Source organism: Lactuca saligna, chromosome 9, assembly GCF_052625555.1.
Source record: "Lactuca saligna cultivar CGN05327 chromosome 9, ASM5262555v1, whole genome shotgun sequence".
NCBI lineage: Eukaryota > Viridiplantae > Streptophyta > Magnoliopsida > Asterales > Asteraceae > Lactuca > Lactuca saligna.
In genome coordinates, this window is record NC_136425.1 from 45,043,981 (window position 1) to 45,110,000 (window position 66,020).

At 34.7% G+C, this 66,020-nt stretch overlaps 4 protein-coding genes across 5 annotated transcripts; 2 read left to right on the top strand and 2 right to left on the bottom strand.

Annotated features, from left to right (window-relative positions):
• The first annotated feature begins 29,704 nt into the window (after positions 1–29,704).
• LOC145017487 (pleiotropic drug resistance protein 2-like) lies at positions 29,705–36,747 on the top strand. The gene is made up of 15 exons (XM_078975510.1): positions 29,705–30,362; positions 30,673–30,761; positions 30,851–31,226; positions 31,385–32,376; positions 32,521–32,681; positions 32,765–32,868; positions 32,956–33,121; positions 33,221–33,381; positions 33,463–33,795; positions 33,865–34,155; positions 34,260–34,343; positions 35,025–35,158; positions 35,256–35,483; positions 35,593–36,019; positions 36,407–36,747. Exons 1-15 carry the CDS (start codon positions 29,811–29,813, stop codon positions 36,674–36,676), a joined length of 4,368 nt encoding a protein of 1,455 aa, XP_078831636.1. The 5' UTR covers positions 29,705–29,810; the 3' UTR covers positions 36,677–36,747.
• A 5,905-nt stretch (positions 36,748–42,652) lies between these two features.
• On the bottom strand, positions 42,653–43,894 carry LOC145016294 (uncharacterized). The gene has a single exon (XM_078974660.1). It carries the CDS (start codon positions 43,892–43,894, stop codon positions 42,653–42,655), a length of 1,242 nt encoding a protein of 413 aa, XP_078830786.1.
• Positions 43,895–54,052: 10,158 nt separating this feature from the next.
• LOC145015023 (uncharacterized) lies at positions 54,053–54,974 on the top strand. Its single transcript, XM_078973478.1, has 4 exons — positions 54,053–54,256; positions 54,389–54,499; positions 54,591–54,671; positions 54,745–54,974. The coding sequence occupies exons 1-4, from the start codon at positions 54,053–54,055 to the stop codon at positions 54,817–54,819; spliced, it is 471 nt and encodes a 156-aa protein (XP_078829604.1). The 3' UTR covers positions 54,820–54,974.
• Positions 54,180–59,263, bottom strand: LOC145015022 (Galactose oxidase/kelch repeat superfamily protein). Of its 2 annotated transcripts, XR_013665705.1 has the most exons (17): positions 59,108–59,263; positions 58,907–59,004; positions 58,146–58,284; positions 57,999–58,027; positions 57,795–57,891; positions 57,631–57,686; positions 57,423–57,530; positions 57,262–57,318; positions 56,973–57,064; positions 56,812–56,896; positions 56,590–56,742; positions 56,419–56,486; positions 55,973–56,140; positions 55,772–55,884; positions 55,590–55,668; positions 55,400–55,512; positions 54,180–54,543 (listed from the first exon to the last, which is right to left on the bottom strand). XR_013665705.1 is itself a non-coding variant. In XM_078973477.1 (16 exons), the coding sequence occupies exons 1-16, from the start codon at positions 59,167–59,169 to the stop codon at positions 55,453–55,455; spliced, it is 1,464 nt and encodes a 487-aa protein (XP_078829603.1). In that variant the 5' UTR covers positions 59,170–59,263; the 3' UTR covers positions 55,268–55,452. The 2 variants fall into 2 exon arrangements, 1 of the variants encoding a protein (XP_078829603.1); XM_078973477.1 differs by lacking the exon at positions 54,180–54,543 and having other exon boundaries at positions 55,268–55,512.
• Positions 59,264–66,020: the final 6,757 nt, after the last annotated feature.

Here is a 66,020-nt window from a genome sequence, read left to right on the forward strand (position 1 = left end):
TTGAATGTTTTGCAGGATCGGTGAAAAGAAGGGAAGATTGATAAGAGAGCAAGATGAATCTAATCACAAGAGATGAATCTCGATCGCATGGACTTGAAAATTGAATTTTGAGCTTAGATAGTTATGATAGAGTTGTTAGAAATTTTCCTTTTACGTAGTTTTCAATAGATTTTGCATTGTAAGGACAAATGTTTTTCCGCTGCTTTTATAAATAAGATAAATTTTGTTTGACTTATTTATTTATTTGCAATGAAATCGTTATGAAAATATGATTCTTATTTATGTTATTTATGGAAATGTCGAGAATTTACCAAATAGGGAGAGTTTCTTATCGCCCAAAGTTTGAATTGGACTGAAATTTGGAATCACGCAACTTGGTTGCATGGTGAATGAGAGATTTCATATTTGGAAATTAGACAAATTCGTTGACAAAGTGTCAAGTGAAGGACTAGGAGATCGAGTACACAAAGTTGTGTGTTAATCAAGTTCACCATAAGAGTAACAAAGATATTTGTCATGATTTACTAATGGCTTAGTAAATATGATTACACTTACAAGATTAAGTGTAATTCTAAATTGATTAAAGGGTTTAGATCAATAGTAGAACGAACAAGAAGAATCAAGTAGGCAGAAAGATAAAAGTTTCTCCATTATAAGAAGAAGGGAGAGTAGCTTTTATGCTTTATAATGGGTCTTAATGATTAAGAACCATGTCTCAATTGATCCTCTAAGTAAGTCTTAGTACATTTGTATGTTTAAGAAGAGGAATCAAGGATTGAAGAAATGGTTAAATCAAGAAGTCTATCATACTTCGTTCCAATAACAAGTCTTAAAGTTAAGATTGTGGCAATGAGTGAAAAGTATTAAAGGTTTATAACATTCATAAAATGTGGAAAGTTGTGATGTCTTGAATAAGACAAAGACCAACTTGGACCAATTTATGAAGTGTTTTGCTAAAAGCTACACTAACTCTTGAATATTTGGTTGTCAACAAATGTTTATTGACAAGAGAATCTTATATGTCAAGGAGTCAGTGGGAGTCTTAATGGTCTTGAAAAGTTTCAAGAACAAATCAAATAAACCTTATCGATCATCACTAGCACACGAGTTGAGTTTTACAACCTATCGTGTTGATGATATTTTGATTCTGTGCTGTTCCAATTGAGTTAATTATGCATGTGAGTCCTATGAGTACTCATTTTGAACGCATAAAAGGCAAAACACCTTGATCAATGAAAGGTAAATTGATAGGAAAAGGGTGAGATGCTTAACTACTTGGAAGACGTGGTGGACAGATGTGCTACCATAAGGCAAGAAATCAAGATTAAAAAAAGGCTCGGTCCATATGAGTTTGAATTTGTCGTAAACTTTGGTTTTAACAAATTCACATGGATAGGAACAAATACACCATTTAAATCTAAGTGTCATAAGATTTCTTCCTTCATGAAAATGATTGTGAGGAAATGCTTTCACTAAGAAAGATTTTAAGAAGATAATGATTGTAAAATTGCATTCTCGAATTCGATCATGGTTACGGTATCCCTTTCCATAATTTGAATTGTGAGGTTTGGCAATTAGTCTTAATTGTTGAGACACACATATGAACTATCTAAAGGTAAAGGTGTATAAGTTCAAGAAGCCTTGATAAAATATTATCAAAGCACTAAGTATTAGAAACATGGACTTAAGAAATTCAATAGGTATTGTCTCTCTGAAAGTTAAGATGTTTATGAATACATGTCGAAGCTAGTGGGAGCATAAGTGTTATGTTTTATAGTAATCATCATGATAGTGGGAGCATAAAAGTTATGATTGTATGATTATTATAGAAAGTATTGCAAGTTGGCAATATTAATTATAGAAAAACAAGAGTTATACCTTGCAAAGTCGTAAGGGTTGTAAAGTTGTTTTGCTATAATTAAGGGAGAGAATATTATGCTTCATTTCAAATCTAAAGGATTAGGTTGAGAAATGTTGATAAATTTAGTCAAAGGTACATAGTGTGTTCTTAAAATTTCGATTATGATTATGGCATTCCTCTTCACAATTCGAATTTTGAGAACATAGCAAATAAAACATTATGCGTCGTGTCCCATACGCTTCGGGTATAGGATCGATTGCAAATGCTTTAATGTTTGACCATTCTAAAATTTTCCAAATGTCTAGCGCATTTAGAGAAAAAAAGGGACTAGAATTGGTTTTGACTAAAATAATTAAACAACTATCAAAGGACAATCCAAAGTTCGACGAGGATTGGTCGCTTGTGAGTAGTTGGAAGTATAGTATTGGAAAATATGGAAATGTTTCCATATTGGATGGACCATATCGACATCATTACAAATAGAAAAGATTCTATTAAGAATGAGTTGTCATGAGGAAAATATGGAAGCGTGTTCATATTAGGAAGTAAATATTGAAAATCTATGTCTAGATTAGAAACTTTTATGCAAAAGGATGTTCAAAGGAATGTACTTTGAGTGAGAGACATCATATCTAAGGAATTGTCTTGTAACAATCTACGTTAAAGGACTTTGTAATATCATTGGCAATAGTCTTTGAGACTTTGGTGCAGTGACATTACAAAAGGATCGTTGCATAAAGTGTTAGAATCTAGTATATTCTATAAGTAACAAGAATTTGATATTCTTACACTTAAGAAAATGGATTTGGAGTTGTAAAATGAGAATGATTGGAAATGTGTTCAATTTGTCTATTTCACAAAAGTAAGAACCATAGGTAAACATTGTGTGCATGCTAGGAGCATGTGACAAGTGTAATAATTCAAGTAAGAAGTTGATTACCCGAAATGACAAATAATGAGTAATCGATATGGTGATAAATAAAATGTGTTTTATTTATGCTTAAAGGGTTGAGGCCATATGGGATTAGTATTATTCTTGTGTTTCACTTTGCATGTTTTGACTTCCAGAATAATTGAGTTTATTAAGAATAATCGAATTATTCGAACGGGCCATAGTCGTTCATATGTTGGAAGTAGGTATGAATGAAGACTGTCGTGAATTGGTGTGTGGATTGTCTAAAAGAGTATTAGACATAAGCAAATGTTTGCTACAACATTCATGAGTGCTTATGAATATGAATTTGAGCATTGGATTAAACCCACGCTCACTTGGATCACTCCATGAATTGTATCACGAGTGATTGGTGAGACGATAACATCTTATATTCTTGAAACCGAGATGTGTGAGTTGTATCTTGCTAATCGATTACACATTGATAATATGAAAAACGCACTAGTAACTTGGTGTTATAAAACATATTGTTGTGTGTGATTTGGTTAGTGAGTGCAAGCAAGTATTGTATCAAAGTTTATCCGTTCCTTTTATCCAAAGAAGGATAAAAGCGATATCTTTGGGCCCCTCGATGGTTTAGTGATGACAAACGTAAATGCTCGGCCGGGCTAGGGCTAATTTGATTTGTTCAATTAGTCTGTCGTTATAAATTGGAAATCGAGAAGTAGTACAAAGAGAATGATTTGAAATCATATCTCATACGATATCTAGAATGGAGGAATATATGATCCCTTATCAAAGGACACGCGTATCTGATAGGATCAGAGTTGACAGCGGCTTTGGAAAGCTACGATTGCAGATCAGGATCTGAAGTCATACGCAGAATAGTTATTAGACTTATCCAAGTGGGAGACTGTTGGATTAGTGTCTAAGTCCATAACTATTTTGGTATGTACTTGACCCGATGGTGCATGGTCCTTTTGGGTTGCCTTCACCAAAGCAACTTGATTGGAGAAATAAATAAAGAGAGAGAGGTTATTATGATTTATTAATATGTTATAAGAATAATATATTAAAGGAGAAATCATATTTTTTTAATTAATATTGGTCAATAATTAATTAGGAATTAATTTTGTGATCAAGTGTAATTAATTAAACTAAAGGGGCTGATTTGTAATTATGTGATAGTTACAAAATAAGGTAAGGATTATCTTAAATATAGGGTGAACGAATTTGAGGTGATAAGGCCTTAGAATTCGACTATGATAAGGATTCAAGGATTATCTTATGGGTTGCTTTGTGGATAACCAACTAGATAAGGATAATGACTGAAACCCTATCTCTACACCTATATAAACACCCCTTGGCTCATGAATTCGTGTATCCCTTCCCAAGAAGTCCTAAGGACGAATTCTAACCTCTCTCCTCTCTCTTTATACCTTCTCCATTTGCTCTTGGTGTTTGTAAGCCATTAGAGGAGTGACACTTGTGACTCTAAGCATTCCAAAGTCAATACAAGGAGATCTGGGATTGTTATTGCTGCATAACAATCAAGGTGACACTATAAACTTATTCACATGTTAATATGATTATGTGTATGCTAGAATTAGGGTTTATAGTCTTGGATAACTTGCATGTACAATAGAGAAACCTAGATCCAAGCTTTAGGGTTTGTATGAGCACATATGATGTCTTATGACCAAAACCCATCAAGTACACATCTTCCCGATCCCAAAAATATAAATTTCGTAGAAATCCGACTCCATACGAATAAGATATGATTTTGAGTAAATTACGCAATTCGTCCCTTGTGCAAGTGCTAAAAAGCACGTTTAGTCCCTATTTTCAAAAATTAACTCGGATTGTCCCTCGTATCGTTAAAATTTTTACGTTTCGTCCCTAAAATCATTTACCAAACATAAAATGTCTATTTTGCCATTTTATATTTATTTTTGATTTATTTTTAGATTATTATTATTATTAATTATATTTAAAAAATCATTAAATAAATGGCCCCATCTCATATACCCACTTCTTCTTCTTCTTCGTATCTCCTGTAAATCACCACCTCTCTTCCTCACAAGTATTGAGGTACTATCACTCTCAGTTCTTCTCCATCTCCGGTGAAAGAATACCATTGTCGTCAACACTTACATGCCACCATCGTTGGAGCTACAAACACACACAAAAAAAACCATCGCTGTCGCCACCGCACACCACCATCATCGTCTCCTGCTGCCCTGCTCACCATCACTGCAAGCTCCCTCTCTACCTCTCTCAGTTACATTACACCACCTCCGATAACTCTCTCTCATTCGTCATTCTTCTTCAACACCTGCTCTCCTCTCTCACTGTGTCTTATCTCCGATCTGCAAGCTTCGACGGGCCTTTCTGTGCTGCCACCAACATGATCTTCTTCTCTTTCGACATCCATTATACCACCACCGTCTTTCCAGTCAAGTTTCCCCCTTAATGGATTTTCATTTTTGAAATCTCAAATAGGTTAGAAAAGAAAGAACCATACACCCCCTTCTTCTTCGATTTCAAATGGTTCGGTCTCGATTTATGAAAATTCCCCTTCTGTGAGATAACGAACCGGCAGGATTGGTGGTGGTGAATGATTTAGGGATACGATATTGGTGGTGGTGAATGATAAAGAAGTGCAACATAGGGTTTCGGATACGATTGAAGGGCGTGAATCAGGTGATTAAAAAAAGGTAAATCGGTGATGTGAAAAGTCGTTGCTTTGATCAACTGAAGTGGGTTTGGATTTGGACTTGAATCAAGTGCTCAAATGGAAATTGTGGGTTAAAAAGATTTGGTTTTACATCAAATAGGATCATCTGGGTTTCGTTTAATGGTGAAAATTTTTGCTTTTGATGATGGGGGTGGTTGTTGTAAGGGCGTTATCGTCACCTGTGCACTTCCATCTCATTCCTTGTGGTGGTCGGGGGAGGTGAAAGGGATGTCGGTACTGGTGCTTGGGATGAAAGTCGATTTCAATGGGTTTAGGGTTTGACCGGTGGTGGTGTTGTTTCGTGTTTGTCGGAAATGGAGAGTAAGAGGACATGGTGAGAATGAGAGAGATGAAGTTGGGGAAGGGGGTGGGGTGGATATTTGTTTTTGTTTTTTTTAAACCTGAAAAATGATAAATAAATAAAATAAAATTGAAAAAGAAATCACTTAAGGGCAAAATGGTCATTTTATGTTTGTAGGGACGATCCGAGTTAATTTTTCAAAATAGGGACTAAACGTGTATTTTGACACCTACACGAGGGATGATTCGTGTAATTTACTCTATGATTTTTATAAGATTTTATTATAAAAGGTATAATGATTTTATTTACGGGACTATAGTGTAACTTGAAGGATATATTGTGTTAATACAAGTATAACTGAGGGACCATAAATGTAATTATAATTGATTTGTGAACTGAAAATGCGTGTAAGAAATATAAGAAAAGCGGTACATATTTTATTAATTAAAAATAACACGTGTTGTTTAAATATGTGATTGTACAACTTCATTTAATAAAAAGGTATACGAGTTAGTTTTACAAGATGGCTTAAAATAATTATAATCGTACATACGTGTCCAAATTTATGCTATGTGTTGATAAGATTGAATTAAATAATGTAGATAAGATTATGGATAAGATCAAATTAAATAATATGGATAAGATTGAATTAAATAATGTGGATAAGATCGAATTTAATAAAGTGGATAAGATTGTAGAAAAGATCGAATTAAATTATGTGGATAAGAACAAGTTAAATAATATAGATAAAAACGAATTAATTAAGCTTAATGGCTAAGTAAACTTAGTGACTAAGAAATCATAATACCATAAATAGGGGATTAAGTCTCTTCATTTTGTCATACCTTTCTCTCTCAAATCTCTCTGGCGATCAGTAATTATGAATTGGTTTCTTGTTCTTGAGTGTCATTAGTAAAACATAGAAACATTAGAGCATTGGAGAATCTTTTATTAGAAAAACTCTAAGCATCGAGGTTACACTCGCCATCTTTCGGCTTCCATTAGTCAAGTTAATACACGACTAATCAAGTATCGATACGAAACTACATTAAACTGAAAGAGATGTAAATCACTTGTGTAAATGAATGTAATTCCTGCTTATGCTTATGTTTTTGTATTGATGATGACATCCCAAAGTTTTAATATAAACTAAATAGATTTCTTTAGAAATGCTTTGATAATATATTTATCATGTTTTCTGGGAACAAATTTCGCAATATTATTTTTTAAATTGAATACTCTGATTTTCAAATAAGCATAAATAAATTTTTAAAACGACTATGAATTTGGGGATGTCACAGTTGGTATAAGATCATTAGTTTAAGCGATCTAGGAATAAGGATTTATTTCTAAACTTAAACTTGAAATGCTAAGCAATGATCGTGACGAGTGTGTCTAATATATTTTAGGAAGTACACCTGAATAGACACAAGCACTTGCTTAATTAGGGAAGATGCCTAAAATGATTTTATGTGCTAAATGATTTGTGATGCTTTATGCTATCGTTTGATCGGATCTATGGTCTATTGCTGACTGGATCTAAAAAATTTATGTGTTCACATTTCTAAACATTTAATTACGATATTAGAATTGACGTATAACTTTTCAGAGTAATAAGGAGGAATAGCGTCTAAATCTTCCTCTATCTATATTATTGTCTCGATACACCAAACGCCTGCTTTGGTGTATAGAACGTCATGATAAGGACTCGTTGCAGACTGAGCAAATGGAGGAAATAAGAAGTCTTAAGATAGTGAATGACACATATCGAAAAATATCATGAGAGAAGTATGTTGCCTTTAGAATACGTATAAATAGGTTATACCTCTGGTACGGGAGAAGTACACTTTTGATTGGCGAAAAGAAAGAATTTTTTGGTATTAAAGCTACATTCAATTCCAACTAATTGTTCATAAACCAAAATTGAAAATCGGATTTATAAGGAAAACAGTGTGAAATCTTGAATCATAAAACCGTTGATGTGTGTACACCCCCGACTTTGCATTTCGTTAAGTACCTAAGAATCATTTAATCCACAGCTATAAGCACAAAGCTTATCGAGTTCCCAAAAAATATCACATACAACACAACATAAATAAATAGATATGAGTTATCAGCAACCCTGGGGACTATCAACAATCCCAATGGGCTTGCAACACTTCCTGTAGGCTAACAACACGTCATGTGGGCTAACAACACACCTTGTGGGTTATCAGCAACCTTGGGAAGTATCAGCGGTCCCAAAGGGCTAACAACATGCCCTGTGGGTTATTAGGAACTCTGGGGACTATCCACAGTCCCAATGGGATAACATATGGATGTCAACGGGGGCAAAAAGGACGGGGATTGGATGCCCCGCCCCCGCCCCAAAAATTTTCATGTTCCCCCGCTCCCGCCCCCGCCCCCGAAATCTCCATCCTTTCCACCCCCGTTCCTGCCCCCGAATTCCCCTTCTGACCCCCGACCCCGCCCCCGTTCCCCCGTCCCCGATTTATTTTGGGCTACCTTATTTGGGCTCAAAGAAACTATCTTTTGGGTAACAAATAGATATTTATAACATAATTTTACATGTTACAAACAACTTAAAAACATGTTTTTTGTTGTATTTTTGTACGTAAAAATCATTTTATTGTTTATTATATTTATATAATTAATATATGTCAATTTAGATAATTTATTAACAGGGCCCCCACGGGGGTTTCAGGATGGGACTACCAACCCCCGCCCCCACCCCCGAAATTAAAACGGGGAGACTGTAGGCCCACGTGGCAGACCAGTTATACCGAAGGTTCGGGATAGACTCAGATAGACTGTAGACTCGATAGGGCGGTCCAGTCAGGCCGATGGCCCAATATGCATGTTGATTGAATTGATTATTACTGTTGTAGTATGGTCAATGTGGTATTGGTATTTTGGGGGTAGCTCACTAAGCCCTTGGGCTTACAGTTTTCAGTTATTGTTTCAGGTACTTCAAGAGATCGTGGAAAGGCGAAGGCGTAACCGTATCGCTCCCCATCCTTATGTTATGAATTTTAGGACACTCTGGTGGAAAATGATTTGAAAACATTTTGTAAACAATGCTATGTGGTTTTTATTTATGATTGAAAAAGTTTGGTGTAAAATTTATGGTTGTTACGAGTTGGTATCAGAGCCTTGGTTTGAGTGAATTGGAAGAATACTCGTGTTAATCCAGTCTCAAATCCAGAAGATTTTCGGAAATATGTTTTAAAATGTTTTTCAAAATAAAGGATAGAGGATGCAGAGGGTACGATCAGCCGGAACCATTAAGTAAACCCCAAAATACCATGCAGTTATTTGATATTCTGATATGTTAGAACAACATGCTAGTGCTAGGCTAGGGATCTTCAGGAATCACATGATAGATCTGCCTGATTGCATGATGCCTATTAGCCTAGGGTTTCTTGTATGTGGAATTGACATCATAACTATAGATGTTTAGTGTATGCATCGCGGCTGTGCATAATAAAGACCTTATAGCCTAAGAATGTTGCTTCGGCCTTCGGGTTGGATCGGATATTCGAAAGTCTATTGGGTCCAACGTTATGTGCAGCTAGCATGCATTAGCGCTGCAGGGGATGATGGAAGTTTCATGGATGTGTGAGTCGTGGTAAGTGGTGAGTCTAGATGCGAGGTATTTGGTATTCCCCTAGAATGAGGATTTGGATTTAAAAGTTGTTTAAACTAATTTAATGTGACTCTAATTCACACACACACACACACACACACACACACACACACATATATATATATATATATATGTGTGTGTGTGTGTGTGTATGTGAGAGAGAGAGAGGGAGAGAAACTATGACAAGTACTAAATCGATTCCGTAAACAACTTACAGTTCTCTAAATCGTTTGATTTTTTATCTGCCTCCTTTTCTCAATAAAAGCGCAATCTTTATACATAGCTTCAAACATATGTTATGAGTAATCTAACAATCAAACAAAAGAAACCCTAAAATCGAGGGAAAAAGGGTGTAAGAAGATTACCAGAAGGATTTAAACATGATTACAACGAATACATGCTTATCGAGTGAGAATCTATGAGCGCAAAGATGAACCTTGAAGTTTTGGAAAAAATTTTATTTTTGAATTATTTAGAAAATACCATACTATGAAGCAATACGATTTCCATCTTACTGTCATTGCTGACTTATAATTAGAGATGGAAATCAAAAATCCATCTACGTTTCAACATAGATACAAATGAAAAGCTTTGATTTCAAGTCTCGATTAGAACAGAATCGTCATAAGCCTCAAACATCAAACACATGTGGACAAAGGAGACTGAAACAGATGGCTAACATGCGAGAAAAATGGTTGGCGTCAGCTGCAAACCAGCCGATAGAAGGAAAATCGGAAACCACCCATTACAATACATGACATTGTTCATAAACTCTATTACATGCCTTAGCAATTCAGCTACATCAGAGCCATGAAATTTATAAATGTCCAAGAGCCAAGATTACTTTCTTTTATTAGATGGATATGTTTGCTTATTGCATTAACTTAAGGCGGACTTTTATCATATTAAACACTAGTTTATAACCCGTAAGAACCACGATTATAAAATTAATTAAACTTTCATAGGAAAAACTCAAAATTATTAATCAATTATAATAATAAATTAAAAATTAAGAGATATTTTTTTAGTTATATAAAAGTATCATCGTTGATTTAAATAAATACATAAAATTATATCGGTTTATAATATAGATTAATTTAATTTTATTTTTTACTCTAATGTTATTAATTTAATGTAATTAAAGTGTGAAAAATCAATTATTAATTTAATGTAATTAAAGTGAGAAATTTAAAATTTAAAATTTAAAATTTAGAATGGAGAATTAATAGGTTTAAATGTAGCATGATAGATAATATATAATATTAATGAGAATGTCTAATATTGTGACACTTGTTCGATCATTTATTAGAATAGAGATTGGTAATATATATATATATATATATATATATATATATATATATATATATATATATATATATATATATATATATATATATATATATATATATAGAGAGAGAGAGAGAGAGAGAGAGAGAGTTAGGTTCAAATGTTTTTAGCAACTATTGTGTGCCTAAATGCACCAATGAGAATTCAAGAAATAATAAAGAATTAATTAAATCATTAAAGGGTATTTTAGACTTTTGGTACTTATAATTAAGGAAATGATTTAATTGAATTCATTCAATTAAGGAAATAAAGTTAATATATTTGACCTAGTTATGTTTGGGGCTGAACACATTCATCATCGGCTCACCATCGCCGATTATGCTTCTTCTTCTACAATTGATGTATCCTCTTGTCTCGCACCCTGCTTCTTCCATGTACCTATTTGCACCACCGCCTGCAAGGACCTTCAACAAGATTCGGGCTTTATTCGATCTTATTTTACAGTCGTTATCTTTATCTCTCTCGTTCCAAATCCATGGACCGATCCTAGAATACAATGATTTATACTCACCAGTCATAGGTATGTAATTATATTTCTCAAATATTATCAGTTCAATCAAAACCGAAGCCACATAACCATTTATGCTTTTTTTTTGTTCGATCGTATGGAAACCGAACACAGGAGGTATACCCTCCTGTGTAACTCATTTGATGTTGCTGGTTCTGAATTGGTATTTTTTTCATTCATGATTTATAGAAAATTTGGTGATTTAGGGAGCGCCCTTAAAGTGTTTGATGAAATGCCAAAGAGAAATATGACAGTCTCAGATTGTATTCATGGTTAGTAATGGAACACCGGTTAATGAGGAGATGCTGGTAAGTTTACATGAACTTTATTGATCTTTGATTAAGTTTTTTGAGTTGGGTTTTTGTAATTTTTTATTTTTTTTCAGAAATTCAGAGACACCATTCTTTGATGGCAAAGAACTTGTAGCTTGAAGTATAGATGATTCAATCTATGTTTATGATGTTGAAGCAAATATCTATCCTGATCATAGATTTGATGTTGAAGCAAACTGACTTTTCCTTATGTTTATGATGTTGAAACAAACAAACATATGGGCTGATCATAGCTTTGACCTTGTTTACCTTTTTATAATATTTCCATTCTGAAAGAATAGTTTATTATATAAGAATATTATTGCTTTATTCTGATAGAATTTGTAGTTAATTAATTATATGTTTAATGTGCAGTTGTTAGAAGTGTATCACTACAAAGTATTTGGCAATGAATTTGTGATCGAAATGGCTTGGAAGAATGGCTTGAAGACCTGATGGGAAAGACTCCTTGTATAAAATCATTCTCATGCAATCCAATTCTGACAGAATGTCAATGTCACAAAATATCAATCTCATAGAATGCTAGCATATTTTGAATTGGCTTAGAGGTCAAACATACACAAGACATCTAGAATGTTGTTATTTTTTAAGAAGTATACTTGTTATTCTTTCAAAATGTTTGTTATAATTCAATAAATCACAATCGTACAATGTAATTATTTGGTATATTATTAGTTCAAGAATCGATTTCGTGTATTTTTTCAGAATATATTTAGTAGTTTATGGTTGACATTCTGTCATTCTGACAGAATAAAATCGAAAAATATGTTTACTACTTTATGGTTAAAATTCTATCATTCTGACAGAATAAAAATCGGATTTTTAATTTTAAATTAATTTAAAATATTTAGATTTTTAAAAATAAAGGAATTAATTATCCCTAAAAATCCAAAAATTTCCTTTTTTAATATAAGTTAATTGACTAGAATGCCCTTATGTTCAAATTTGTGTGATTATATGGTACATGTTATCCTATTCTACTATCATAGACCCTCAGATCATGACCTTTGATTATATTTCATCCAATGGTCCAGATCTGTGCATTCTAGCACACAATAGTTAGTAAAAACAAAATAACCTAACCCTATATATATATATATATATATATATATATATATATATATATATATATATATATATATATATATATATATATATAATCAGTGAATTTATTTTTATTTTTATTTTTTGCCTCTCAATTTGATCGTTGAAGTGTCTTTATCAAGTCTTGTAAATTTTAGTAGCATAGAATATGTGATTCATAGTTGTGAAATATATTTGAAATAAGGAAATTAATAAAATAATTCCTGTCAATCTTTCATTAGACGTTAACCAAAAGACACACCCCAATGTCGAGACATATTAAACTATTCAAACATCTGCATCATCATCCAAATGAGGCGACAACGAACAAGATTTATCATTTTACCAAAAATGACGAGGTGATACACGATATATAAGATCACATTTTATGACGTGGGCCCAAATATTAGTCGAAAAGTTGACCATTTGTTTGATGAAAATAAAAAATGGTTTATGTATACGTAAATACAAATGACTAACGTTCATTTTCTAGTATCTTATTTAACAGAATGAAGACAAAAAACTGAATAATTTGTTAAGTTTCCTTTTTTCACATTTTAAATTTGTTATTATTTACATATGAAGCAAATTAATAACTTTTATATTATAAAATATATGTAATGGAATCACACAATTTCTTTGCAATACCATGATGACGTGATCCTAATATTGGATGTGAATCAAAGATCCCACTAATATGAATACGTCTCAAAAATTTGTTGTCAATGGTTCATGCATTATTCAATATAACTTGATGTAGATTAATTAAAACATCCATAATAATAACTATAATTCTTGTAAGTTTAATCCACAACAATTAGGAAGAAACACTATAATAATAATAATATAAAAAAAAACAAAGTCTTTTTGACCATGTATAACTAAAGGCACATGATCACAAAAGAGACTAGCCTCTTTTTTATGATATCATGTCTAATTCAAAATAAACTGAAAAAGTTGTGATGCTTTATGAGGTTTGAGGTTTTCTAAGATCTGCAATATTCGATTTTGAGTTGAATGGACTTTATAAGACTTATATATATATATATATATATATATATATATATATATATATATATATATATATATATATATATATATATATATATATATATATATATCAAGTTGAATAGACAGTTTTGTTAGTATTAACTTTAGACTTTTGAGCTGAAACAACGAATTTGCTAGGGTTTAGAATACTAAAGACTTGACTGTACAATAAAGACTAATATGTGAGATCGAATTAGGATAACATCATAATCTTGATTCGGTCTTATTGTGATTGAGATCTATTAGTCTACACTTATTTGTATTACCTTTGCATGTTGATTCTTTATTCTTTGAGGGGTTTATATGTAGTTATCTCCACTATATAATGAGAATAACCCCCATGCCTTTGAGGGGTTTATATGTAATTATCTCCGCCATGTTTATTCTTAATCGATTACCAACCAAGGTTCTTTACATGAAGTCGCCATTTGAGTTGTTGTTTCATCGGGTGCCCTCATATGACATTTTCTATCCTTTTGGATGTCGCATGTATCCTTATTTGCGTGATTATGCAGCTCACAAACCCTCTCCTCGGAGTATACCATGCGTCTTCATTGGTTATCATCCGTAATATAAAGGCTATTAATGTCTTGACCCGCTTTCCTCACACATCTTTATTACTCGGCATGCCCGATTTGATGGAACTTATTTTCCCTTTGGTGGGTCTTCTGGCGCGGCTCCCATGGCCTCTTTACCTTTACATGAGTTCTTTGGAGATGTTCCAAGTGTCTAGGTGCCATCATCCCCGCCTATGGCTCCTCCAAGGTTAACTGCCCCGTCTCCGCCCACAGCTCCACGTGCAGTTTGCTCGGAGCCGTTTCTGTCGCACCTAAGGTCACTGAGCCTCCACTAGCAGCCGCTGATCCCGCCTCTGATGCTGGTGCCGAACCGGACCTCACCGGGTCAAGCTATTCTTCTTCTGACAGCTCTTTTAGGCCTGACTTGGACACTGATCCCATTGATGAGCCCGCTTCAGCCCCTCCAAAGCCCGAGTTGCCCCTGCCGGCCCCCTCTTCCCTGCATCTTATGACCACCCGTGCTAAGGCGGGAATTTTTAAGCCACATTATCGAGTTGATCTTGCCCATCTTCGGTACTGTGGACTGTTATCGACTGTGCTCTCTTTTCCAGATCCGGTTTCTCATGTCACTGCCTTGCGTGAACCTAAATGATGTGATGTTATGCGCTCCGAAATGCATGCATTGCATCACAACAATACTTGGACGTTGGTTCCTCGTCTGCCTCACTATAATATTGTTGGTTGCAGGTGGCTTTTTCGTACTAAGTACCAGACGGATGTAGGGATGTCAAAAACCCCCATGGGACCCCGCTCCCACGGGAACTCGATACCGTACGAGACTAAATTTAAAAAAAAAAACGGGAGGGGGAGCAGGGGAGGGGGCAAAATTAAACCCCGTTTATTTTCGGGACCGGGAATCGGGAGTCGATATTTCCGTCCCGTACTCCTGCAGGGGCCCCGATTGTACATTTATGTAAAATATATATATTTAATATAAAATACATATACAAAATCGATTTTCTAGTTTTAGGTTTAGTATAGGCTTCACTTTCCCGTTTCCAATTAATGGATATTGAAGATGTAGCGAATTAATCATGTATTTTTGGCCATGTAAATATTTTATATTTGTAATGTTGGATTTGTCTTGTTTTATATTTGTAAGATTGTTGGAATTGTCGCTTTGTAATGTTGGATTCGTGATGTTGGATTTTTAATTTTTAGTTTCTAAAAGATTAGGTTTTAAGTTTTTAAAGTTATTAAAAATAGTTTTTTTAGCCTAAAACAAAATGGTTTTTTAGCAAAAAAAATCGAATTTTAAGCCTATAAACCGGGGGAACTGGGGGCGGGACCGGGGGCGATGGAGGTAACCGGGAGCGGGGGCCACAACTGATTTCGGGGGCGGGAGCGGGGGCAACTATTTCCGCTCCCTTTTGGTCCCGTTGACATCCCTAGGCGGATGGTTCTATTGAGCAGCACAAGGCTCGTCTTGTTGCCCAAGATTTTAGTAAGGTGTCGGGCCTTGATTTTTCGCATACTTTCAGTCCTGTTGTCAAAGCTGCCACGATCCGTGTTGTTCTTTCTCTCGACATTGTAAATGGGTGGTAGCTGCGTCAACTTGATGTTAATAATGCCTTTTTACATGGCAAGTTGGGTAATACAATTTATGTTAGGTTTTATACATAGCAAACAATCATATGTGTGCATGCAACCCTAATTTGAGGATCTATGTCTTCACTATTAGACATACAAGCATTGAAAACAAAAACTAGAAACCCTAGGAGGCACATATAATTTTTGAAATTAACATATAATTAGGGTTATGATACATTCCTTTATTGTTATATTGTAATAACGATCAAATCCTTGAAGATCTTGAACTTTGGTAGCAAGCGCCACAAGTTTCGTGCCTCTAATGGCTCACAAACAAACCTAGCAACCAATGATTACTATGGAGAGAGAGAGAGAGAGAGAGAGAGAAGGGAAGTGAAAATTTGAGTATAATCCTTTCTTGGAGTGCATGGGACAAAATCCAACCCTATAGGGGTTTATATAGGTGATAAGGCAAGTGTATCTTAGATAACCCTAATCCCTTAACTTCCTCCGTAAGGCTTCCAAGGCACCCTTAGAGCCCAAGGAAACCCTAGGACACTTTAGATTTCGTTCCCCCACCTTTAACGGAGCTTCTAGAATGCTCAATGCTCAACTTTTGAACATTTTCACCTTAGTCCCTGCATTTTCAATTAATTCCTTTAATCCTAAAATTAATTTCTGATTAAATATTAATTAAAAAATATGATTTCTAATTAATATATTATATCCATAATATGTTAATAAATAATTTATCTTGATTTCAAATTAATTTATTAACCAAGTAATAAATTAAGAAATCATTCTTCTCTCTCCAACAGTTATTCTATTCAATTTTCAGGTTTGAAGGTAACCCAAAAGGATATTGTTACGTACTATCAATTCAAGTACATACCAATTATAGTTATAACCTTAGACACCTAATCCAACGGTTTATATGCAGTAAGTCCCATGGTTTGTTGATACTCGGTTTCCTAATCATGTTTGCAAGCTCAACAAAGCTATTTATGGGTTGAAGCAAGCCCCGCTTGCGTGGTTTCATCGGTTGAGCTCTTTTCTGGTTACTCATGGATTCTCTTGTAGTCTGGCTGACTGTAACGTCATGTTCCTGGTACACATTTAATCTATTTAAGTATTTATTTTGTAAGAGCTACTCGACGAGTTGGTAGCCTAACTCGCCGAGTTGATGTCAGATTGGATGCGAGCCTTAAGTGGTCTACTAGACGAGTCGTTAGCCTTGACTCGATGAGTAGGTCCGTTAGGAGGAAAACCTAATCTTTAGGGTTTTCACTCTATTTATGCATCATAACAGGTCTCTACCCTAGTGTCCATCACCTTCACCACCCAATCTCGAAACCCTAATCCACCTTGAGTGATCTTGAGCTATTTCTTTCCATTTTAAGTGTTATTTGTGCCTTTTGAAGCTTGTGCAAGAAGAAGAAAGAAGCCTCAAGGGGAAATGAGTAGATCCAGGAACTACACTCCATTAGCTACTTTTTTTGGTAATCAAGTATTTAACTTAATCCTTTTCCTCTTAGATCTATTTGTTTCTGTTTTATGAAGGTTTTGGTCCAAGAACCTTGATCCTTGGGATTGGAACGTCCCAAGTGACTTATATCTCTGATATGGAGTCTAGGAAGGGTTCCATGGAATAAAGGTGCAAACTTTATGACTATGGAAGCCGCATGCAAGCTTATATGCAAGAACATGGCCTTTTTAGCTCTAAAAGACGATACATGGAAGGAAAGCTCGGAACTTTACGTGACCAACATATGATATCAGCCTAGATCTAGTATATTATGCCTTGGTTTAGGAAGTTATGGCCTATGGATCAAGATTTATTCCTTAAAGTAGTTAGGGTTTGGGTTAAAGCCATTAAGAAGGACTAAGGATGGGTAAAGTTAGAAACTTTACCCTTAAGAGTGGATTTCCAGTATGTAGAAGAGGTTTGAAACATAGATCTGAAAGGTAAGAGATTAATCCTTTAGGATGGCTCATTCAGACAAGGGAACTCGGCGAGTACAGAGAAGGACTCAACGAGTTAAAGTGGGTTGTTCCGATTATCATGACATAAAAACTTGATAAGTCTTTAAGGGACTCGACGAGTTGACTCAGTCAACCATGAGTTAAGGATTATAGGGACTCACCGAGTTGAGAGATAACTTGACGAGTTGGGTTGACTAGGAGTTGAACTTGACTTTGACTTTGACCAGGACATTGACGTTGACCAGGGGTAAAATGGCTATTTTACCCTAAGGAGGATTATCAGATTTTTGACTCAATATTATTGTGATTTGATAGCCGGGGAGACGTGGGAACAGCTATCAGATATTCCTTACCGCGAGATTTCACAGACAATTTTGCGAGGTGAGTTTTCCTCCAGTAGGAATGAGTTGAAGACACCAATGTCGGCCCCTTTATGTATTTAGAGTATGCTGGGCTTCGGTCCGATGTCGGGATTAGCCCGATGCAAATTATATGTTCCAGACTTCGGTCTGATGCCACGACGGTCCCGAGAAGGGTATATGTATTCTTGATGTCTTTGTGATTCATGCATTTTATGTGTTATGTATTCTGGGGCAAGCCCGATGTCGGGGTAAGCCCTATGCAGAATTACCTTATATGTTATGTATCAGACTTCGGTCTGATGTCGGGGTAAGCCCGAGGGAGTTTGTTATGTTTATATGTTATATGCTTATGTGTCATGTGCTTGTTGCTATGATATGTATTCCGGAATTCGGTCCGATGTTGGGCGGGGCCCGATGGCGGACTAACTCGATGTCAGGCGGGCCCCGATGCAGTGGGCAAGGCCTTGTATATGTTATTATGTGTTATTTTATGGTATCTGGTAGTTTAGGGAGCTCACTAAGCTTTGTGCTTACAATTTCGGTTTTGGTTTCAGGTACTTCCACTAGCAAGGGGAAGGGCTCGAGATGATCGCATAGCACACACCGCAGTTTCAGCCTGGGATTGTTTTAGACTCTGATATTTTCTCATTTGATTTTAAGATAGTATTTGTGTTGGGTTATGAGCATTCTAACACTCCTAAGTGTACATGCAACCCTAAATACCTTGGATCTATGTTTTCTCTATTATACATGCAAATATGAACATCCAAGGTATTATCCTAATCTAGCATACAAAACTATCAATATAACAAGATAGAATACATACCTCTTTGATAGTGCTTGTCTTCATGAAGCTTGAGTGCCTAGTGCCCCAAGTGTGACACCTCAAATGGTTCACACAACACCATAAGCACTTGGAATAACTTAGAGAGAATTCTACACTTCATGAAATCGGCTAGCCCTTTCTTTCTCTCACTAGTGGCCGATTTTGTCAAGAATAATATCTTTATATAGTGTTACAATTAGGGCAAACCCTAATTGTCATGACTTTCCATTTCCTTGGATCCATGAGTTTAAATACACCATGGAGCATCCATGGAGCATTATATGGGTTTTGGCCCAACTAGATAATCCATGGAGCATTAGCCCACTATATAAGTATAGATGATTTGCACAATCAACCCATATATTTAATTAGTCTTCTTTTGATCACTTAATTAATCCTAGATTAATTCTTGATCAATACTAATTAAATAATCTTATTATTCTTATTATTAATATACTAGAACTTATAATATATTAATAACCATAAGTGTCTTATTTCTCTCATTATAGTCTATCCAAGTGCATGATGCCATGCAACCCAAATGGACCATGCCGGGTCGGGTCAAGTCTTACCAATTATAGTTATGGACTTAGACATTAATCCAACAGTCTCCCACTTGGATAAGTCTAAAACTATTATTGCGTATGACTTCAGGAACCAACTGGCAATCGTAGCTCTCAAAAGCTTCTGTCGAACTTTGACCTTGGAGATGAACTCTGACCTTTGTTAATGACTTGTCCATTAGATAAGGGATCAAATATTCCTCCATTCTAGATATCATATGGACTGAGACATGGATTATAATCATTCTCTCTGTCCATTTGTTGTTTCCCGATTTCCGATTTATGACGACTGACTAATTGAATAAATCAAATCAGTCCTGGCCCGGCCGAGCACTTCCATTTGTCATCATCAAATCATCGAGGGGCCCACAGATATCGCTTTTATCCCGAAGGTAAAAGGAATGGATAAACTTCGACTCATATGGCTTGTTCTACTACTTGTTGAATCATACACAAAGGCACGTTTTATAGCACCGAGTTACCAAATGCGGTTTCGTGCAATCAATGTACTATCAACTCATAGTAACAACTCATATCTCTAGGTTTGAAGAATATAAGATATTATCGTCTCATGATCACTCGTGATAAAATCCATGAAGTGATTCCAATGAGCGCGGGTTGAATCCAATACTCAGAACTTATGAGCACTCATGAGTGTTGTAGCCATTTGTCCAACACCTTAGACCTCTACAAGCCAACCCATGACAGTCTTAATTCATATCTACTTCCAACATATGACCGACTGTGGATGGTTTGAATAACTTAGTCATTCCGGAAGAATAACCTAGTTTATTCGGGAAGTCAAAACATGCAAAGTGAAACACAATAATAATTGAATCCAATATGGTATCAAAACCTATGAACATAAATAAAACACCTTTTATTTATCACCATATGATTACACATTATTCATTGTATACTGTTTCAGCTATCAACTTTATTCTTGAATTTAAAACAATAGTTGTCCCATGCTCCAAGCATGTACACTATGTTTTCTAAACACTAGTCATGCCATACACCAAGTATGCATACTATGTTTGTCTATGATCTTTACTTTGTGAACTAGATCAATTGAACATAACTTCAATAATTCTCTTTTCACACTCCCAAATCCTTACTGTAAATACAAGAATTCCAAATTCATGTCATTTACTGAAATCTGTTAGATTCTAAACTTATATGCATTGATCCTCTTGTAATGATTATGCACAAAGTCAGAAAGACTTGGCAACAATCATTACAGAGTATTCCAAAGGAGATCAATTCCTTGGAAACATCCTTCTTGCATTAAGTTTCCTTAATCTTACACAGATTGAAAATTCTAACTTTGAAACATTTCCAGATTCCATTTTGATTATCACTTCTGAACAAGAGTTGCCTCCTTACAGATTATATCAATATGGTCCTTCCAAAATTATCACTATACTTCCAACTGTCCTTGAGCAACCAATCTTTGGTAAACCTTAGATTGTCCTCGACAATTGTTTAATCCTTTTAGTCATATCCAGTTCTAAACCTTTTCCCTTCTTAATGCCCCGGGCATTTGGAAATTTTTAGAAAGGATGAATATAGCACATGTAATCGATCCTATATCCGAAGCATATGGGACACGATTCATGATGTCTCACATAAAGACTAAACCAGTCTTTTGCTATAACATTTCCATTTCTATTTGCCAAGTTCTCATAATTCAGATTATGAAAAGGGATGCCGTAATCATAATCAAATTTAAGAACGCAAATAATGGACCCATATACAGAATTTCCTTATGTTGAGCCATTCAAACATGAAATTCATATATATTTCCTTGACTAAATGATTAAAACCTCACGATCTAAGCTTATAGATTTGAGATGAAGTATAATTTCCTCTCCCTTAATTATAGCAAAACAACTTTTCCCAATTGAAACATTTTGTTTTCTATAATTAACATTGCTAGCTTGCAATAATTATCATAATTATCATGCTCCCACTAACATGATAATTATTAGCATAACACTTATGCTCCCACTAGCTTTGACATGTACTCAGAAATCAGCTGACTTTCTTACCAAAGTTCAGATTTCTGATACTAGATTGTTTTGATAAAACTATATCAAAATCATACACCTTCCCTTAGATAGCACACTTGTGTGTCTAAGCAATTATGAAGAGGGATTCCGTAATCATAATGGTTAGAACTTTTTGCCACTTCTCACAAGTCCAGGTTAGTGTGCCGGTAAACCACACACGCTCCACTAACGACTTTGAGAATGCAAATATCACAATTACTATCTAACTAAAATCTACTTAGTGAAAGTGTTTCCTCACCATCATTTTCATGAATCGGAGAGAAACCTTATGACACTTAGATTTAATGGTGTATGTGTTCTTATCCATGTGAATTGTCAAAACCATAGTCACAAGACAAGGATAATGACAAATCCAAACTCATATGGATTGAACTCAATCTTAACTTCTTGCCACCTGGCAGCTCAAGGGCCTGCCATTGCTTCCAAGTTGTTGTGCAACACATTGAGAACTCTAAGAACTCATATGCAAAGCCAACTTTAACTGGAATGGGCACAGAATATGTCAACGCGATAGGTTATAAACCTCAAGTCGTGTGCTAGTGAACAACTTTAGGTTTTATTCTTGATTAGTTCTTGAGACTTTCAAGACCTTTAAGACTCCCACTGTCCTCTTGACCTATAAGACTCCCTTGTCAAACATCCAAGAGATAGTGCGGATTCTAATCAAGACAAACACTTCACACAATTGGCCTTAGTTGGTCTTTGTTTTATCCAAAACATCACAACTTACCAATTTCAAATGTACAAGAGTAGAAAATTTTTACTCTTACATTTGATACTTGTTTTAAACCTTCTTAAAGACATGTCACTCAAATTACAATCTTGGAGTATGAGTCTAAGACTTGTATTGGAACGAAGTATGACTCATCTTCTTGATTTAACCATTTCAACAATTCAAGATCCCTTCTTCTTAGTCATAAGAATGCACTAAGACTTCCTTAGAGAACTAATTTTGATATGGTTTCTTAATCATTAAGATGATCACAAAACTGATACTAAAGTACTCTCCCATCTTTTCAGATTTGAGAAACTTTTATCCTTCTGCCTAATTTGATTCTTCTTATCCGCTCTGCCATGCATTGAAACCTTTTCCAATGTCTCAGAGTTACACTTAAGCTTGTAAGTATAATCATATTTACTGAGCTTTAGTAAACTATGATGAATAGCCTTATATCTTTTGTGGTGGACTTAATCAGTGCACATGACTATGTACTCGATCCCTTAGTCCATTACTTGAATCACACATCCATGTGAATAAGTAGTTAGTCTTAATTTTTCCAATACTTGAAAGTTCTCATTCATCATGCTATACAACTTGCATGATTCCAAGTTCCGGTCCAATTGAGACTTGGGTGATGAGAATCTTTCCTTTATTTGGTAAATTTAGACATTACCACAAATGAAAGAATCAATTTCATATTTCCACTCTTGCTATTAATGGAATCATATAAGCAACAATTTTTCCTCAAATGCCATTGTAAGGATATTTTAAAATAAATAAAATCAAAAAATTTTCTTTTATTTTAAAACTATGCGGAAAAACTTATCCTTACAATCCATATGAAAACTTGTTGTTATCTATTCCTAAGCAATACCTCATAACTCCTAAGAAGTAGCTCAAGAATCCGATCTTCAAAGTACGCGATATAAATCCATCTATGCGATCAGATTCAGCATATTCTTTCTTTAAGTTCCTTTACTTTTTCTTTGATTCTTAAAACATCAACATGTGACCCAGTCACATCATGTAATAAGAATCTCAGAATAGAAACTTAGCAGAGTTAGAAAGTGGACTTTACCTGAAGTAGAGTCAAACTTATTGACTTTAACATCCTTAGGTAAATTTAGCAGCTTCACAACCAATGCCCCTTCTTTTGGCAATATAAACATATGGACCCTTTTGATAATGGTACACGAGACTCTCACAGACTTAGCTTTTCTCTTTACCATTTGGTCAACCGAGTTGACTATGGCCGATCCCTTTCCACTGGGAAGAGAGAGCTTTTCTAGATATCCAATGTCATCATTGTCAATGTCCATGAAGTTTTAGGCAGTTGATCTTAGCAAGTAGATAAGATCATTAATGGTCTTGTCATAGTCTGTTTCATAGGTGTCCCAAAGGAACTCACTATGTGACTTAGAAAGTGATTGAACTACCAACTTTCTCAAGACTTTGACACCCAACTCTCCCGGCTTGTCAATATGTGACTACATCTCCAAGATGTGACCACACCTAGACCTTGCCTTGCCAATAGGACTTGAGTCACCTTAAACTTTTCAAGAACTTGTGGGTTGGGGAGAATAATTGGAGGAGGAGAAAGAAGTATGATATCCATGGGACATCATCTTCATTAGGAAAGCTTGTTTCAAGAGATTTGGGAAGATCATAAATGTCTAAACCAGACATGTTATGGGAGATATTCAAGATAGTTGATTTATAGTCCTTAATATGACACCCAATATGAAATATTAAGGCTAGGACCCAACAAACTATTTTATAACTTAGAAGAGGTATGCCGTAATCCAAGCTATAAAATATTTGAAGGTAGGTGAATGACGATTCACCAATTTCCACCAAGATAAACGAAATGTATTATTAGGTTTTAATTGGATTTGAAACTCCTAAATCTTTGAGATTCATTGAACTGTTCAATGGCATGTGTCAATCTCGAGTGTGCCCTTCAGGTTTTGTGACTGGGATGCCGAGGATCACAAAACAAGGTGTGAAGTAACCATGCAAATTACTTGGTACCCTTAAGTGTTTAGCCCTCAATAGATGTGCCGGTAAACCACACACGCTCCATCGATACTATGATAAACATTAAGTTACCCTTTGCCTACCTTGTTAAATACGAGTTAGTGTGCCGGTTAACCACACACGCTCCACTAACCGACTCAAACAAAGTGCAAAATGTAATTTCATGGATTAGCACCTTATTCACATTTTCCTAAGTAACTAAGATTGGGTATTATTAAGAGTTTAGTTACTTAGTATTTATCATTAATACTTTTAATGAAGGGAGAATTATAGTCCTGTCAAACCCGTTCGGCTAACGACCCTCCACCAGTCAAGCAAGTGGTGGGTGAAAGTGGACACCCATTAAGTTGCCATTTTATAGGCAACAACCTTATACCCACCTTATTGACCGGCTTAGTGAATGAGGCGTACTAGCGGTAAGACTGACTTTACTCTTATACATGTATATATTATTAACTTATAATATTATAAAGTATAAGGGTTGAATTTTAACTTTTAAAATTCTAAGGGCTAACTTGGAATTAAAGTATTCATAAGAGAAAACTTTACAAATTCCAAAACTTGAGGGCAAGTTTTGAAACTATTCAAAACTATTTAATTCCATAACTTATGTGTTTAAAGTAGTTTTAATCCAAAAAACTCTTCAAGTTCCATAACTTGAGGACAAGTTATGGAAGACTTTAAACTAATAAAAGAATTAACTTTTCCTTTATTTTATAACATATGGAATTAATTAAGGTTACACTTTTTTATTATTTATTATTTAATGAAGAGACTCTTGGTCCTCCATAACTTTAGGACAAATTATGGAGTCATAACTCCAATTAATTAGAACTAGACTCTTCATTTTATAACCTTTGCCAACTTTTATGAGTTTTATGAAACTTAAATGTGACTTTTCATATAACTTGAGGACAAGTTACAAAAACACATTTTAGAATCAACTCTTAGATTAATTTGGATTGAAAACAACTATTTCACTAAACTTTTCTATTAATCTAAGCAACTTATAAGAACAAGATAATTCAAATCAAACTTTTTCATGTAATTAGTCTAACCTTTAAACTAATACAAAACATGAATCTATTGACAATTATCTTTGAAATTGGATTAGCATGAACATTACCACATCAAAAACATGTTTATAAGTTCAAAAACATCTTAGGGTAATGTTCCTAGTCCAATTCCAGTCAAAAAAGTCGAATTTATGTTGTCTGGGGGTCCAACTCGTCGAGTGCACTAACCAACTCGGTGAGTTGGATGCTTTTTGCCTTGGACTCGTCGAGTCCCTTCATGGACTCGGTGAGTCTGCTGGGCAGACAGCATCAAAACTCGATTTTTCAGCTCCATTTGCAAGTATAATAAGAAAACAAGCCTAAGCTCTGATACCACTGCTGGGTTATGAGCATTCTAACACTCCTAAGTGTACATGCAACCCTAAATACCTTGGATCTATGTTTTCTCTATTATACATGCAAATATGAACATCCAAGGTATTATCCTAATCTAGCATACAAAACTATCAATATAACAAGATAGAATACATACCTCTTTGATAGTGCTTGTCTTTATGAAGCTTGAGTGCCTAGTGCCCCAAGTGTGACACCTCAAATGGTTCACACAACACCATAAGCACTTGGAATAACTTAGAGAGAATTCTACACTTCATGAAATCGGCTAGCCCTTTCTTTCTCTCACTAGTGGCCGATTTTGTCAAGAATAATATCTTTATATAGTGTTACAATTAGGGCAAACCCTAATTGTCATGACTTTCCATTTCCTTGGATCCATGGGTTCAAATACACCATGGAGCATCATATGGGTTTTGGCCCAACTAGATAATCCATGGAGCATTAGCCCACTATATAAGTATGGATGATTTGCACAATCAACCCATATATTTAATTAGTCTTCTTTTGATCACTTAATTAATCCTAGATTAATTCTTGATTAATACTAATTAAGTAATCTTATTATTCTTATTATTAATATACTAGAACTTATAATATATTAATAACCATAAGTGTCTTATTTCTCTCATTATAGTCTATCCAAGTGCATGATGCCATGCAACCCAAATGGACCATGCTGGGTCGGGTCAAGTCTTACCAATTATAGTTATGGACTTAGACATTAATCCAACAATTTGACATGATGTTTTGAGATACATGGTTGTTGATTTTCTTTATGATGATGGATGACTTATGGTTTTATTATTGATTTAAAAAAGAAAATTTTAGACTATATTTTTGGGATGTTTCACTAACCCATCTTAATTTGTTTTTCGTCAGGATCGTTGCATGCTTTACTTGTTGGTGTATGTGGATGACCTGATCCTCACTGGATCCGACACCTCCTTTATGTCTAGCTTTATTGCCAAGCTTCATGCTGAGTTCCGTATTAAAGATCTTGGGCGCTTGAGCTATTTCCTTGGCCTCGAGGCGATGTCGCTTCCACACATTCTCTTCCTTAGCCATGCCAATATGATCATAACATTGTTTCTCGTGCAGGTCTACTTGATGCTAAGCCTATGACGACTCCCCTTGCCACCAATACCTCTCTGTTAGTGATGATCCCCTTTATGAAGACCCCATGCGCTATCGCTCGTTGGTTGGTGCACTTCAGTATCTGACGATTACTCGACCGGACATTACCTATGCTGTGAATCAGGTCAGCAAGTATCTTTCTGCTCTGACTGTCGCTCACTTTCAAGCTGTGAAGCTTCTTATTCGTTATGTGAAGGGAAAGCTCACTTTTGGTATCACTTTTTCTCGACTTAAATCCACATCTATTGTGGCTACTCTGATGTGGATTGGGCTCGTTGTCTTGATACCCGTTCCACTTATGGCTACTTGATATTCCTGGGGGGTAATCTTGTATCTTGGAGTGCTAAGAAATACCCGACCGTTTTTCGCTCCAGTTATGAATCTGAATATCGGGCCATGGCGAATACAACCACTGAGATTATTTGGTTTACTCATCTTCTGCGTGAGCTTGATGCTTTGTCTTCCGGTCGGCCGACCCTCCTTTATGATAATCAGAGTGCGCACTCTCTCAACCAGAATCTTGTTGCTCACAAACGTTCTAAACACATTGACCTTGATTATTATTTTGTTCATGAGCTCATTGCATCTGGAAAACTTATTACTATGCTCGTTCCAACCAAGCTTCAGGTTGCGGATATCTTCACTAAAAGCCTGCCTCGTCAGCAGTTGAGCAGTTTCGTCGCATTTTGCGCCTTAGTCCACCACTTGTCGCTTGATGGGGGATATTTGTCAACACTTATTTGTGTTACCTTTGCATGTTGATTCTTTATTCTTTGAGGGTTTATATGTAATTATGTCCACTATATAATGAGCATAACCCCCTGCCTTTTGACATGGAGATCATTTGTACAAGATCATTTTTTTTGTTTATGATCTTAATTAAGATCAATATCTTAATAAGATTAATATAAACCTGTATATAAATTGAAATGTAAGCAAAAGTAAATATTTAAATTTGATTAAAAAGACTTATCAAACAAAATATCCACATGTAAATGTCATGCTAAAACATTTAACTTGATTAACCAATAACCTAAGCATGTCACTTAGGTCTCAGTATGTATAAAAAATAAAATTAGTAACTATAGAAAAGTAAAGAAAGAAATATATGTTACTAAGCAAAACATTTAACTTGAGTATCCAATAACCTAAGCATAGGGATGAACATTTGGACCGGTGGACCGGATCGGACCGCACCTGACTGGATCAACCCGTTTTTTGGACCCCTTACAGGTTCTCGGTTCTAGGAATCCATCAAAACCGGTCCGGTTTTTTTCCCGGTTCGGTCCGGTTTTTACCGGGTTTAGAACCAGTTAGACTCGATTTAAAAAAAATTGTAATCTATGAAAAGTTTTAAACAACTATAACTCATTTGTTTTAAGTCGGATTGACACACAAATTTTTTCAACGTTTAATTTACAGTTTGTAGATGAACTTAGTCTATAATTTTGTTGATTTTGGTATTATATTCAATGAGTTACAGTCTTTAAAGTTAAGCTATTAAAGCTGAAAATTTTCAGCTTTTCAACAACATTTTTAAAATTTTGTAATCTATAAAAAAAATTTAAACAATCATAACTCATTCGTTTTAAGTTGGATTGACACAGGTTTTTTCTAACGTTTAATTTACAGCTTGTAGATGAATTTAGATTATAGTTTGTTGATTTTGGTATTATATTTAATAAGTTACAGTTTTTCAAAGTTGAGCTATCAAAGCTGAAACTTTCACATTTTCAGCAAAATTTTTAAAATTTTGTAATCTGTGAATTTTTTTAAACAACCATAACTCATTCGTTTTAAGTTGGATTTACCTGCGTTTTTCCAACATTTAGTTTACAGTTTCTAGATGAATTTAGTCTATAATTTTGTTGATTTTGATATTATATTCAGTGAGTTTCAATCCTTCAAAGTTGAGCTATCAAAGCTAAAATATTTCAAAGTTGAGCTATCAAAACTAAAATATTTCAGTTTTTTAACTATTATTTTAAACTATAACTTTGAATTTTATGTATCTTTGACAGATAAATCATATGAAATAGATCTTGGTGAACTTGATTTATATGTTAGTTGCTTTTATTTGGAAAATTGATTTTACAAGTTATAATATTATAACATAAAGGTAGATTAGTTATGCATGAAACGGAAACGTAATTATTTTTACAAATGTATCATATCAAACCCAACAACATATTCATTTTAACGAGTTCTATCAAACTCAAAAACTTATTTTAATGATTTGTACTCTATGCAATTAAAGTTGTACTGGTCCAAACGGGTCCAAGAACCGGAAAACCCGGACATGGACCCGGACCCGGACACGGACATGGGTACCGCTCATTTGGTCCGGTCCACGGTGCACAGTATTCTCCATAACCGGTCCGGTTCGGTCCAAATATCCACCCCTACCTAAGCATGTCACTTACATATTAGTATGTAAAAAATAAAATTAGTAACTATAGAAAAGTAAAAGAAATAAATATATGTTATGAAGCAAAACATTTAACTTGAGTATCCAATAACCTAAGCATGTCACTTACGTCTTAGTATGTAAAATAAAATAAAATTAGTAACTACAGAAAAGTAAAGAAATAAATATATGTTATGAGACTTGAACATACAAAATAAGAAAAAACGAACCCCTCGTAACATGACAAAAAGTAGAATTTCGATAGATTACTTTATATGCTAACTTTTGTCTTCCTAATAATCTCCATTTACCTATAAAAAAACCCAAATCAAGAAACAACAGACACCCACACATTCCCTCCACAAATCCAATCAACATTCCCCATGTTCATATAATTCTTTTGAATATTTCCATCCGGGGATCTAGAAATGGCTTCTGCATTAGCTGGTGATGACTTAATGAGGTCCATGAGCCGGAACATGAGCCGGAACATGAGCCGAAACATGAGCCGGAACATGAGCCGAAGAGGCAGTCTAGCATCAAGAAGCACCAGGGGTTGGGGTGCAGCTAGTATCAGGGAAGTATTCACTACACCAGGTCCCGATGTTTTCCAGAAAAGTGGGAGAGAAGATGATGAAGATGAACTCATGTGGGCTGCCATTGAAAGGCTTCCAACATATGATCGATTAAGAAAAGGATTCTTGACTCAAGTTCTTGATGATGGGAAAGTTGTTCGTGAAGAGATTGATGTTGCAAATCTTGGACCCGAAGAGAGACAGAATTTGATGAAGAATATACAAGAAAGAATCGATAATGACAATGAACGGCTTCTTGAACGACTCCGAGATCGTATTGATAGAGTCGGAATTGAGGTTCCGAGGATTGAAATTAGATATGAGGATTTGTCGATTGAAGGGGATGCGTTTGTTGGAAGTAGAGCACTTCCAACTCTGCTTAACTCTACCATCAACTCGATCGAGGCAAGTTTTTTAAGTTACTGAAAAGTTCTAATATGTTGACTAGCTTCTTAAATTTATTGATCTTGTCTCCATGGGTATAGTCCACTTGGTTATAGTGATGGTATAGACAAAAATAGTGGAGAGTTTTAGTCTTAGACAAATGCAAATTGATAATTTCAATTCCATTGTGTGGATTGAACTTTTTATGGGCCATGATATTTATGTCACCCAGACCCATCTACTAGATGTTGTGGACCAACTTAGGGATTGTCCAAAAAATAACTTTTTTTGTTGAAAGTTCTTGATCTTATTATTTTTATCATACTTTTAGGATGTACTCGGTTTCATGCGACTTTTCCCGAATAAGAAAAGGGTTGTCAAGATCCTTCATCAAGTATCAGGAATCGTCACACCATCTAGGTAAAAAAAATCATGTAAATCTCTACAATTCTAGCTATGTTTTCGCTTACAATTTTTATAGTTCTTGACGAAATCGGTATTCTTTTTAGAATGACTCTACTTCTAGGACCTCCCGGGTCAGGAAAGACCACATTGTTGAAAGCACTTGCGGGAAAGCTCGAAAGTGATATGCGGGTAACCGGGAAGGTGACATATTGTGGTCACGAAATGGACGAATTTGTCCCTCAAAGAACTTGCTCTTACATTAGCCAACATGATCTACACCACGGTGAAATGACCGTGAGAGAGACCATGAATTTTTCCGGACGTTGCTTGGGAGTCGGGACACGATACGAGATGTTAGCGGAATTGTCACGACGAGAAAAAGCCGAAGGAATCAAACCGGATGCTGAACTCGATGCATTCATGAAATCCATTGCAGTTTCCGGACAAAAATCTAGCTTGATCACCGAGTATGTTCTTAGGGTACGTTTTTTCCTTTTGTTTGTTACATCAGCAGGGTTGTAGAATATTATCTACAACCCTGCTTTAACTAATTATAGAGTTGTATCGATACAACTCTACAATCAATAAAATCAATAAGTTAAGTCTGAAAACTAACCAAGAGTGTTATGCTACCATAGCTACTCGGGTTAGACATTTGTTCAGACACCATGGTTGGAGACGAGATGAGACGAGGAATATCCGGTGGCCAGAAAAAACGTGTTACAACCGGCGAAATGCTCGTGGGACCCACAAAGGTTTTTCTCATGGACGAGATCTCAACTGGGCTCGATAGTTCCACAACATTCCAAATCGTGAAGTATATGAGACAAATGGTTCACATCATGGACATTACTATGATAATTTCCCTCCTACAACCCGCACCCGAGACTTTCGAACTCTTTGATGACATAATCCTTCTTTCAGAAGGTCAAGTCGTGTATCAAGGCCCAAGAAAGAACGTTCTTGAGTTCTTTGAACATGTCGGATTCAAATGCCCAGAAAGAAAAGGAGTTGCAGACTTCTTACAAGAAGTCACATCAAGAAAAGATCAAGAACAATACTGGTTCAACAAAAGTATAGCTTACAGATACGTTTCTGTAGACGATTTCGTTCATTTTTTCCGAAACTTTCACACCGGTTTAAAGATTTCAGCTGTTCTTCATGTCCCTTATGACAAATCTAAAGCTCATCCAGCCGCTCTCGTGACAAACAAATACGGGATATCGAATAAAGAACTCTTCAAGGCGTGTTTATCGAGAGAATGGCTTCTGATGAAAAGAAATGCGTTTGTGTATATCTTCAAGACTACTCAAATCACAATCATGGCTTTGTTCACCTTCACCATGTTTTTTCGAACAACGATGAAGCATGGTGATATCGATGATGGTGGAAAGTATTACGGAGCTTTGTTTTTCAGTCTGATTAACGTCATGTTTAACGGGATGGCTGAGCTTGCTTTGACGATTTTCCGGCTACCGGTGTTCTATAAACAAAGGGATTCATTGTTTTATCCTGCTTGGGCTTTTGCTCTTCCGATTTGGCTCCTGAGACTTCCTCTTTCACTTATGGAATCAGGAATTTGGATTCTTCTTACTTATTACACTATCGGGTTTGCTCCTTCTGCTAGTTGGTATGCATTTCTTTTCTTCTAGGATTAAATTCTTACGACAATGATTTACAAGAGTTGTTTTGGATCAAATGATGTAATTAAAGAGCCAGTTTTTTTTAACTCGATTATTTGAACCATTTTCGTTTTTGCATCGTGATGTTCCAGTTTTTTCCGACAACTGTTGGCGTATTTGGGTATACATCAGATGGCGTTAGGTCTGTTTCGATTCATTGCTGCACTTGGAAGAACACAGGTTGTGGCGAACACTCTCGGCACTTTCACTCTGTTGCTAGTTTTCGTTCTTGGTGGATTCATTATCGCGAAAGGTTTGTAGTTAACAAGAGATATATATACAAATCAAATAACCATCTTAATTCTGTACTAATGTGATCTTTTGTTCATGTTATAGATGATCTTCAACCATGGATGAAATGGGCATATTACCTTTCTCCCATGTCATATGGACAAAACGCGATCGTTCTTGTTGAGTTTCTCGATAAACGATGGAGCGCTGTAAGTTTAGATAGCAATACATATCGATTTCGATTCTATTTGAATATTTATATTTTGAATATATTCGATCAATGATATTGTATACAGCCAAACTTCGACTCAATGTATCGAGAATCCACAGTCGGGAAAGAACTTCTAAAAGCCAGAGGAATGTTCACTGAAGGCCATTGGTACTGGATTTGTGTTCTTGCACTCTTCGGATTCTCACTCGTCTTCAACGTTTGCTTTGTGTTAGCACTCACGTTTCTGACTCGTAAGTGCACATTTCAAGCACCAATCTCTCAAAATTCGTGATTAATTAACCCATGTATATATGTGTATGACTATCTTCGTTTCGAATCTTAAAATGCAGCCATGGCGGATTCTAAATCTGTTACAGACGATGATGATGCCAAGAAGAAGAAGTTAGCATCCTTAGCAACCAAATCCGAATCTAAAAAGGGAATGGTGTTACCCTTCAAGCCATTGTCTCTTGCATTCGACCATGTCAACTACTACGTCGATATGCCTGCTGTAAGTAAACTGTAAAAGTAGCGTATATATACAACTTTACCTTTTTTGAGGTCAAACTGAGTAATTTATTACGACTTTCAGGAAATGAAAAGCCAAGGAGTAGAGGAGAATCGTCTGCAACTTTTACGAGATGTTAGTGGCGCGTTCAGACCGGGCGTTCTGACGGCGTTGGTCGGCGTTAGTGGCGCCGGAAAAACGACGTTGATGGATGTGTTGGCCGGAAGGAAGACCGGAGGATACATCGAAGGAAGTATTAGCATTTCTGGTTATCCCAAGAACCAAGAAACTTTCGCTCGTGTTAGTGGATACTGTGAACAAAACGACATTCATTCTCCTCATGTCACCGTTTATGAATCTCTCTTGTATTCTGCTTGGCTCCGATTATCTTCCGATGTCGATGAAGCAACACGAAAGGTAGATATATGATTGCTTACTCCATTCATGACTCCGATTACTGATGATGTTTTCCGGTGGAAAATTTAGATGTTTGTGGAGGAAGTTATGGAGCTGGTGGAATTGGGTCCAATAAGATATGCTCTCGTCGGACTTCCGGGGGTGGATGGATTATCAACGGAGCAAAGAAAGAGGCTGACGATAGCGGTGGAGCTTGTGGCAAACCCTTCGATCATCTTCATGGATGAGCCGACTTCCGGTCTAGATGCAAGAGCAGCGGCTATCGTCATGAGAGCTGTCAGGAACACGGTGGACACTGGCCGGACTGTTGTGTGTACTATTCATCAACCGAGTATAGACATTTTTGAAGCTTTTGATGAGGTAAGATTCATATACGTACCCTTTTTAATTTTTTGACGATCTAATGTTTTTTTATAACTTGGGTATGCTTAAAACTTGAGAAAAATTTGATCTTTATTATGTAGCTGTTCTTGATGAAGAGAGGAGGGCAAGTCATATACGCAGGGCCTCTTGGACAATATTCGCACCTTCTTGTCGAGTATTTTGAAGTGAGGAACCATCTTTTCTTAATTAGCTTTAAGAATCCTCTCTGCGACATGTCATTCTCTCATGCATGACACATGTCATTTTATCATAATTTTGAGATATTTATTTTCCACTTGTAATTTATTTCATTTTTTATTTTTCAGTATATCATTAATTTAGTTTCTATAAATTAAACATATCATAATGACTATACTAATCTCAAATTTCAAATTTCAAACTTCAATTTTAATTTTATATAAATTTACAGTTTAAACATTTGTATTTAACATTTTGTTATAAATAAAAACACGGGTCTGACAACTAAACATATATTTTTAATTTATTTTTTTACATATTTTTTTTTCTCATAATTTTTACTTATTTCAAATTTCAAATTTAAATAAACTTCTCATTTAATCATTCGTATTTAACATTTTGTTTTAATCATCCCGTATAACATACGGGTCTTACAACTAGTAATCACAAAAAATAACAAAATAGAATTGAAGGTCCATTTAACAAATTAATAACTTTTTTTTTACCATTTTAACAAAATAAGATCTATATGTGGTAATCGAAGAATTTCACAAAATACAAATAATTTCGCAATATAATTGTGTTAAAAGGCTAAAAAGATGGTTTTTTTATTACATGGTAACATCCATTTTGGTCATTTTGGTAAATTTTTACATTTTTTTTTTCAGACGATTAATGGAGTTTCCAAGATCAAAGAAGGATACAACCCAGCAACATGGATGCTAGACGTCAGTTCTACAGCAGTTGAAACTCAACTTGGAGTCGATTTTGCTGACATTTTCGCAAATTCTGATCTCTACAAGTATAAAAACCTACCAAGATTTTTATTCTTTTCAGATGTTTTATTAATCATTAAATTAACAACCTTTATGCTGCTTTTTTCCATGGATGATTATTAGGAGGAATGAAAAGCTTATCAAAGAGTTGAGTACACCACCAGAAGACTCTCATGATCTTCATTTTGCTACACAGTTTTCACAGCCGTCTTTTGAACAGTTCAAAGCATGTTTCTGGAAACAACATTGGTCGTACTGGCGAAACCCACAGTACAACGTTGTTAGATTTTTCATGACGGCTGTTATTGGTCTTATATTTGGCGTCATCTTCTGGGGCAAAGGAGAGATAATGTAAGACTCAGTTTTACTATATTTAAACTCAAACTATTAACCAATATGTTGACCATGAAGAAAAGTCAAACTATATTAACGTTCTCCCGAAAACTATTGTTTTCAACAGGAGCAAACAACAAGATTTGTCCAATCTAATGGGAGCAATGTATGCTGCGGTTTTGTTTCTTGGAGGAACAAACACATCTGCTGTTCAATCGGTTGTGGCGATTGAACGCACAGTGTTTTATCGAGAAAAAGCAGCTGGAATGTACTCTGCATTACCATATGCTTTTGCTCAAGTTTTGGTGGAAACCATTTACGTTGGGATCCAAACATTTCTTTATAGTCTTCTTCTTTACTCCATGATTGGATTCGAATGGGATTTGGGGAAGTTCTTGTGGTTCTATTATTACGTGTTCATGTGCTTTGTGTACTTCACTTTGTATGGAATGATGCTTGTGGCTCTTACTCCAAGTTACCAGATCGCTGCCATTGTCATGTCCTTCTTCCTTAGCTTCTGGAATTTGTTCTCTGGTTTCCTCATTCCAAGAACAGTAAGTTCTCGCTACACCTTTTTTTTTTGGCATTCATTGTGAAGTGTGTTGTTATTTTCAAATATATTTTAAACCAGTTATCCATACAACAGTTGATGAGAATAAAAAGAAAAAAAAAATTAAGTCTCAGATAGAGTTTGGTATACATTAATCAAAATTCGAAAGAGATCAAACATCATGATTATTTCCCATTGACAGTTTTGAATTCAAAGGGAAGATCAGGTGTTTATTCATTCCATTCCATGCATGATGGAATATAACAATACATAATCATTATAAATTTAATTTCATTTATATAACAATTAATACATAATCATTATAAATTCAATTACGTACTATTATTTGTTATTTGCTAAAAGATAAGTGATCATTTTTGAAACATTGCAGCAAATCCCGATTTGGTGGAGATGGTACTATTGGGGATCACCGGTTGCATGGACAATCTACGGGCTTATAACATCTCAACTAGGCGACAAGACAAACCTCGTTCATGTGCCTAAACATGGAAACATGGAGGTTAAGGTTTACCTAAAGGAATTCCTAGGATACGAACACGATTTCCTAGGATACGTTGCTCTTGCTCATGTTGGTTGGGTACTCTTGTTCTTTGCTGTCTTTGTATATGGCATCAAGGCATTGAACTTCCAAAGGCGATGATTTGATTCCATTCGAAAGATTTTTATCGATTGTATTTTTTTTTTTTTTCCTGTTTTTACAAGAATTGGGAATATTTAATAATTGAACGTTGAGATTTTGTACAATAAAGATTATTAAAGAACAAACTGGTTTGACTTGTGGTTAAAGGAAGAGTGGGGAAGGGGTGGTGGGGTCGGCGCCGGCCTTTGACTTCTTGAGGTCAAGAAATTAGTGAAGTCAATAACTATAATGTCAACCCTCGTGAGGTGTTTCAGATCTTCAAACGATTAAGTCATATATATAGAGTGAGAAACTTGATTATAGTATAAGTATTATCAATTTAATTGTTGATCGCACTGTTTCGTTAAAACCAATAAAAAAACAATTGTTAGGGTGAAGATGTTATGAGAAACTTGTTTAATAAGATAATAACTAATGAGAATCATATTGTGTTGATTTTTTTTTTTTTTTACACGAAGGAATTATTTATAGATTATAAGTTAGTGAAAGATAAAAGATCATGCGACACGAAGTTCTTGGACTCGAAGAAATATCTCGTATCTCATTATTTATTTTACCTACTAAAAGTCAAACACGATGACTAAGAAAATAATTATGGAGCAAGATTACTAGTATCCTAATTAGTAATTATAAGGTTTCTTTTATTTCTTTAAAATCATATTATTTGATTAGGTATATAGTTTAACAAAAAAATCTATGATTTATAATCACAAACTTGATTTTAAAAGAAATTTTCAATCATATATTTTGATCAATTAGGATATTTATATTATGATAAGTTATAAGATCCATTATAATAAATAAAGATCCATTTTACTACATATCAATCTATTATTAATTTTGATATTTACCATTTTATGATATTTTTGAAATTAAATAATATCCACATGTTAATTTCTAAGTTTTTTCTAATTTTTAAAATTAAAAAGTCACATAATACATATATATACAAAGTATTAAATGTAATAAATACGATATCAATTGTAATTAATACGTTTTTCTTTCCTTAATTTAAAATTTTATTTAATAAAATATTTAATGTTACATTTTAATATTTAATATTTTTAATCAATCCGTGTAATATACGAGTTTTACACCTAATGTGTATTATGATCAAATCCTCTTTTATAAATTCAAATTTCTCAAATTTCTTCCACTTGTTAAAATCTCACAACTACAGAGGATTAACAAAACAGATCGACAACAACTTTATTCCCTAAAAAACACTAAAATATGTTAAAAAACTAATGTGCAAATATAGAATACATTGTAGGGTTACAATGTCATTTTCCCTATAAACAATATACTAATGATGTAAATACAATGTCATGTTACATCTATTACTCAAATATGACCCTTCTTAACCAAGATCCCGACTAACTTAATAGGTTTATGAATGCTAGTAACATAATCATTTAAGAACTCCTTTAAAATTACATAGTTTTAAACATATCTAATTTAATAGGTTTATGAATGCTAGTAACATAATCATTTAAGAACTCCTTTAAAATTACATAGTTTTAAACAGATCTAATTTATTTATGTATCTGGTTTATTCAATAAGATGAAAATACGTAATACATACAAAATTCTTTTCTATCTCTCTAATTTGACAAAATTGCAAAAATGGTCCTTGTGGTATGCATTTTTTTGGGGTTTTAGTCCAAACCTCGAGTTTTTTGGATTGGTGGTCCTTTTGGGCTGGTTTACATGCAATTTTGGTCCCTGTCCAAACTAAAAAGACTATTATACCCTTAATGAATTTATTTTTCATTTTTCTTTCCCTTTTTAAAATTATTATTATTATTAAATATAAAAATGGGTCTCTCTCTCTCTCTCTCTCTCTCTCTCTCTCGTTCTTGGATACCACCAGCAAGGGAAGAAGAACTGGTGGCTGCCCCCACCTCTGCAACTCCCTTCCTCCTTCATTTTCTTTCCCGTCGATCAAATAACCCAAACACCCTATGTTCACTTCGTGTGCTACCCACTTCCACAACTGTCAACAAAAGGGGAAAGCAGCCGAGAGGAGCAACGGAGCAGCCATATTGCCATCACCTTCGATGCTTCAACCATCTTCGAGCCTGTCACCGCCTTCAGCTCCTGCGCTTCTTCTGTCTCAGAAGGAATCAAAAAGGGGTTGCTGCCTCCGATGTTTGCTCCGAGGAAACACCCACTTCGGTGGTGGGTTCAGGCCAGGGAATGAAGAAGAAATGGAGGATGAAAGGGGGGAAAGGCAGCAACGATCGAAACAGTCTTCAGGGGAAATTCAGTGACTAAGATCGACAGGTAAAACGATGGAGCAACAAGGGGTTGTTGCCTCGAACTCTCGTCGGAATTGACCATCACTGGTTGGGATGTCAAGCCCACCAAGCAAATTACACCCTTTGATTGCTAAATAAACGTAATATAATGGTAAAAGGGGGTATCGATCCTCGGGGAAATGGTTGTATTCAATCACCAATGCAATTCAATAGAACTAGTGAAATTAAACTAACTAACTACAATTAAAATAAAAGAGGGGGGGGGGGGGGGTGTTTGATTACTTGAAAACTAAAATACTTGAATAACTAAAAACCTTACAATTAAGCAAGTTGATGAGATGCTCAAAGATTGTGAATAATTGGTTAACTAAGGCAATTCAACACAATGAACATTTGTGTGTTTATCATTAGGATCTAATACAAAACTTATCCTTCATCCCAAATTGGTTATAGCAATCATGAAGCATGATATGCCAAGATTCCTCATAGGTAGTATGGAGGTTGGGGAAGCCCACAACACACCTTCTTAATTAAGATCAAGGGTCAATTGAAGCAATTAATCCCAAGAAATCAATTAGCCTTAAGAATGAAGGAATCCCCAATTCCTAGAGGATGTCAAATGCTTACACATCCATAAAGGAGATATGATTCATAAGCTAGAGATGATTTCTACCATCATAAAGCCTTTGTTCTAGATAAATTCAATGATCCAATGCAAAATCAATGAAATAAATCAACTATTGCTCAATCAAATACTAAGCTCATGATCAAAGTCTCAAATAAGCATAAGAAATGCAAACTAGAATCATAAACATGGAATAACTTGATAATCAACATAAATCCTTCAAAACCCACAAACATTCATTGGTTTTCAGCCAAAGTCAACCAAATAAGAGTATTAGCCACTCATGGCAACAAAGTAACAAGAACAATAATCTAATTGCATAAAGAAACTACCTAAGATTTGGAAAGATGAAAGGAAATGGTTTCTAGCTCCCAAAATCGCCTCTTGCAGGTCTCCAATGGTGGAAAATCGTGAATGAGCTTCTAGATCTGATCCCCAAGGGTTATGGCAAGCCAAATGACCAAAATGCCCAAACTGGGCAGTTGCGTGGGTACCCGCGTGACGAAAATTCCACCCGCGCAAATGTTGTTGTAATGCTATTGGTCCACCAAGCCACTCCACCCTTCCACTACCAAAGATTCCTTTGGTCCCCCCTCCTTGTCCATGTAATTTGAAATGCACCAATCATCATTTAGCCACCAAATGGATGCTCCAAGCCCAAAATTAGAAATTTATTATCCATCTTCATAAGCCCAAATAATCCAAGCCAATAATTTTCAAAGCCCAATTCTTCCTCTTTGATTCCACCAAACCCAATAATGCCTCGGGAGCCCACTAAGCCCGTCTCCAATCAACCCACAACCGCAACAAGCACCGAAAAACCTACAAAATATCTTATGCAACATAACAAGCACCCGGTACGATCGATACTAAAGAAAAGTAAATAAAATACAATGCATTAATGATAAAAAGATCTAAAAAATCTAAAATAAACTAATAAAAATAATGAAATAAAATAAGCTATCAAATCACCCCAAGCTTAAACCTAACTTGTCCTCAAGTTAGAACAAGACTAAAAATGAGCTCGGGATGAACTATCTAAAAAGGAAAAAGAAAGATACCATAGAACTTGGTCAACATCAGTCAACATGGTCAGAATTAGTCCTTCATGGACCCTACGCATCTTCAAAATGTTCCCCGCTTTAGAGCCATAAACCACATTCTCAACCACTTGATGGGCGAATAGATCATGGCTGGATGCGGTCGCGGTGTGCAAGACAAAGGAAACAGAGATGCGCCCAGTGGGGGCACTTTAAATCACCAATGTAGACCATAGTGCACGAAGGAAAGGCGCCTCTTCACACACTATGATTCCTACATTTGTCAGGCCAAAGTGTATAATAACGAAATAGGGTTTTGCAGCACGGCCTCCGGGCAAACATCCGGTTTCAGAGGCTTCTCCCTTGTACTGTCCTTTACAGTCTACCGTCTCATCGTCGGGGCCTTTTCTCACCAAAAATCAAAAATAAAATAAAATAATAATAAAAATTATAATTAACCTAAATCTAAACCTAACAACCTAAATCTTCAATCTTGAACTTCTGTTATTGGGTCTTCAATCACATTTGCTGCTTGACATCCAGTTTTTTTTTTTTTTTTTTTTTTTTTTTTTTTTTTTTTTTTTTGAAACTAGATATATAACATAAGTCTTGAACTTGGAATCTTGTTCTTCTTTTGTGTTGCTCTTTTTCTTTATTTTTTTTCTTTGTGTTGCTTCTTGAAAGGTCTAAGGAATTTCACCAAGTAACATAGGACTCCAATAGTGAAAATTGAGTGATAGATGGAGGCTAATATTAACACCTAATGATCATTGACAATGTGCCAAGATCGACTAAAAAGGGTGGGGAATGACTCAAAAATGGGTGTTACCGAAAAGACTTGGTCCCAAAAGATGTGAATTGGGGGACCCACTTCAAAGTTCATCAAGCACCTCAATGCAAGGTGTGATAAACAAAATCTATCTAACTATCTACTCTAGACCCCTAAAAAAATGATAACCTATCCTAAAAAAGCGGTGAGAATCTAACTAAACAAGGCTCGGACGAGACTCGGGAGTACTAAGGGGTACTCCCTCCAAAACCAAGATGCGAGTCTTCAATGTCTTTAATGTCTTCAAAATACCTTACCGGGCTAGTCTTTGCTCGCACACATTGGCATGACCAACCACATCCCTCCGCACCTAGACCCAATCAAGCTACCTGCATCTGACCCCCACACAAGCGGTCTCAAAGTGGTCTGTGAGGCTCAAAACGTGCCCCATTCATCAAATACAAGGAATTCCATATCAAGACCCAGGACCAATCTATGATTCAATACTTATGACTCGGCGCTATGGTACCTGTAGGGATGAGAAGACAAGAGAGAACAAAAATGCATGAACTTAAACTAGAATGCATCTAAAAAGTATGAAAATTAGAAAAGAAAGAAAGAAAATATGCAATATTTTTGAATTTTTTATGCAATTTTTATGAATGCCCTAAATGACTAACTCTAAATGCAACTATATACAACCTAAATGCAATAAAAATAAAAGATTAGATTACCTCACCCCAAGCTTAAAATTAAGCATTGTCCTCAATGCTTAGAATGAGAGTAAGGAAGGATCATACCGGGATCAAGGTGGAGGAGGCCTGCGAGGATGGTATGGAAGCAACACATGGATCACATAATGATGCTTGGATGGAGTTCTTGGCCGCCTAAATACACATGGATGAAAGCTTGGTCGCGCAAAGGACGCATATGAAATGGCTCGAAATTTTCTTATGAAATGACATATTTGCGCGGGTACCCTCGCAAACTTTACGCGGGTGAGGGGCAGCCGCGCGCACATGTCAGAATACATCCCATGTTGGGGTAATTTGGAACTCGGAATCTGTGCGGCTGGGGGCCGGTCGCGTAACGGCTGCGCGGGCACCCGCACGAAAGTCAAATTTTTGGAATTTTTCAAACTTCACCAAAATCACTGGAAGACTTCTATATGCTTATTTTTAGGCCAACTTTAGGTTTAGAAACACCCAAAACTTCAAGCGGAGATTATTTATTCACAATGCATTTATTTAACGTCTTTGCCAAGACATAGTCCCGCTTCCGTCAGCCTTCATAAATCGGTGTTTCCATTGTTACGTTGTCGAATTCTCCCGTGTCAAAGCCTTCATAAAATAGTTTCAAATAGTGCCCATTCACTTTGAAGATTTGGTTTGTTTCCAAACTCTTGATTTCAACCAAACTAGGATCAAACACTTTTATAACAATAAAAGGTCCATGCCATCGAGATCGCAATTTTCCCGGGAATAACTTTAAGCGTGAATGATAAAGAAGAACTTTTTGACCCGGAATAAAGTGTTTTTGGGTTATATGCTTGTCATGAAATGCCTTTTTCTTCTCTTTGCACCTTTTGAACCTTTTAATTATCTTCTTCTTGACCACTTCCATCATTGGAGGATCCAATCTTCTTTGAGGTTCCCTCTTAGGATTACAATCATCTTCCATGATTATCTTGTCTGTGCATACATTAGGGCTTATCCTGTTTATTGGCTCAATCACATCAACCCGATACAATGGAGAAATGTTACTAGGGTACCTCATTCCTTCAAAGATGTTGAAGTGAATGGTTTCTCCATCAAACTCCATAGTTATCTTTCCTTTATGGACATCAATGATTGTGTGAGCGGTATGCATGAAAGGTCTTCCAAGGAGGATCATAGATGATTTGGAAGGAGTCTTCTCTTCAAGATCAATGACATAAAAATCCGCTGGAAAAACAAGGTGATTAACTTGTACTAACACATCCACCAACACTCCTCTTGGAGACACACTTGACTTGTCTGCTAATTGAATGATTACTCCAGTTTCTTCCAAAGGTCCAACATTGAGAGATTGAAAAACTGAATATGGCATCACATTGATCGAGGCTCCAAGATCTAACATAGCACTTTCGACATGCAAATCACCAATGGTACAAGGGATAACAAATATTCCCGGATCCTTGCATTTGGGAGGTAACTTCTTTTGGATAATCGCAGACACATTTGCATTGACTTGAATCTTTTCATTTGCCTTGAATTTTCTCTTCTTGGTGCATAAATCCTTGAGGAATTTTGCATAACTTGGAATTTGCTTAATAACATTCAGTAGTGGAATGTTGATTTGGACCTTGCGAAAAGTTTCAAATAATTCATTTTCTACCTCTATCTTCTTGGAAAAGGCTAACCGGGAAGGGAAGGGAGGTGGTATGACCAATGGTTTGATGGGTTTGTTGGAAGAGTCGGGTTGATCAACGTTTGACACAACCGGTTCCTTTGGGGGAGCTACAACTTTTGAAGGTTCAACCATGATGACTTCATCTTCTTCTTCTCTTAAAACTCTTTTAGGTTGACTTTCTCCAAGTGTTTTCCCACTTTTCAAGGTGATGGCATTCACATTGGGGTTCTTCTCGGTTTGTGATGGAAGTTTACCCCTTTATTCTATCTTGTTGAGAGCGGTTGCCAAGTCTCCAATTTGTGCTTGAATGTTGGAGAAAGTATTCTTGGTTTCTTGTTGAAATTGGGTTTGACTTTGAGCAAGAGAAGTAACAAGTTCTTGAAGGCTCTTTTGATGGTTACCACTTGATTGACCTTGTTGTGGAGGGTGTTGGTAATTTGGAGGGTTATAAGAATTTTGTGGATATGGAGGTTTTTGGGATTGGCATTGTGGATGTTGGGGTCTCATCAAAAGATTTGGTGGATTTTTCTTTGGTGGATAAGAGTTGTTTTGGTTATTCCTCCAATTTGGGTTAAATTTTTTTTGAAATCTCATGGGTCTTGGTTAATCTTGATATCCGCCCATTGCATTCACATCTTCCGGTTCACTTCCAAGTGTGGGACACTTATCCGTATAATGACCCGTCATTGCACAAATACCACATACCATCAATTGTTGACCACTTCCCACCACCATTTGACTTAACACATTAGTCAAATCCAAGAGCTTTGATTCCAAATGTTGAGTGTTGCTAACTTCACCAATCACTTGTGTAGAATTTCTCTTCATGTCATTTTGAGTCCCAAAATTCCTTTGATTTTGAGAAATGGTACCAAAAAGTAATCGGATCTCGTGAGGGGTTTTGTTGAAGATGTCACCACCACTTGAAGCATCAATCATCCTCCAATCTTTTTCATTCATATCCTCATAAAATTGTTGAAGAAGTAGTTGTTCGGGTATATTGTGTTGAGGACAACTTGTACACAAATTGTTGAAGCGCTCCCAAAAATCATAAAATGTTTCATTTTCCCCTTGACGAATCCCCAAAATGTCACTTCGTTGGCTTGATATCCGGGAGGTGGGATAGAATTTGCTATTGAAGGCCTTGAGTAACTCTTCCCATGTGTGAATAGATCCCGGTGGTAAGTTGAATAACCACTCTCTAGCTTTGTCTTCCAAGGTGAGCGGGAATGCGGTTAACTTGAAATCATCCAATGTCACATTGTCGGGCAACATGCTAACACATATCATATGAAAGGACTTCAAATGCTTTTGAGGATCTTCTCTATCCAACCCATGGAACTTGGTAAGTTGATGGATGAAACTTGACTTCAATTCAATCCCTCGACGGTTTGCGGGATAAATAATAGCAAGAGGTGTATGAGTAACATCCGTTTCCATCATTTGTCTAAGTGTCAACTCTTGAGGAGGATTGGGTGGATTGGGGTTATTGGGATATTGTTGCAAGTAATTGGGTGGTTGTTGGTAAGGTGGATATGGGTATTGTTGGGGATTGTAGATTGGTGGTGGATAAGGTTGGTAGTTAGGGTATTGGTTGTAAGGAGGTTGTTGTTGTGGGTACATTGGGTTTTCGTACATTGGAGGGTGTTGGTAATTGGGTTGATTTGGGTAATGTACTTGTTGAACTTGAAAAGCATTGTTTTGAGGTTGGTTGTTTTGGTGGAAGTGTTGGTTTTGTAGTTGTGGTGGTGGTTGATAATTGGGTTGGTTTTGATGAGGGGCTTGATTCCAAGGTGGCATATCAATGAGAGGTTCTTGTGGTTGTTGTCTTGGTTGATGGGGTGAGGTATTGGCATCTTGATTGATTGGGTTTGGGTTGGGATTATGAGGTGGAGTGTGATTCATGGCTATGTGGTTTTCAAATGGAATGTCTTCAAAGGAATGACCAACAATTGGAGAACTCGGTTCGGTGTCGGTATCACTTGAAGTATGAACTTGATCTTCTATGTTGATTAGTGGAGAAGAGGAAGAAGCTTGAACTAGTTGTTGTTGCTTTGCTTGTTTGGCTAACTTTTTCAACCTTTTTGCTTCTCTTTCAATTTCCGGATTGTAGAGTAGTTCACCGGTTCTTGTAGACCTAGGCATAAACAATCAAATAACAAAAACCAAGATCCCCGGCAACGGCGCCAAAACTTGGTTGGGATGTCAAGCCCACCAAGCAAATTACACCCTTTGATTGCTAAATAAACGTAATATAATGGTAAAAAGGGGTATCGATCCTCGGGGAAATGGTTGTATTCAATCACCAATGCAATTCAATAGAACTAGTGAAATTAAACTAACTAACTACAATTAAAATAAAAGAGGGGGGGTGTTTGATTACTTGAAAACTAAAATACTTGAATAACTAAATGCCTTACAATTAAGCAAGTTGATGAGATGCTCAAAGATTGTGAATAATTGGTTAACTAAGGCAATTCAACACAATGAACATTTGTGTGTTTATCATTAGGATCTAATACAAAGCTTATCCTTCATCCCAAATTGGTTATAGCAATCATGAAACATGATATGCCAAGATTCCTCATAGGTAGTATGGAGGTTGGGGAAGCCCACAACACACCTTCTTAATTAAGATCAAGGGTCAATTGAAGCAATTAATCCCAAGAAATCAATTAGCCTTAAGAATGAAGGAATCCCCAATTCCTAGAGGATGTCAAATGCTTACACATCCATAAAGGAGATATGATTCATAAGCTAGAGATAATTTCTACCATCATAAAGCCTTTGTTCTAGATAAATTCAATGATCCAATGCAAAATCAATGAAATAAATCAACTATTGCTCAATCAAATACTAAGCTCATGATCAAAGTCTCAAATAAGCATAAGAAATGCAAACTAGAATCATAAACATGGAATAAATTGATAATCAACATAAATCCTTCAAAACCCACAAACATTCATTGGTTTTCAGCCAAAGTCAACCAAATAAGAGTATTAGCCACTCATGGCAACAAAGTAACAAGAACAATAATCTAATTGCATAAAGAAACTACCTAAGATTTGGAAAGATGAAAGGAAATGGTTTCTAGCTCCCAAAATCGCCTCTTGCAGGTCTCCAATGGTGGAAAATCGTGAATGAGCTTCTAGATCTGATCCCCAAGGGTTATGGCAAGCAAAATGACCAAAATGCCCAAACTGGGCAGTTGCGCGGGTACCCGCGTGACGAAAATTCCACCCGCGCAAATGTTGTTGTAATGCTATTGGTCCACCAAGCCACTCCACCCTTCCACTACCAAAGATTCCTTTGGTCCCCCCTCCTTGTCCATGTAATTTGAAATGCACCAATCATCATTTAGCCACCAAATGGATGCTCCAAGCCCAAAATTAGAAATTTATTATCCATCTTCATAAGCCCAAATAATCCAAGCCAATAACTTTCAAAGCCCAATTCTTCCTCTTTGATTCCACCAAACCCAATAATGCCTAGGGAGCCCACTAAGCCCGTCTCCAATCAACCCACAACCGCAACAAGCACCGAAAAACCTACAAAATATCTTATGCAACATAACAAGCACCCGGTATGATCCATACTAAAGAAAAGTAAATAAAATACAATGCATTAATGATAAAAAGATCTAAAAAATCTAAAATAAACTAATAAAAATAATGAAATAAAATAAGCTATCAATCACCCTAACATTTCATAACAGGAAACGAAGGAGAAGACAGGCAAAGTAGAAGACGCAGCTGCCTCCTGTTCTTCTTCTTGATAGCAACAACAAAATTGAATGAAAAGAAAGGTGTTTGGAGCTGGTTTATCTCATCAAAGCTTTGGATGTGAAGAAGGAGAAATAGGTTCAAGATTTGGGTTGTTGATTTAGGTTCTTATTTTCGTTTACAGCTTCCATTTTCATCAGAAAATGGTGGTTTCCAGGTTTGATCGGGGGAGAAAAACAATAGTCAAAGGTGGGTGCTGGAGAGAGAGAGAGAGAGAGAGAGAGAGAGAGAGAGATATGTGGGCCCCAAATTAGGTAATTATTTTATTTTTCATTTAAATTAAATAGAAAAAGCATAAAAAATATATCAGAAGGGCATAATAGTCTTTTCAGTTTCGTGAGGGACCAAAAACGCATAGAAACCAACCCAAAAGGACCACCAATCCAAAAAAATCGAGGTTTGGACTAAAACCCCCAAAAAATGCATACCATAAGGACCATTTTTGCAATTTTGTCTCTCTCTAATTTTTATTCTTCCTTACATAGTTTTTTTCTTTACATATCATGCAATTATGGTTTGATTAGGTGGCTCAGAGAAACCATTTAGATAATAACGTCTAGGGATGAGCAAAAGGACCGAACCGGCCAGAACCGGCCCGAACCGGACCGGAACCGGGAACCGGCTTCGGCCAAAATCAAGAACCGAACCGGCCCGGCGGTTCTATCGGTCCGGTTCTACCGGTTCCCGGTTCCTACCGGTTCTTGTCGTGTCTTCAAATGTTGGAACCGGTCCTTGAAAAATAGCATCATACGGTTCCGGTTTTTGCCGGTTCTACCGGTTCCGGTTATATCGGTTCCGGTTCCTACCGGTTCCCGGTTCCAAAAATCTACAAAAATAACGTCCCGGTCCCGGCCCGACCGGTTCCATCGGGTTCCGGTTCCGGTGCTGGTTCCGGTTCCGGTACCGGTTCCAGCCGGTTCCCCGGTCCATTTGTTCATCCCTAATAACGTCATTATCCATAGCGGTTGAGGTAACTTTCGCATACCTATAACATTATTAGTGCTCATTGATTTACCCTCCCCGATGATGCACTTTAGGCAAGATTCAAGTGTGAGTCGTCCGGATAATACAATTTACTTCTTTTTATTTAACCATTTAAAGAATATATTATGCATCAAATGTATAAAGATAATTGTTGTATATTAACAATTTCTTTTTAATTAATAATGTTGATGAGATGATTCATAGAAAATCATATTGTTATTTTTTACCAAATTATTTATGTATATTAAAGAAAATCATATTGTTGTTTTAACCATTTAAAGAATATATTATGCATCAAATGTATAAAGATGATTGTTTTAACCAAATTATTTAACCATTTAAAGAATATATTATGCATCAAATGTATAAAGATGATTGTTGTATATTAACAAATTCTTTTTAATTAACAATGCTGATGAGATGATTCATAGAAAATCATATTGTTGTTTTTTACCAAATTATTTAAGTATATTAAAGAAATATGTAGAATATCAAATAAAACATATATATACTACTATCCTGTGAGGATTTGACTTTTATCTTTTTAAGGAAAAAAAATATAACCTTATGAAATTTATTCATATTTTGCTATATCAAACACAATTCGTCAATTTATTTGCCTTGTTAAAAACGTCAACGAATATATTAAACAAACGGTTTAATTAATATTTGAATTCTAATTGATATATTTGTACGATATTGTTCTGAATATTTTTTTGCCGTCCTTAATATAATAATAAACGAGGTCATGATACATGCATTATAAATTACATGAAATTAAGTTTATATTCTTTCGAAACAAAAAACTAATTAAGAATTCCATTGACTTCACCAAAATTCTTTCTATATAAAGGGTTACCCCACCCCTACCCTACAACCACTCAGATCTTCTCCGAATACAAAAACAAAAACACCTGAAAACCAAAAATCAAAAACCATAAACATGATATGTTTGGTATATGACGGCTATGGAGTTTCCACAACCACCCTTGTGTTCATCACTTGCATTTGGGTCCCGTTTCTTCAAGCCAAACATGTATTTTTTGAAATCTTATCGACCTTGATGATGATCTTTCCCCAACATGATCATTATCATCAGCTTCATGATGATAATGATGATGATCATCATCATCATCATCATGATGATCATCATCATGGAAACCTTTGGAAGATCATTTCAAATGCCTACGATCTTTCAACTCTTCAATTTCGTGACATTGCTATCGAAGTCAGTGGAACCACTAGAAGAGAGGTGGACGACACCTGCTCCATTTGCTTGGCTGAGTTCAAGGACGAGGATGCAGTGAGTCAACTCAACCGGTGTTGTCATGTATTCCATACATGTTGCATAGAGAGATGGTTAACTCGTGACAACTTCACATGCCCACTTTGTAGATCTAACTTGTTGCATTAAAAAAAAAAAAAAAAAAAAAAAAGACGAGTTATGCAGTATAAGTTAATTACGGATTCTAAAGATTCAAAATACAGATGGATATATCGATTGTGTAGCCCGAACTAGTATTGTATTTCAGAGGCTACGATTTAATTTGAATTTCAGTTTTGTTAAAGTTATAATTTTTGAAGCACAGGTGTTGATCGATTGTTATTTTGACTTTAGTTGTCATTAAAAATTCATTATATATATCTAAGTATCTATCACTAAACAAAAAGATTGAATTATATTTTTGATTGCACTTATCTCTTTGATATTTTCCAACGCACATGAGGATATCCCTTAAAAGTATAGGAAATTATGGAAATATAAACCAAATGATATATATACCAAAAAAACTATTTGATTTTGACAAAAGTGGTCATCGGATTAGTTTAACCTTTAATTTATTTATTTATGAAAATAACTATTAGCATTATACTTATATTGTTAGTAAGAAACTAGTATTCCCCTCCCCTCTCATGTTGCAGAGACATCAATTCATTTTGTAAGTTGAATTTTGATAATCGTATCAGTATTCTAAAAGGCGCGCTATAACGTGAGGCGTAACTTCGCAGTTACAAAAAACTTCATAATATTGTTGTTAGGCGTGGTGTGTGTCAATGCGTGATATAGCATGTTATGACACGTGTTTTTTCGTTTGATACACGTAATTTTGCTCTTTGTTATGTCTTTTCAAATCGGGGATACAACTATTATGTTTTTTGTTAATTTTTTATTATTAGTCAATAACGCTTCTAAAAACTAGTTATATTTGATATAAACTTATATTTATGTGGTAATATAATTATACATTAATATAAAATCCTCCCCTTACATCACGTATTGAAAAACTTCATGGCTCGTCATGACTCGTAAAGTTTAAGGTTTGGTCTTGTCGCCATGCCACGCCTCACGCCTTTAGAACCTTGGATTATATTTGATAAAAAGTAGGCAATGTTGCATTTTTTGGTATAAATATAGAAAGTTGTTACCACTGTATAACTCCAAGTTATATTGTCTAATGAAAATGTATTGTATGTGATCTTGGCTAATATGTAGAAAACGTACATAAAAATAAATATGAAAATGTACATAAATTTTATCAAACTTGAATTTACTCAAACACGTATATAAAAATAAGTACTTAATATTATTTTAAGTTAATAAGCGGAAGTTCAAATAATTGAAAATGTATTATATGTGACATCATTCATACGTAGGAATCGTACATAAAAATAAGAACGAAAGCGTAAAAAATATTTACGTCGAAAAGTAGATAAACTCGAATTTATACTGACAGGTATATAAAAAACCAAATAATTAAAAAAAAAAAAAAAAAAAAAAAAAAAAAAAAAAAAGATTAACGAAAGAAAGTTCTAAATTTACGTCAAAACATTGAACTCCTTGAATTTATACAAATACATACATAAAAATAAGAACGTAATAAATTTTTTTTTTTTAAGTTAACAAACGAAAGTCATTAAGAAAACTCAGATTATATATATTATGAGCAGTGAATACAAAAGTTTAGAGAGTTGTAAAAGTGATATTTTACAAAATTTAAAATCAAAACATTCAAAGTGATATTTTACAGAGTTGAAGGATGGTAATTGTAGACGAATGAAGTAAACACTAATGTTTAGAAAGTCTAGGTGGTGAAAATAACATTTTACAAAGTTCAAAATCAATGGGAGAGAGAAGGGGGGGGGGGGGTCAAAGTGACATTTTACTGGGGTAAACATGAAATTCTAGAAAATTGAGGGGGTAAAAATAATATTTTAGGGAATTTACATTTCAGATGATGAAAATGACATTTTACAAAATAGAATGATAGAAAGTATTATTTTACAAAGTAGAGAGGTTGAAAAAGTCACCAAATACATATTCTTTCACAAAAACAATGACAAAAAATGACAATAATCAAAACTCAAATATTAAAGGCAGACACAAAGAAATGCACTCACACTTCAATTTAGTATATGAGCAACGGGCCGAACCGGCAGGAAGACCGAAACCCGAAACCCAAAATCCTTGAATTACCTTAACCAGAAATCAAATCGGTTTGGGGTATGCCAGTTCTAGTTCTGTTTCGGGCCCCGAGCCGGGTTTCGGTTTTTAGACTGGATTAGACTATTGTTAACCTAAACAACATGCATTATAAAAAATGTATACTTAGTTATTATTAAAAAAAAAAAAAAAAAAAACGTATATTTTTTTTAAAAAAACACTACATAATTTAACAAAAAAACTACATGTTTTAGAAAAAAAATTAGACATTTTATAAAAAAAAGTTGCACTTGTTATTAAAAAAACTGCACGTTTTATAAAAAAAATTGCACGATTTATTAAAAAAAAAAAAGTACACATTTTATATATAAAAAAAACAGCACTTTTTATAAACTATATTTTTTTATATATAAAAAATAGCTTTTATTTGTAAAAAACAGCAAAAAAAATTTTTTGCTTTTAACTTCATATTTAAAAAGCAAATCCAAAAAAAATGTGAATAAATTGGAAATGTTGTTGTCATGTCGATTAAAAAAAAATACTTCCAGGTGCGGTGCAAGTAAAAACGTTTATTCCGGGTTCGGTCCAGTCCAAACCTAAAAACTGATTTTTGTTAAAAATTAAAACCGAAAACCAGTCCAATTATATGTATTTCCAGTTCGAGCCTGGTTTTTTTTTCGATCTGGTCCAACGGATCGTACGCTCATCCATGTATAATATAATGGCAAATGCATGGTTGACTAGTTAACTAGAACGAATTTTTGAATGAACCGATCCTATGAACTAGTCAGCAGGTTGAGGATAATATTTGCGGCTAGTTTAGACTTTCAAATTGGTCAATGTACACTTTTATTTTCAAGACGGGAACATTGGCACTTCCTCCCTCCTACAACTTGCATCATATTAAGGCCTTTACGGTCTTAAATTGTTTGTCTTGTTTGCACTTTAAACATGTCCTTAAGTGGGTTGACCATGTCACATGCATCAAGATGTTCTAAGTTCTTTTGGAGCTCAAGAATTATGATCACTAATATGAAGCAAACCACCTCATTTGAGTCATTGAGACATTTTTCTCGATCGTCCTAATAGACCTAATTAGAGTAGCCTCACGAATTATTTTGTTCGACACAAAGCTTCTTATGAAACTTGAGGTCAAGAATTGGTTCATCATTGACACAAAGCTTCTTATGAAACGGTAACCCATTAACCATGGAGATTCATCTTGGAGGCAAGTTTATGAGCTATTATCGAAAAAAAAAAAATACATCACTTAATGGTAAAGTAAAATTCGTAGATTTATTAGATATTGAGGTGTTCTCTATTAATGAAATAGATGCAATCATGTAAGAGTTACCATATCGAGAAGAAACCCACGCCACTATAAGATATTTATGCATCAAATTTTACATATTCATAAAATGACATAGATCTATGCTCGTGATAGAATATACCAAAAAACATACTATAAATTTTCTTTGCTAAAATTGTTTTAATTTAGAAGAAAGGAAAACTTAACTTTTTTACAAGTCATAAGCTAAAATTCATCCGAATCTTGATATACAAAACTATCTTATATTAAATATACATGTTTACACTACCCGATTATATAGAAAATATATACATAATTATAAACATTTGATAAAATTACAAGCTCACAATACAATGATCATTTGCTAGTAAGAAAGGCATGGCTCGTGTTGTTTTAAAGTGTTTTCATATTTTTTTTCAGCGAGGCATTTTAACTAACAGAAATATACTATTTTCTTTTGTTTTATTTTTCTCAACACATTCATTAAACTATATATATGCCATATAAAATGTTATATGAAATATAAAGTGAGAAAGCATAATGGATATAATAATGAAGTGAAGGAGGTCAACACTCAACAAACTTGCCCATGCTTAAAGCAAATGTTAGTTTGGTTTGGTGATTGCACACAAAATTTGTGATCCATCCAGAGAGAGTTTTAAAGCAAAAGCAATAAAGGCTACAAAAGCAAAGGAAATCAAAGTCCAAAAATATCACACACACACACACACAAAGTAATATCAGTGCAAAAAGAAAAAAGACAAAAAATCGAAATGAAAAATTTAGCAAATATGGGGAGTGGTGTATCAGCATCAGTGGATGAGAACGATGATGAAGATATTTCAAAATCAGCTTTTGCGTCATTTCAAGCAAGAGAAGAAGAAATCGAGAAAATGAAAATGCAAGTCAAGGAAAAAGTTGAAATGAAATTAGGCCAAGCTGAAGAACAAACCAGGCGCTTAGCTCAAGTTTGGGAAGTAAGAAGCTAAGCCCCACAAAAACTTTTTAACATCACATTTTTTATAAAGTTCTAATGTTATTTTTGGCATTATTTATATACATTAAAGATTTTTTTTTTTTTTTTTAATTTGTAAAATGAAATGTATCAGGAGCTTGAAGTTTTGACAGATCCAATGAGGAAAGAAGTAGCATCGGTCCGAAAGAAGATAGATGTGGCTAACCGTGAGGTCAGATCGCTCGGGCAAAGCTGCCAGAAGAAGGTATGGCTGCCCGACTGCCCGCCCGCCCACCTTCTTTCATATATCTGGTAAAAAGTTATTAATATTGATTTATAATTGGACATGAAAACAGGAGAAAGAGTATAAAGAAGCATTGGATGCATTTCATCAAAAGAATAACGAAAAAAACCAACTAACTGCCACGTTAGTTGAGGTAATTAATTTTTCTTCATATTTTAATTTTATTTGATGATTGATGAATAATGTTGTTTTCTTCATAATTTCAGTTGGTGAAAGAAAGTGAGAATGTGAGGATGAAGAAACTTGAGGAGCTCAGCAAGAACATTGATCCTTCATGCTGATTATATATTGTTATATTATTATATGGATCCACTTACAAAAGTTTTTTTCTTTTTTTGTTTCAACTTTAATGTTATGTGTTGTATGTTTGATTATGCTTTGCTTCTCATAAATGATTCATTTGTAATTTTCAATTACAGAATTTTTCTTCATATAATTACTTATTCACATATCGTGCAAACATGAAAACATAAGCAAGTTAGAATTCAAATTGGGTTACATGCAAGAAACAGCGTTTATTATAAAATCCCACTTTTCTTTCTTCCTATTACAACATTCTACTTTAAAAATCTACCCAATTATAGTAATTTTCACTACTATAATTGTATATACTTTTCACAATATAAGTGGGTATATTTCAAAGTATATCGCTTTAGAAAAAAGAAATGTCAAAAAGTAAAATGTTGTAATACAAAGAAATAAAAGTATGATGCTATAATAACACACAAATAAATGAAAGTGCATTGCTATTTCTTGCATTGAAATCAATTCACTGGACAAACATATAATGTGCATTCATTCATATGAGAAGAAATGAGAATTCCAGTTCAAAAACTACCAAGGGTAGAAAAGGAAACTCACAATACAATTTGGATAATTCTTCTTCTATACAGATGATCCCTCAACATCATTCATTAATCCAATGGAAGCTGTTTGTACTCTGTCAACAGATTCGGTATATCACTCATGCGTAACTGAACATTAAAAAGACACATGTTATTTACAAAATAAAAACCAACAAAAAATAAACGCATCATAAAAAAAACATTACCTGAGAAGCATTTGTAATATGATAAAAGCGATAGGCATCTTTCTCATTCTCAGACTGTAAATTTAATCCAACCTTTGATCTGCCATAATTGAAGAAGTAAGTTTCACTTATAAAGTTATAATAAGTTATAATCCAAAGTAAGATGATATAATAAACAAATCAATGAAGATGTAAAATCTTACAAGTAATGGCGAGTAATCAGACGTTTGTAGTCGCGCAATAAGGGGTTAAGCTCCTTCAGAGGTATTGCTTTTGGGGAAGAGTTTCGCCAATGTTCACGGAGTGCATCAACAGCCTGTAGTAATTAGTATATATAATAATATAATATATTCCAGTCACATATGACAAAAAGAGAAGTAAAAATCTAAATAAAGATATCTGACCTGTTTATTATTAAATGATTTATTTCCATTTATCCTTGATGCTAGTTCAAGAAATTCTTTATCTTCTGACTCATGAACAATTTGAAGATTATGACCAGAAGAAAACGAAACAGAAATATTCAGTCTCTTTTGCAGCTCCAAGATAGCCGACCCTTCCATGTCATTTTCCTGAAACCATGTTTTACATATGAATGGGTTTGTATTATTCATAAACAAAAGGGTAAAACGGTAATTTTTTGTCTCGTACAAAGAAATACATTATTACCCATTCAGCCACTTTACTTACAAGTACATAATCGTTTTTTGGACCACTAAATTTGTTTTTATGTGTGCATTTTCGTAAAATAGTGGACTTTGATGACTAATTGAATACAAAAAAAATGATTAGGGACTAAATGGGTCAAAAAGTGAAAGTTTGTTGCTGTACTGAATACTGATAGTGATACCTTTGTTTCAGATTGGAAGTCATTGCGGGTGTCATGAATTACTTCTGATCGCTTTGAAATAGGATCATCTAAGATTTAATAAATAAAATTCATGTGAATGAGATAAACTAAAACTCTATGGATTATGGATAATTTGAAAATATGAAAAAGTAATAAATAAATATTAAATACCTTCAGGAACTAACCACCATAGATCACCAAATGTGAGTTTTCCATCAAAGCCACCAAATAATAGATAACGTGAGCCAATACATGTCATGGAGTGGTAAGCACGTGCAGCAGGAGCTTCAGTATTAGTTGCAAGGCGTTTCCACTGCACAGACACTGATAATAAAAAAAACATAAACTATTTTTTTTTTAATATTATATGAAAATCAAAAATGATCGACTCACCTCTGTCTAAAACAACACAGTCATTGTAGTAAACATCATAGCGACTCAACCAACCACCGGTTCCATGGCCTCCAAACATGAGAAGCTGAAAAATATATAATTTTTTTAAATAATAAAAATAATGTTGATAAAAGTTTAAATTTGAAGAAAAGGAGACTAACATAGTGGCCTCCAGAGGTGACAGTGTGCCCACATCGGGCAGCTGGAGCTTGCCCGGGCAGCTTTAACTGTGTCCATCCAGGAGCTTCGTTATCTTCCTTACACAAACAATTCAAACAGATACTTCGTTAGTAGTAAGACAATATAGTTTTACGGGAAATAAGGGTAAAATGGTCATTTAGTCTCGTTCAAAAGGTTTATTCAGTCTAGAACAGTAACAGACTTTATGTATATAGCATTTTATCCAAACATCATTGCCCATACAAGACATAGTGAGGGGAAAGGAAATACCTTCTTCAATGAGACCCTTTAAAGCCCATAAATCACCCATGATTGGTCCTCCACCTCCTGCCAATTGCCAAAAGATCAATTGAATGATTAGAATCATTATTAAATAATTAAATATTATGAAAAAGAATAGAATAAAAATAAATAAATAAAGTTGAGGTCACCTCTGCCACCATATACAAGCAACCGTTTCTCAACCATGGTGGCTGTATGACCACACCTTGGTGGTGGCAATGTTCCTGTAACTGCTAACTCTCTCCACTCCAATGACACTATTTAAGAAACATAAAACATAAAGATAATATTCATCATCATAATAGTAAAAACATAAATAAAAGTAAAAGGGTAAGATTTTTAAGGCAAAAACATTACTTGTATCCAAGACAAATACATCAGATAACCACTTTTTACCATCCCATCCACCATACCTACAATAAGCATGTAAGTATGTAACTGATGTAAGTCCCATTATTATTAAGGTATGTATGTAAATATGGAGTAACAAATAGGGAATAATGGTGTGTAGCAATTCTGACATTACGATTTTATGGTTCCCAATGGCTGAAGCAGCAGCAAAATCTCTTGGAGAAGGTAAATCACCAAAGCTGGTAAGTTCAGACCATTGCCATATATCTGGACATGGAATTCAATGTGAATGAAGTATGCATCTTGATCTTTGGTGAAAAGTGAGTTGGAACTTGGAATTAATAGTTAAAATAAGTTTATAGTTAATAAATTACCAGTATCTAAGACCCAAAAGTCTCCCAATCTGCATGTTCAAGTATTTTTGTCAGTAATTTGTGAGTAACAGTAAAGAAATTGGTAGAAAACACTGGTGATTTTTTATTTTTTTAGTTTTTGTAATGGCCTAAAAAGACTATTGTAACCTTTTGGTACCAAGTCGCCCACCAAAAACAAACATGTGGCAGTCGATTGCAATGGCAATATGAAATGCTCGAGGACTGGGCCCCGTTTGGCCATCTGAACCACTACCTGTGCACTGAGGCTGAAACCATAACTTATTCTCTGAAACATTAAAAAGGAGGAAACTTATTACTTGAGGAAGATCTGAATAATGTCTATTGGCTTAGAAACTAGCAATACTTGTTGGTTGCATAAATGAGAAGGTTATATTCACTTCCATACAAGAGGAATTATGTTCCATTGATTGCTAAAGAAGAACAAGATTCAATCTTTTCAATGACTGATCAGCATATGTTTGGGAAGTAAAGTTCCAAATTGTAATATGATCCAATGAATTTCAAAACTTAATCTTCAATTGTTGAGGCTCATAAAACAATGAACATATGAATATTACTAGATATTGATAGGGTTTAACAACGAGCATACGAATATTACTAAAATCCATAAGTAAATTCGTTTCACATTTGTATATCTTTATCTCCTTTTTACTTTTTTCCTTGTATATTGCTAGAATACATGAATGAAAGGGCTATTAATATGCCATGAAACAATCAGGCTACGGTCTACATGCAGTTACATAATTTGAAGAACTGATTTACAAATGAGAATTAGAATCAGGCATGATAATAACCACGAGAACCTAACACTGACAATTAATGAACTGACTATATCTGAAATTTCGTTAATTACTGGATGATAAAATCATAATCAAAGAAGTAGATACCGATGTCGTATACAGAGATGTCATCGAGGAAATTCTTATCGACAAGACCACCAAACACTACGATCTTAGACTTTCCAATATTGACTGCGGTGTGGCCACTGCAATAATGATCAATTTACACGATTCATTTCCAAAATTCCATCCGATGAAAAACATGCGGCTTTAAGTCAAGTAAATTGGAGAAGAGAACGATTGTTTTACCTCCGAGGAGTGGGAAGAGGTCCACCAAAATCGGAGGGTGAAGCTCGAACCCAGTGATGCATTGCTGTCTCTCTCCCCCTCTCTCTCAGATCCGAAACTATTCAATCGGAGCTTTAACCGCATAACTAAACCGGGCTTTATACAAGACCGTGTCGTATGAAACCTGAAAAATGTGATTTTAAGTTTTTAACATACCAATCAGTTTTCTAATATTACGATAGATTTTTTAAGTAATCTAACCATAAAAACTTATTGTATTTGAAAAAAATAATAATAATAATTTGTAAAACAACTAATTTCTTTGGAATATGGTATTTCATATTTCAAAATATTATTTATGACGTTTTCAGAGTTATAGACTTAAGGATTTAAAGTGTAAATATTTGAAAGTCAAAACTTTTAGGATAATTACTCCTAAGAGTTCATAAACCATTCCCTATAAACACAGAGGCATGTGACTGTTATCGATGAGTTTTTCACTAAAAAAATCTTTAAAAATTCTTCAACATCTTTTCATTCCAGAAACCCTAGAGAAATCTTGATTACGCGGCGTGTCCGTAGCGAATCCAGATTCTATGTTATGCGCTCATGGTGTTTGCTATTTGGGTTAAGTCAATTGTTTTCGGTCTATTTCTTGGGTGAGATCTGGGAAAAGAGTTCTAAGTTGGACTCTTAGTAATTCTCTCTAATCAAAATCTAGATGATGTTCAAAGAACTACAAGCATATGGTTTCGTTATTCCTTCATGTTTATTTTGTTGCAATTAATTGGTTGAACTTGGATTCAACTATTTATTATAAGGTTAATTTTGTATCGCTTCTTATGTATGCTTTTGTGGCCTTTAGATCATTCATAACCCAATAGTGGTATCAAAGTCACTTGTTAACATATATTGCACTTAGATTTTTGTTATGTCCGTTTTAACGAATTTTCGTGTTAGTAGTTTGAGTAGATCAAACTGTAAAAGGGTTTAAATTCTTTTAATTGGCTTTGATTTATGTGGAAAAATGAATTATGGGTAGGTTTTTGTTTTTATGGTTACGTAGTGTGTAACCAACGTAATGTCAAAAACCTTAATCGCATATCGTGAAGCGATTATTGAGTTGTGGAGATGATAATGTGCAGTGGGGCATGACTCATAGGCTCACTTACGCATTGTATTGGTCACTCTTCAAAGAAGTTTGCTTTTCATTTTTCTAGTATGTTTTGGTCACTCTTATGCATCTCACTAGAAGCTCATACAAATCTTTCGGTTTTACAAAACTTGGATATTTTTTGCTTGTTGTTTTAATTGTTTATTTTTAATTATTAATTAATTCATAAATTGTGACATTGTTGTTTGGATGATTCCTCACATTTGAGATCATAGACACAATTGTATGCTGGCTTGCTTTCAACTTCATGATTATTAATTTAATATAAAAATTGCAATCTAAGATCAAAATAATTATTTGATTTGAATTGTATGGACCTGATACACTAAGTCTCGACTTGATCTATGTGTTATCTGTTTAGTTGTTGTTGTTGTTTTTTTTTTCTTTGTGACCTTCCTTTAATTTATTTTATTTTGTAATATGTAAGTTTATTTTAAGTTATAATTATTTAGCTAGGAGATTTGTATTAGAATAGAAGTAATTTATTGGAAATTGAAGACCAAGAGAATGATCCAGGTGTTTTTGGAGTCACATGAAGTTTTGGTGGTTGTTCAAGTGAATGTTTTTTGGAAAGAATGTCCAAAGTCATTAACTATTGATAATATATCTAATAATATCATGATATTTTTAGGTTGCCATCATGACCTATTTGCGTATAAATAATTTTGGAGAAATTAGTTTATTAATTTGTCATGGCTTGATAAATTAATTAGAAATTATTTTGAAATTAATTAGTAATTAATTAATTCAAAGGGTTTGAATATTAACTAATTAATAGTGAGTTAATTGAATATTCATGGTTTTGAATTCTCGGCCTTTTCTCTTCTTCTGCATACTGGACGAAAATCTGAACTCTCTCTAGGGCTTTTAGAATTCGATCATCTCTCCTGATAACACCCCATCTTCGTTCAATTATATATATATATATATATATATATATATATATATATATATATAAGATTGTTTCCATTTAAATACAAGTAATTAATTAATTGAGTAATTAAGATTTATTGATAAATAAAAAAAAATGATATAATGATAATGACCTTAACGAAGGATAAGTGGATTGGAAGGGACTAAAGGTGCATTTCAGAAACTCAATTTGAATAGAAATTAGAGTTAGGGTTAAGTGTGTAAAAGGACGGAACTCGAAGGGTCTTTTTTGACAAATTTGGAAAAATGAACCACATTCTGTCCCCTTCTTCCCGACACAGCGTGAAGGTGACTCCGCTCCATTTTGTTTGAATTTGCAGAGAAATCTCGGACCATCTATAAGAAACATACCTAAGCCCCTCTTTTATGGATAAAAGCAAAATTTGTGAGTGCTAGTGCTGTGAGAGAGGGATTGAAATTTGATATGTAGCCTTCCTGTGAACTCTTCCAATCACCAACTCCGGTAGATGTGATCTTGCCCCGAAAACGAGAAAAGAGAGAAGAGTATGAGAGGGAGCTATAAGATATGAAACTCGTTGGGAGGAAATATCCTCCGATTAATCAATGCTGAAAGATGAAAGAGACGAAGGCGAGCGATATATATATATATATATATATATATATATATATATATATATATATATATATATATATATATATATATATATATATATATATATATATATAGAGAGAGAGAGAGAGAAAAAAAATCAAGATCAAATAAGAAGGAAATTTTTGGTAGGAAGGTAAGAAGTTTTTTTCCTACTTATTTTTTTCGCGAACAAATAAAATGAATCATTACACAAGAAAAAATTCTCAAAAAAACATCTCGATGATTCATTTATACAATAATTTTGTTGTTATTCACTAAAATTGTCATAAAAGTGGATTTTTTCTTAATTTACTGAAAAATGAATAATAAATATGTTTTTTTGGGAATTTTTTCTTGTGAATCATCTTGCAAATGAATCATCTAGTGATTCATTTAGTTTGTTCATGAAAAAAATATGTAGAAAAAAAACTTCTTACCTTCCTACCAAAAAAAAATTCTTATCGGATCTATATATATATATATATATATATATATATATATATATATATAGGGGATAGGGAATATACATTGCATCCCCACCTAAGCTTAGGTACCAAACCTATAAAATATGTCGTTTTAACATGCTAAATATGTTCGGTTTGGTTTCACTTGGTAAATATATCATCGTCCATAACATTTCATTCTTTCATTATTGTTTTACCATCTTTGTTTCCTTTCCTCAATCATCGTTTATTACTCCACCCAAGTGAACATTACTAAACCCTAAACCCTAAATCTAATCCCTAAACCCTAAACCCTAAACCTTAAACCCTAAACCCTAACCCTAAACCCTAAACTTAAACCCTAAACCCTAAATCTAAACCCTAAGCCCTAAACCCTATTGTGTCGATCTTGAATTTACATCTTGAAGTATTAACCGTGAATCTATTAACCGTAATCTTTATATAGTAAAACAATGTATTTTCAAGAGGTTTAGTACCTAAGCTTAGGTGGGGCTGTAATGTATATTCCCTTTTCCCATATATATATATATATATATATATATATATATATATATATATATATATATATATATATATATATATATATATATATATATATATATATAGAGAGAGAGAGAGAGAGAGAGAGAGAGAGCTTATCGGTGGTTATCGCAAGAGGATAGATCGAGTGTAATGACAATTGAGAGGTGGCGATTCCATTTCGTCGTTTCTGGCACGCTAGGTGGCTCATTCATCAAGTTTTTCCAAAAAGGTTATGCAACCACCATTTTCAGACCTGAGTTCGAGCTCTTGGTGGCAGCGGAATGCCCAACCAACCTTTGATTCTTCCAAAAAGTAAGTGTTGCAAGAGTGAGAGGCAAATTCGGGAAGAAAACTCCATCGGAGTTAGGCGTCATCAGAGTAAGAAGCTTGTCGGAATCGAAAGCCTCGCCATTGAGAATGAGTCGTCAGATTTTATGCCTCATCGGAGAAGGAAAGCCCTGGAGACTGGAGGTAGACGCAGGAAAAAAAAAAAAAAAAAAAAAAAATCTAATCATATGTGCTCTTTTCTTTGACTTTACTAGGGTTTTGACTTGGACCATTACTAGGGTTTTGACTTGGACCATTAACCATAACCATGTTGGGCTCCATGTCATTTGGGTTGATTAAAGTAATGGACTATTAAAAAATAAAAATAAAAACAAAAAGTGTGTGAAATTAAATAGACTAATATGATCTAACAAATTTGATTGAGGTAAAATTCAATAATTCATAACCGGAGAATTTCGTATATACCTTTCCTAAACGGTTAAATATCGTATTTATCCGACCTAAATTTTAAATATTGTATTTGCCCTTCTTAATATTTTTTAATATCATATATACCCAAATCTATTTTTTTAAAATATTTTTTTATTGATTTGTAATTATTTTTCAAAATATTAAATCATTATAATTAAAATACATTTTGAATGGACCATATTGCCCTTGTAATTTCAATACCATAGATACGATCGGTGTTCCCTATCACGATCGATAATAGATCACATTTTACCCCATATCACAATCGAGCCTTTACCACCCTGGTACTTCTGATCGTTACGTTCAATATCAAGTTGTTGCTTCTAATCGATGCTTCCCCCTGTTGTCTCGCACATACTCACGCATCAGGTAAATAAGATGTGAATCCATTCCTTTTCCTCAATTTTGATAATGTTGTTGCCGTTTGATTTTTTCAACAAGAAATCAAAAGGAGACTACTTTGATTGTAGGTCAAATCCAACATAACTATTCTATTAAATACAACAAAACTAAGCTAATTGTAAAAAGAATTCGAAAAATTGAAACTAGGAACCCTAAAAATGGAATTTGTATTACAGATGATTGAATATTCTGCCTACTGATGAATACCTGGATCTCGTATGCCGTATGTGGCTAGAGATGGGCACAAAAACCGGATTTGGGTCTAGGATCCGATCCGATCCAGAAACCGGATTTGGTCAAAACCAGATTTGATCGAACCGGAACCGGATCGGATTAATCCGGTGACCGGATCCAAACCGGATTCTCGCTTCAGACTTCACTTTGGATTATACCCTGGATTGCAAGCTAGATTCGGTTCAAACCGGATTCAAACCGTTTTTTTACCATTAAAAAAGGGGAATTTTTCAATTTTTTTATAGCCGTTGGAAACCAAAAAAACGGCTAGTTTGACTTTTCTTGACTTTTTGGCGCTTCTAGACACATATAAATACAAGCCATTTGCTCCATTTCCATTTTATATAAATTTCTACTACTTTATACTTCTATTTTCATAATCTTCCAAAAAATGAGCTCTCGAAATTCTACCACGGGTCAAGAGTCGGATGCAACGGTGGTTAAAATCTTACCAATCACTCTGAGTAAAGATGTGTGGGAACATTATGATTTGTGTTTGTTGTCGAACGGGAAAGAAAAAGCAAGGTACAAGCAATGTGGGATGTTTTTTGGGAAAAGATGGCAATAGTACATTGAGAAGTCATACAACAAAAACGTTTCCGGTTGTAAAATGTCAAGGTGATCCAGATCAACCAAATATTACTCTCGACGGTTCGATCTTTAGTTACAACAATGATGACATTCGTAAAAGCTTTTGCAAGTTCGTCATTCAAGAGGGATTGCTTTTCAACCACTTAGACAACCCACGATTAACAAGGATTTTGCGGGAAAAATGCAACCATAATACCGACAAGTAAGTCGAACTTCTCATAAACGTGATGCTTTAAAGTATTGAGATATAGCCAAAAAAGATATGCAATTTGAATTTTTAAATATAAAAATCGGTGTTTTTTTTAACTTGTGATGTTTGGTCCTCCACCGGAAGTTGTCCCAAAAGCTATCTTGTCGTCACGACACATTGGATAGATCTCTCTACTTGGGTAATGAAAAATTGAGTTATTGCTTTTGAACTTTTTGCGCATCCTCACACAGGGGCACGATTATTTGCAATTTTAGTAAGCGTTATAGAGACTTATAATTTACGCGACAAAATCTTCTTTATTTCGTTTGACAATGCAAGTAACAATACCGTCGCCGCAAAAATATTAATTGCAAAATATAAACCTATTTTGGATGGCTCGTTTTTTCATACTAGATGTGTTTGTCACATTATTAATCTTGCGGTACAAGATGGTTTAAAAATGATAGATTCGACGATTGAAAAATTCAAAACTGTGTTAACTAGAGTTTTTGGAAAAAATAAAGCTACAATGAAAAAATATCGAAATTTTGTCATTTCCATTAACGTAACTCCATATAGTTTTCATTGGGATGTTGACACTAGAAGGAGTTCGACGTGCATGTTGTTTGAAAGTTTAACACGTCAAAGAATCGCTTTGCAATTATTTTACGACACAATTTCAAAAGGAAAAAACCCGGTTACGGATTTTGATTAGGATTTGATGGAAGAGTTTGTGGATATGTTAAAAGTTTTTAAACAATCAACCACTTTTTATCGGGCGTAGATTACCCTACAAGTCCGTTCTTACTAAATGAATTATGGTTGATGTCCGCACAATTCGAGCGTTTTGAACAAAAAAGTGTTTTAACCTGATGTCCGCACAATTCGAGCGTTTTGAACAAAAAAGTGTTTTGGTTACGAGACCAATCAGACAAAAACTAGTCAAATATTTCAAAGAAATGTCATCACTTTTTACTTGCGTCGTGGCATTAAACCCTTGTATCAATGTTACGGGTGTAGAGACTTTGATTACCAATATTTCTATGTATTTTAATTTGCACAAAGATGACTCA

Bases quoted from the DNA above. Each gene is read 5' to 3' on its own strand.
- LOC145015023 (XM_078973478.1), top strand. From the start codon at position 54,053: ATGAAAAATTTAGCAAATATGGGGAGTGGTGTATCAGCATCAGTGGAT. The intron at 54,257-54,388 runs GTAAGAAGCTAA...GAAATGTATCAG, and splicing joins GCTTAGCTCAAGTTTGGGAA to GAGCTTGAAGTTTTGACAGA. The intron at 54,500-54,590 runs GTATGGCTGCCC...ACATGAAAACAG, and splicing joins GGCAAAGCTGCCAGAAGAAG to GAGAAAGAGTATAAAGAAGC.
- LOC145017487 (XM_078975510.1), top strand. From the start codon at position 29,811: ATGGCTTCTGCATTAGCTGGTGATGACTTAATGAGGTCCATGAGCCGG. The intron at 33,382-33,462 runs GTAAGTAAACTG...TACGACTTTCAG, and splicing joins ACTACGTCGATATGCCTGCT to GAAATGAAAAGCCAAGGAGT. The intron at 35,484-35,592 runs GTAAGACTCAGT...TGTTTTCAACAG, and splicing joins TGGGGCAAAGGAGAGATAAT to GAGCAAACAACAAGATTTGT.
- LOC145015022 (XM_078973477.1), bottom strand. From the start codon at position 59,169: ATGCATCACTGGGTTCGAGCTTCACCCTCCGATTTTGGTGGACCTCTT. The intron at 58,028-58,145 runs GTTACAATAGTC...TTGAACATGCAG, and splicing joins GGGCGACTTGGTACCAAAAG to ATTGGGAGACTTTTGGGTCT. The intron at 56,487-56,589 runs GTATTTAATATT...ATTAAATCTTAG, and splicing joins ATGGTGGTTAGTTCCTGAAG to ATGATCCTATTTCAAAGCGA.
- LOC145016294 (XM_078974660.1), bottom strand. From the start codon at position 43,894: ATGGTTGAACCTTCAAAAGTTGTAGCTCCCCCAAAGGAACCGGTTGTG.